The sequence below is a fragment of the Coffea eugenioides genome, chromosome 2 (assembly GCF_003713205.1).
Source record: "Coffea eugenioides isolate CCC68of chromosome 2, Ceug_1.0, whole genome shotgun sequence".
In the NCBI taxonomy this organism is placed as follows: Eukaryota; Viridiplantae; Streptophyta; class Magnoliopsida; order Gentianales; family Rubiaceae; genus Coffea; species Coffea eugenioides.
The window spans coordinates 67,645,647-67,717,171 of NC_040036.1; the positions used below are offsets into that span (position 1 = coordinate 67,645,647).

The 71,525-nt window shown below is 36.4% G+C and overlaps 7 protein-coding genes across 7 annotated transcripts; 3 read left to right on the forward strand and 4 right to left on the reverse strand.

Annotated features, from left to right (window-relative positions):
* Positions 1–3,339: 3,339 nt before the first annotated feature.
* LOC113760080 (protein FAR1-RELATED SEQUENCE 5-like) lies at positions 3,340–6,555 on the reverse strand. Its single transcript, XM_027302654.1, has 6 exons — positions 4,438–6,555; positions 4,234–4,314; positions 3,995–4,066; positions 3,722–3,829; positions 3,540–3,608; positions 3,340–3,411 (listed from the first exon to the last, which is right to left on the reverse strand). Exons 1-6 carry the CDS (start codon positions 6,553–6,555, stop codon positions 3,340–3,342), a joined length of 2,520 nt encoding a protein of 839 aa, XP_027158455.1.
* Positions 6,556–8,102: 1,547 nt separating this feature from the next.
* Positions 8,103–10,718, reverse strand: LOC113760081 (protein IQ-DOMAIN 32-like). Its single transcript, XM_027302655.1, has 4 exons — positions 10,305–10,718; positions 9,912–10,130; positions 8,871–9,425; positions 8,103–8,183 (listed from the first exon to the last, which is right to left on the reverse strand). Exons 1-4 carry the CDS (start codon positions 10,716–10,718, stop codon positions 8,103–8,105), a joined length of 1,269 nt encoding a protein of 422 aa, XP_027158456.1.
* A 1,882-nt stretch (positions 10,719–12,600) lies between these two features.
* On the reverse strand, positions 12,601–15,783 carry LOC113764165. Its single transcript, XM_027308247.1, has 6 exons — positions 15,695–15,783; positions 15,445–15,600; positions 14,806–14,880; positions 14,404–14,529; positions 14,182–14,262; positions 12,601–12,926 (listed from the first exon to the last, which is right to left on the reverse strand). Exons 1-6 carry the CDS (start codon positions 15,753–15,755, stop codon positions 12,850–12,852), a joined length of 576 nt encoding a protein of 191 aa, XP_027164048.1. The 5' UTR covers positions 15,756–15,783; the 3' UTR covers positions 12,601–12,849.
* Positions 15,784–22,298: 6,515 nt separating this feature from the next.
* LOC113760083 lies at positions 22,299–25,970 on the reverse strand. The gene is made up of 5 exons (XM_027302656.1): positions 25,850–25,970; positions 24,729–25,663; positions 23,945–24,560; positions 23,163–23,860; positions 22,299–22,913 (listed from the first exon to the last, which is right to left on the reverse strand). The coding sequence occupies exons 1-5, from the start codon at positions 25,968–25,970 to the stop codon at positions 22,299–22,301; spliced, it is 2,985 nt and encodes a 994-aa protein (XP_027158457.1).
* Positions 25,971–44,713: 18,743 nt separating this feature from the next.
* LOC113761469 (PITH domain-containing protein At3g04780) lies at positions 44,714–57,706 on the forward strand. The gene is made up of 8 exons (XM_027304469.1): positions 44,714–44,825; positions 44,987–45,073; positions 48,025–48,148; positions 48,835–48,883; positions 48,984–49,041; positions 49,182–49,228; positions 49,317–49,394; positions 57,348–57,706. Exons 1-8 carry the CDS (start codon positions 44,787–44,789, stop codon positions 57,394–57,396), a joined length of 531 nt encoding a protein of 176 aa, XP_027160270.1. The 5' UTR covers positions 44,714–44,786; the 3' UTR covers positions 57,397–57,706.
* Positions 57,707–59,122: 1,416 nt separating this feature from the next.
* On the forward strand, positions 59,123–60,974 carry LOC113761614 (UDP-glycosyltransferase 83A1-like). The gene is made up of 2 exons (XM_027304683.1): positions 59,123–59,603; positions 59,781–60,974. The coding sequence occupies exons 1-2, from the start codon at positions 59,123–59,125 to the stop codon at positions 60,686–60,688; spliced, it is 1,389 nt and encodes a 462-aa protein (XP_027160484.1). The 3' UTR covers positions 60,689–60,974.
* Positions 60,975–69,257: 8,283 nt separating this feature from the next.
* LOC113760084 (UDP-glycosyltransferase 83A1-like) lies at positions 69,258–71,450 on the forward strand. The gene is made up of 3 exons (XM_027302657.1): positions 69,258–69,699; positions 70,021–70,080; positions 70,258–71,450. Exons 1-3 carry the CDS (start codon positions 69,258–69,260, stop codon positions 71,163–71,165), a joined length of 1,410 nt encoding a protein of 469 aa, XP_027158458.1. The 3' UTR covers positions 71,166–71,450.
* The last annotated feature ends 75 nt before the right edge of the window (positions 71,451–71,525 follow it).

The following is a 71,525-nucleotide window of genomic DNA, read 5'->3' on the forward strand; positions in this document are numbered from 1 at the left end:
GAACCGGTCATAGAGGTAGTAAATTTGGGTCATACACCGACCAAGGTCATAGAGTGTTACACATCTGACTCTTGGCCAAGAAACTGTTGCATAATTTGGGCTGTCATACCTCCCTGTGACAGTGTAACTGTGCATGCACACAGTGAAATGTACATGAATCTAAGGTGTAACTCTGTATCCACGTGACTCTTAAAAGTTGGTGGACAGGACCAAAATATGATAAAAGCTGCAAACATGTGTTGAAATCTGTAAACGATTGGCAACAGCACGTAACACGTATATTCACTGTCGGTACAACAAATCTGGCCTGGAAACGTAACAAAACTTATCCGACATGGTTCAGGCACTGCATGTGGGTCTACAGTCTCTTCTCCCGTGATGTACTAGTTGCCCTCATATGCGTCCGTGAAGATCTCATTATTTTAATGAGATGTTCGAGAAAGTCTCGCTACGCAATGTTTTGGGGTTCGAAACGATCATCGTAACTATTCTCAATAGATACTTAATAAAGTGTCTAACAAATTTAATGTGTCAGTGGGAGGAATTATCGTTTCTACCAAGGGCAATAGCACAAACAAGAGAAGAGAAAAGATTCATCGAATATTAACTAGTTGTATTATTACTAGTTGTAATATCGGGGAATATTTAGTTGGAATATTATTCAGTTTTAAATAGAGCAAACGAAAAGCTGCTGATTGCAAATTCATTAGTTATAATAAATTGTAACATACAGCTAACTGGTTGTAACGCAATCCGTACATAGTGAAACGTACAGGTCACTGATGTGTAACTGTTTATCCACATGACCCTTAATATTGGTGTACAGGTCATTTCATGACAAAAGCTGCAAAATATGTTTTATTGTGTGAACAGATTTGACACAATTCAATGGCATGCATCGAACTCTACAGCTTCCACTGCCACGACAAAATTGTTTGGTCTGGAATGCGTTGTCCAGTGATATTTTACTACATTGTGAGGGTCCTGCGGACTATAAAAGGGCGCGGTTGCAGTAGTATATCCCTCAACAACAAAGATTTTTCCGTCAACCTTTCACTACTACACAAACATTTTTCATTTTCAATAACTTCACACTTCCTATTTCATTCTACCGTCTGGGTGGCAATGAACCCGTGCATGAAATTTATTATTAGTATTCTTCAACCCTCCTCTAACCTCAATTGCAGTGTCATCAATAGAGGGTTCACACTGAAATCAAGCTCTTGGGTGCCAAATAGCAGCCAGTAGGTTGCATGATGTTCGAGAAGATCTCGCTAATTTAATGAGATGTTCGAGAAGGCCTCGCTACATCAATTATTTTGGGGTTCGAATCGACCATCTCTATGTTCTCAATAGACACTTAATAAAGTGTCTAAGAAATTGTATGTGTTAGAGGGCCGGACTTATTGTTTGTGCCAAGCGCAATTGCGCAAACGAGAGAAGAGGAAAGGTTCATCGGATATTAACTAGTTGTAGTATCACTAGTTGTAATATCAGGGAATTTCTAGTTGTAATATCAGTAGATTTAACTAGATAAGACGAAAAACTGCCGTTTGCATATTCATTAGTTGTAATCAATTGTAACATATACATAACTGGTTGTAACTCAACATGTACATGGCGTAATCAAAATTTGTTGCATTTTAAATATTAGTTACCCTACTTTCAAATTACTTGTCCCAACGAAGTATCATGTTCTTCTGCGAAACTGTTACTTATTATGTGGTCATGTGGAACCAAGCCAAGCCGCCAATATCAAGTTCATTTCTGTACTGAATGAGTAATACATATTGAAGTGCCTGTAATACTATCTGTAATACTTATCGTTAATACAATTGTAAACAAATTGTCTAAATTTTAACATATAGGCAAATGACAAGGTGCCTGTACAAGAACATCAATAAGAGGTAACATCTTATTAACGTCCTGTAATTTACGTAAATACTGGTGGTAACTTCTTGTTACACAGGAAAAGTAAGGTGACTGATGAATAATTGGGTATTCACCTGACCCAATTGTTCTTGGAGTACAGGTCATGGTCGAATCAAATTCAACAATTATTTCATCCACACACTATACATTTGACTACACGTTGAGTCTATTGTCTCGTTAATAGGTGGTGTCATGCCTTCATCTACTCACCCAGGAGTACCATCCCGTGGAGAACAACATGAAATGACATAGCAAGCAGTTGGTCAAGTTGTCGGAAGAAACCATTTACTATGCATGGTCTTAAATAGGTGCTCTGTTTAAAATTTCTACCTCTTTTTTTCTATCACCTAATTCTTTATCAGTAGATCCTTCCTTTCATCCAACCAAAAAACAGTAGGTATTAGCATAGTCATGCAATCCACAAACGAAGGGTCTCATACAAGCTCACCATCAAATGTTCGGCAAAAAAGACGGAAAGTATCATTGGATCCAACAAATGCCATAAGCAAGTATGAAACACCAGATGGGAGGATTTTATATGGTACCAAACGCGAGTTCAGGAACGCTCCACTTAACACCAACAATTCTCTGGGACTAGCTGGTCACATTTTTAAAAATACCGTCAACGATCATCTACCGCATGGCTATTTCGTTATGGACCATGAACCCATATGGGAGCCTGTTCGTGAGCGAAGAATGGAATTAGAGGTATTTTGTCGCTGGCATTGCATCCGCATCCCGAGAACAAGGTCAGCGGATCTTGTTATAGGACCACAAGCCAATGATGCAAGCGTATTACACAGACTACAGCGAGAAGTTATGCAGACGGAGCGTAGGCTTCACAGGTTCCACGAGATCCAGGCCGCAAAAAAACATGGTATTGGAAAACAATTTAATGTTCAGCACATTTTAGCAGATCCCATGCTTATATCCGATCCGGACCTATCTGACTTTACTGAATCAAGCGACGATGACTTTCAAAGGTACATACCCCATTGTCTAATGCATGACGGCGTTCCCAGGTGTTGTATGGGATACAACTGATAACAAGAGATGTAGTTCAATGTTTGTTAGGGTAGCGGTAAAACTATACTCATTATAATCTCTACTCAAACAAATTGCTTACCATATTTGGATATTAATCATGATTGTTAAACAGTCGTAATTAGTTGTAACGTAACAGTAACAGATCCCTAACTGGTTGTAACCCATTGTGTACTGTTCGTTCTTCCTTTTTGTTGCATTGTAATCCACTTGTCTAAATTTGAAAAGAGTGAAACATCAATGGTGCCTGTATAACCTCGTCAATAAGTTGTAACAGCTTACTAACTGCTTGTAACGTACATATGCAGCATTCTCAAGTTGGGATAACCACTTAATGTCTCGTTCAAAATGTACAGTTACACATCATTCATCAACCTCATTTTGGGGGGAGGCGACGTCAACGCGTAGTTGCAATCCCTGTGTGTTATTTCTTCCCTGAAATGCGTAACGATGGCAAATCAGCAAATATTATTAATAAAACATATGATTAATGATATACGATGTCCAAGTCTCCAATTAATAACATTACATAAATATGTGCTGTAACGATAAAAATTTGTCACCTGAGGTGATGGTGCAAATGCATGATATGCATCAACATCACAGTGTGTTGAAATTGCCCCACGCTCCTCCTACATTATATAATATAAGTAATCGACTGTCAACAAATCATTACCAGTGCCTATATTGCTCACTTATAAAGTTAAATTGGACTAGACATTATAACAAAAATGATATATCAGACCATTAAGACATCTCTGACGGAGTTATGCTTGGAAAAAATAGAAAATCTGGGATGCATCCATTCTGTAGGGACACTTGCAGGAGGCCCCTGATTAGCGAAACGGTGGACCTTGAAATAATAAAAAATAATACGTTATTAAAGCGAGCATACATTAATTACATAATTTGCATGATTTGACAGCCTTCGGGAGCTCACCGTTACAATTAAAGAAAAAAAGGTAGCTCTATTACATGAACAAGAAGGTTTTATTTTAACTACTAAATGTATGCATACCGTTTGATTTTCATCGATATCGGGAGCAACAGCATTTGGAGGGCCATTCACTGTCTGACTCATTGAATGCGTCTACAAGTTTCGTATGGGCAAAATCATTGTATAACACAAATAAAATACGTATATCAGGAGGGATGACGGCCGTAACAACATTATCACATAATGTAACATCAATGTAACTATTTAGGCTGTTAGAAACATCCAGATAAAAGCAAGAGTCATGTCCATTTTATACTAACCGAAACAGAGTCAGTAGATGAACGGCATCCCATAAACATGTATTCCTCAAATGAAACCGATGTCGGCTCCGATTCTGAGACCTACAGTATTGACACGGTAATAATATTATTTCATAATGAATGTTACCTAAACTTTAGTTAATAGTATAACAATAACTTAATTTTAGCATAAATGTTTCCCAAGTACCAAATTTTGATCCATACCGTAGTCTGTGTAGTCCTTGATAATCTAGATTTTCTTTTTACTCTGTCAAATTTATCGACCCAACTTCGCATCACTCTACTTTTCTTCCCACAGCCTCGTTTTTTAATGCCTCTTGCGACTACTGCCTCCCCCATTTCATTTACAATTTCAATTTTATCTCGTTCCTCCATATTCAGATTTTTTTGATTTTGCAAAGGTTGCTCTTCACTTTCTGAGAGGAGGAGCTCAACTCTCTTTGACAAATCGGATATGACAGTGATTGCTACTTTGCTGGTGTCCTCCGACATTGCTGCTCGAGTTGCGACCTTAATCATGGCTGGAGCGAGCTCCCGATAACGAGTTGAAATCATGACTTTAGGATCAGTCACAACTTCCTGTCCTCGCCGATCAAAACAGTCTCCAGCCCGAGCTCTTTTTGTCCATCGCCTCTTAATGTATTCAAGAGGAATTATTTTTATGCCCACGGTATCAAACACCTTCAACGCGTGCCCACATAAAATGCCTTCATTCTCGTATTTTTTGCAACTGCAACGTACACTTAGATCATTCCGATTGAATACTACTGTTCTTTCAGGTCCTCCATCATACCTCATGACCGTAAACTCCACAAACATCGCTGCATCTTGTTGTCTCAATATAACCATAGCTGTTGACTCACCATATTCATTTTGGAATGCAACAAATACGGTTGGTGAATACGTCTCTGATGCATGCACAAGCATAGGTGTTTGTCTTAACCCTACCATGGGGAGCTTTTGCCTCATTTCATATTCTGCGATCAGTTCATTATATCTCTTTTCATCAACCACCCGATTGAAATGTCTAAAGAACTGCACAAGGTCATGATCCAGTTTCAAATGATTTTTAATTGCTGCATTTAGGCTTTCGCTGAGTTGGGTGCTTCGCATTCCCGCGGTCCATCTTTCTTTCATCATGCACCTTGCCCATTTATCACGAATTTTGTACAACCCTGAGAGCCATTCATTATTTTCAAGATTGTGTTTCTTCACCATCGCCTCCCACACCCTATTGAATTGTTCCACTTCTTCAAACTCATACATGCAGGCACCAAACATGTATGGAAGATCACTATTTTCCTTGTAGTGATTGCCAAGATGTTTCATAAAATTACGCCTTATGTGAAACGTACATAGACCGTGAAATGTTTCAGGCATGACAATTGAAAGAGCGGCTGCCATGGCGTGATCTTGGTCGGTTAGTATGGTACTTGGATGTTTTCCGCACATTGCTTCTAAAAATGTACCAAACACCCATTTGAAAGAATCTATCGTCTCATCATACATAAGGGCAGCACCGAATATCACAATTTGCCTATGCTGGTTAAAACCCACAAATACTCCAAGTGGCCGGTATTCTTTATTTGTTTTGTAGGTTGTGTCGAATGTGACTACGTCTCCAAAAAAGTTGTAGTCAATTAACATTCCTGCATCAGCCCAAAAGATATTCGTTATCTGCTCTTCACAGTCCAGCTGTACGGCATGAAAAAAGGATGGATTCTCGAGTGTTTGCTCTTGAAAATAATTCAGCATGCTACCTGCTTCTCCATATTTCAAGCTCCTTTCCCGTCTCGTTCGAAGATATCGTTTAAGATCATCCCGAGTATATCCCACATTACCCATTCCACCTGCTTCCGTTCCCATAAGCTCATGGCTCTGTTTCAATGAAAGCCCAGCATCCTCGCTTATTTCAGCTTGGAATCCTTGAGCCACACTCACTTTTCTTTGTGATGGCATCATGTGAGCACATTGAGCAATGTGCAACTCATGATTATGCTCTAAGACAAGGTCATGCACACGGTACTTCATTGTCCCTCTAAACAACACGATAACCATCTTAGCTCCACACCCTGTTTTCATCGGCGCTCGTGTCCTCTTTGGCATCACATCACCTTCGTACTTGCGTTTCACACCTTCCTTGCAGCAACTATATCTCCTAGACGTGGTCACGCCGTCTTTATCTTTATTCAGATAGTCTTTACGTACACTGAAACCCATTTTAAAGGCATACTTGTTGTAAAACTTGTACGCATCCTCTTCACTGTTGAACTCCATTCCTAATTCAGGGGTCCCATTTTCTGCCAATTTGCTGTAATCCATTACTTCTACTCCTGCCAATTATGCATCAAACACCCTAATTTGCAACATTTCATGAATAGTATGTACATAAACGACAATATAAATGTATATTACCATTTATAATGTGTTATGAATCACACATTACTCGTATACCAAATCCTATTATTACGCTTATCAATATGATTAATGATTCACATCACCTTACTTTTACTCTAAGACAACGACATTATCTATGTACAAATACAACTCCATGTACACTAACTTATACGGACTGTAATGTATTGGTCACACGATGTAAGTCTATTTTAACTGTATGTACATCCACGCTGGTGATTATATTTTGATTCTAGATTCTTTAACTTACTGGACCTTATGTCATTCGTTAATGACAACCGCATAAACCAACTCCACATTTTCTACTTTTTCTACATTTTGAGGGCCAAACAAGTACTTTCTACTCATTGTAATATATTTCTTACATCATGTAATTGACTTACAACACAAGGTTCACCCATTTATTATTCACATATGTGTCTTTTCCTCTGTTTCACCTCATTCAACTCTGCGCCTCTATTTTATACACACTGTATGGTTAGGAGAGGGGCAAACTAATATTGCTCCATGAGCATGGACCAATTACTAGATGCACAATAATTCATATCAATTGTAATACGGTGGCTATAACATGTAACTAATTTACAACAAGATGTATATTCATTCACTTGTTAAATGTGACTTTGTTTCTCTCATCTTTCCCTAATTCTAGTCGATGGTTTACTTGAATACATAACCCTACTTTCTACTCATTGTAATATATTTCTTACATCATGTAATTGACTTACAACACAAGGTTCACCCATTTATTATTCACATATGTGTCTTTTCCTCTGCTTCACCTCATTCAACTCTACGCCTCCATTTTATACACACTATATGGTCAGGAGAGGGGCAAACTAATATTGCTCCATGAGCATGGACCAATTACTAGATGCACAATGATTCATATCAATTGTAATACGGTGGCTATAACATGTAACTAATTTACAACAGGATGTATATTCATTCACTTGTTAAATGTGACTTTATTTCTCTCATCTTTCCCTAATTCCAGTCGACGGTTTACTTGAATACATAACCCTAGGTCTTCCAAAAACTACTATCCCATTATAGTCCATCACTGAAAAGCTGAATGCTCACATACACACAGATACGGTACACACATACAAATACAGTACAACTTCACTATTCTTCTATCATTTTCATATTATGTCTTCAGTGACTCTAATTTCAGCCTTCCTTTAACAGATGTGCATTTGGGTGACAAATTATTGGTCACAATTACTGACATGGTTCAGTCATGTTACCTTGGTCTGCTAATACGCTTCACGTTTCACCGAAGTCGGAGACGTAGCTGCTTCTGCTATTAAGTTGAAGGACAAAATCTGGTTTCGTGAGATGCTGAATTTCCTCTATTTGCTTCTACCTTACCGCCGCTCTTGCACGCATTCAGAATACATACAACACTCTTATACCCAATTGGAGACCACAACTGCTTCTGCTATTCAGTTTTACGGATAAACTTTGGCTTCATCTCTGTTTGCTTCTTCCATGCCGCCTGCCTCTCCACCCACTTTTCTGTCAATTGCTACCTTCATCAGAGTAGACTACACCCACTTCACCTAGAAACACCTAGTAGGTTGAATCCCACCTGAACTTCAGCTTTCTGCTTTCAGTGAGTGGTTGGTCAGAGTAGATTACCTTCACAAGCACATGAAAACGCTTCCCTCAGTTTTGTTTTCTGCGGCTAATTCAAAATTTCAATTTGAATTTCAAAAACCAATTCTCTTCCGTTTGCTCCGTCTGCTCCCGTTTAGAAGTCAACATTTTTTTATTTGGAACGGCATCGTTTTTGTGCCCTGCTTCAGCCTTGCTGACTTGGCTCATTTGTCTCCTCACGTTTTTTATTGTGAGGAGACCGTTCAGGAGCGGTCGTCTGAGGACCGCTCCTGCCCCGTATCCCTTGGGAAGGTTAGTATAGGTTCTTGGGAGGCTGCAGTGGAATGATGAAATCAACATGCATAAAGATCTTTAGGAATTAAGTAAAACATGTTGCCAAGTGTTCATGCACTACAAATTTTGTTGTTGTGCTTTAAAATAGTGTTGTCTAACTGTTTGAGTTTTTAGATCAAGTGATAATTCGACCAAGTACTGTTTTGACCAAATGACAGTACTACTGTGATCTCTCAATTAGAAAACAAAGTTTCGATCAAAAGTTTCCCAATCTGCTTAACAGGTCACTAGCCCCTACAAGTATTAGCCAAATACCTAGAACATACCTCAAATGGATTTAAAGTCTTCTCAAAGTTGGAATTGCAAGTTGCTACACTCGAATGATCTGCATGACTACCGTTTACTTGCTTTGCAGATCGATAAAGCTTGATGAACCATGGATGCTGATTTTCTTGCTCATCGAATTCTGAAGGTGAAGGCATATATTGCTCCTGAACTTCAAGGGCGACGTTTACACCTCGCACTGATGTTGATTGCTTGTTTTTTTGTACGGGGCGCCATTTTTTTGGCCTTTGCTTTGGTTCACTGTGTGACCTTGCTTTTGCCTTTGAAGATGCTGTGTTGGACATGTAACCTCGATTTTCATGAGAAAGTGGAGCAGTGGATGCTTGCACTTTTATTTGTTTTGTTGTGGACAGATTGGTGGAGCTCGTTTCAGTCACTGTTGCTGATGGACTACAACATGTCTGGTCAGGCTGATCTTCTTGTTTGTTTATTGGAAACCGACCAGAGTGATATGTGGTGATGACTCCAAGTTCCTTTCTTTCAGCTTGTGAATAATCTAAGGGCCTCATCTCATGAGCATTAACATCCTTTCTATCCTACATTTGAGTGATCAAACGGCTTGTTAATTGTTGCTGCTGAATACAACAAGACACTTAACACCAGTGGCACACGTAGGAAACAAATATCGCTATATATGCTCCTAGAATTATATAAATAGAGTATACATTATCTATGTTCAGGGGGAAATATGGAGATAAATTTAGTGTACCATCTCGTTGATTTCTCATCTGAGTGGAAGATCTAATTTAATTACATTTTGTGAAATCAGTAGTATTTTTAACATCAGATTTGGTGGTTTGTTCTGGAGTATCTTTGTCCAACATTATTGGTTATTTGGTTTGGTAAAATCTGATTGTATCAGGTTTATGAACTGAGCTGACATATAATAGTTCTATACTGAAGAGAAAATCCAGTAGATTTGAACGAAGAATTTGAGTGGAAGAACAAATCCTACAAAATGCAGAACTTGATGGATGATCATCCAAAGGGAAGGTGAGAAAATAATCCAAAAAAGGCCTTACTGTACTATTTCGAGCTGATTCTCCATGACCTGATCTTTTTGTTGCAATCTCTGCTCCAGCCTCAACCATCCGAACTCTCCTATACCGAGCTCTAACTTGGATAGTCATCAAAGCGTGCATGCTCCTCAGAACTGCAGTTGTTTGTTTTCTGGCCAGGTGACCCCTTACCAATGCTTGTAACTTCACCAGTCCCCGTAAAGCACGCAATGCTTTTCTTGCCTGCAGAAAACGATCAGATCATTGTGAATTCTCACCCAAACTGTTCGTATGTCTGCATTTTAATCAGATTATCGTAAACACATTCATTTGATCTGTTAACAAAAGGAGGCATCCAACCACTAGATTATCTAACAAACCAATGAAAAAAACTTTTGAAGCTCAAATTACATATACCAAATAAGAACGAAATGCAGCCTGAATTTTGATGGCAGCAGCATCTTTGAGGGGCCCTATAGCTTGTGAAACAGCAGTTGTAACAACCGGCATTGTTCCATTGACTTGCTTGCTAGTTGCTACTAGCATTGCCTTAAAACGAATTTGCTCAATTTCATGCTCCTCTAGGGCCTGTTTTCCCAGGTGGGGAGTAGAGATTGAGTCAAATGACAGATTGCGACGAGTGTCTTTTTCTGTGGTGGTGGATTTCTTGAAGCTCCATCTCCTCCTCTCTTTTGTAACTGATAAGATTGCTCTTGGACTTCCTAAATTGCTTACCTCTATGGCAACTGAATTCACTCTTTTCTTGTGCTTGTCTTTCTCCTCCCTTTTGCCTAACAAAAAGTTCCGGATCCATTTTCCTGCTTTACCCATCCTATACCATCAAAGCCTTCAACAGTAGGGACAAATGAAGTAGAAACGAAAAAAAATGGCCTAGAGAATAAAGGGATGTCTATAAGCAACAAAATCAACAGCTAAAATGATTGAGACTTCTATATAACTTGAACAGAAAGAGCTTGAACACAGAATTGATGGCTAATAAAAGGTTGATGTCTCGACCTTTTCTTAATTTGTCTACTTTGTTGAATATCCGGGCTTTATATTCTTCTGCTACAATAGCAATTATATAGGGTTTGCAATAGCGTTAAACTTTGACTTTTCTGCTAACCAAAAATCAAACAAGATAATTTTGGTGGAGAATACTGGTCCTTGTTTTATTTGTTTATGGCTGAGGCCTGCATAGACTTCCCCTTGCGATGCCAATTGACACATTTCTATGGATTCAAGGGTGGATGTGGTTTCTCAACGACTGAAAATCAGTTTGTTCTTTGTTTTTAGTACTTGTTGCTTTTAGAACTAAACTACCTACGTCTTCTTCATTCAGGGATGCAAAGAAAAGCCAAAAAGGAAAACTAAAAGTCTCCTCTTAAAGAGGGAGAAGTTTCCAGTTATGTCCAATTATGCAATACCAAGATCTCCGATCTCCATTTATTTGTGTAGAAGCGAATTTGTGTAGTAGAGACTAGAGACAATGCGGATCAAAGTTATGCACGGAAACTGAAGCAAGTACCTTAGATGTTTGACTAGGTAACTAAATTCATTTGCAGCAGGGGAACGAAAGCCTATTCCTTGCAGCAGTTCCATTTTTATTTATTTATTTTTTGTTTTGGGCAAAGATTAGGAAGAGGGGATGCCTATCCCAATTCTCAAGTCAAAGCAAACCACTGGTGTATTTTTCGACTTATAGATTACTTACCAATGAAATCATTGAGTTTTGATCTAATGGCCAAAGAGAGTCTCTTAGACTTCTCTCGAGAGTGTAGTAGTGCACTTGTCTGATCTGAAGGGTTCATTTTTCAACCACTTACAAGCCCAGTTTAGTTCCTTCTCCTTAATAATATAGGAGTAGTGTTGTAGATTGTTGACAAAGATTACCTACAAATGCGATATCATTGATAATGGGAATCAAACCAAACTTTTGTCTATAGTATAGAAGTAGTGTAGACTGAAAAAAAAAAATCAGGAATCAAACCAATCTTCCCTTAAACAAGCCTTACTAGCTTAGCCAATCCCATTGGCAATTGCCTTTTACAGTCATTGATAAGCTACAGCTAGCAACCTTTTTATAGTCATTGATAAATGAGAGTCCAAATATTGGACAATCTCTCCTCCAATTGTATAACAAGCTCTCGTATGTTAGTATTCTAAGAAAAAAAATGGTTTGTTTTAGGTATGTGGTTTAGTGATACCGTAAGTTGTTGCAATTAATTTTAGCAAAACTTAAACCTAAAAGATAAGAAGGAAACGACGGGTTAACTATAATTATTAGTCACATGGAAGATACGCACCAAACACAAATTCATACACAATATGACTTTGACTTTAAATGATAAGTTATACAGAACTAGATTGGTAGGAGTATTACAAAAGTGATCAGATGTACATGTACCTATCAACAATAACTGCCAATTTAGGCTAATTTTTCCTTCACACTTTCCTATTGGTGTGAGTTAATTTTATCTTTAGTTTTTGTCAAGTGTCATTCCGGGAGATGAAGATAGTGAAGCCATTACAAACATAATAAAAGATTAATCTCAATTAAGACCTTTACACAAATTTTAAATTCAATAAGGTTTGGAACTGAATCGGGCATGAACGATTGCTAGTTGAACCAGTCAGATCCGTGATCCAGTCTGAATATGAAAACATTGCTCGTATTTGAACAAATGGTCCAGAACCCATCATTCACTATTAACAAAATCAATATCTGCAATAACAGTATGTTCTTTTACACAAGAAAGATGTTAATAGAAGGTGCTGCTTGCTACTATATATGAGGCTATTCTAGTAGCTATAATCCTCTTCCTCGTGTTTATTCTATGAATGCAAAATCAATCCTTTGTGCAAATAATTAAATAAGTACATCGCAATCAATATCAAGCAATTATGTGTATACATAACTGGTAAAGTGATGCCAAACTGAGGCAACACACTATTGAAATTCCTATTTCCAGAGTAGTATAGCACCAGATATCAGCAAGATTCCCATCCATTGAAACTTCCATGGTAAAATTGATGTAGCTGAAAATTTTTTCAAACAAGAAAGAGTGAGCATAAACGTCAATCCAATTTCAGTTTTCTTGAATAAGGCTAGAAGAAAAAGTTAATGAGAAACAAAAATTTCAAGATGCATTCATTCTAAATAATACTACAAGTTGTCAATGCATTAAAGTTGGGGATTTAACACAACAAAATGGAACTTTTTTTTTTCGGGCAAATTCCGTACACGGAGTGAGATGCTAGCCCAAATTTTATTAAATAAAAATTAAATGACAAAATGGATTTAGCTCCTTGCGAATAACTATAAGATGGCGTAAATTTCATTGCTGCTTCTCCAGACCATTAGCTTAAGCATGTCTACAAAGTTTTTTTTTTTACAAGTTCAATCTTTAAATTGGAGCCCGTAATGGGAATTTTTAGATGTATAGAGCCCAATAAGTGTCTATATGATAAACATTATTATTGTTTTCGTGTTATTCTTACTTAGAGATTGTGCTTCAAATATTGAAAATTTTTATAATATCAGTTGACTTGCCATGGCTAAAGTGACTTGTTGAATTTCGATTGGAAAGTTGACAACTAGTATATGCTTGGCCAATTAAAAAAAGGGGTAATTATGGGGTTTGGACTTTTGACACAAAAAATGTCAATTCCGTGTATGTTAATCTTGGACTTATAAGGGAACAATCCTTTCAAATTAATTATTATGCTTTGAATTGGTCAAATAGTATTTACGCAAGTCTCAAGAACACAACTTCTACATCTTCTTTCTTGAAAATTGGCAATACTCATTAAACAATCAATCAGATAAAATTTCTTTTGATCCTTATCAATAATGAAAGCACTTTTAAGTAAAATATATTTGATAAAAGAACTCAAGACCAGCTCAGTTTCCTACTTCTATTTGATTAACTTCCACTATAATGCTTTGCACTTGTTGAAGGAAAAGCACAAGAAAAGAAATACAAAGAAAACAAAATACAAGTGAAACAATCAATTCTTGTACGTTCTGGTTTTCGCCTATAGAAACGAAGATTATGGCACTAAAAGTTCTCAAGTACAAATACAATTACGACTAAAAATTAATATTTGTATTTCAGTTTTTTTGTGCCCTTTCTTTTCTTCTTATTAAATCCCTTTTATCTTTTTAATCTAATTTTCCATTTACTTATTGTTAAATTTAATTTTAAAAATTCAATTTACTCTATTTATAAATTAAAATTAAGATTATTACGTATTTAAAATTCAAAACTCCTCAATGGATTTGTAAACTCACCAGGGCTGTCATCATTATTTCGAGATGAAGTTGATGATGAAAGCTTAACTCCCAGCCTTGAACAATCGGACCCAACGGCACCTTTTTAAATCAAACATTTAAATCACCACAATAGCTGTTATATACATATATCCTCTATTGCATGTTTTTCTATTAATCTCAAATATAAATAAAAATGAAAAAGTAATTGCAATAATTATATAATAGCCATGGTGCTCTTACATTGATTAAAGCATGGAAAAACTGAGATGTCGTTGAGATTAGAGTAACCACTATTGCACTGACATTTGTGTGTATATGTTGCATCCTTTATGCATGTTCCTCCACCGCAGTAAATCCAGTAGCAGGCTAGAAGGATAAGAAAAGAATTTTACAAAATTATTTGTTAGAAAAAAATTTGATTTTTATTATTTATTTATTTAATTATATTATTATTATTTTTATCCGCCCTCCCCATCCTTTGCCCTTCGTACTCCTAACTATCAAACATGAAATTCGTACTCTAAACTTGACAGTCAAGAGAACTCTAAGAGTCCTCGTTTATTGTAAAGTACATTAAGATTGGAAACTTGAGATGAAAGACAGTTTTTTTCCCCTTCTTTTCTTAAGTGAAAGAGTACTTACGGTCGAAGAAAGATTTATTGTATGGAATTGATGGAAGAGGAGCTGGAGCTGGCATGCAAGAATAGTCAAGAGAGCCTGTAAACAAGAGGAAAGATTTTTTAGTCATATGCTTCATTTGGCCGGCAAATTGGACTGAGGGACCTTGATAACTATCACAGTTTTCAGCTTACAACCAAATAAAGTACTAGCAAAATAAATATACAAATTTCTCAAACAATATCTTGAGATGTATGTGGCAGAATTAACATTTTTTTTCAACTTAACACAAAATAAAAGAAAATTTTGAAGATTAGGAAAGATATTCAAAATGCTTCTTTGGTGGGAATAATAATTCAAATCAACTTATTTCAATATTAAATTCTTCTAAATTCCAAGATCACAATGAGACGCCAAAAAGCACCTATTATACTGCCTTTGATTTTCAACTTTTTAGCCTTGGGAAGAAAAAACTAGAAGTAAGATTGGAACAGAAATTGACAACTAAAGAAAATTGTATCTCCCAAAAGAGAAAAAAAAAGGAGAAGAACACAATGGTAGTTTTTCTTTTCTTTTCTTTTTTCATAATCAGAATTAAAATCAGGGGTTTTGATCAACAAAGAACACGCTCTAAGCAGATGAGAACAAGGGCGAAAGACTTACAATTTGGAATTACACAAGGTAGAAACTCTAAAGTTTCTTCATTATCTAAACGTGTTCGCTTCCAACCATTGTCGCAAATGCATTTGAAGTTGAATGGGTAGCCTAGAGATGCTTGGCAAGTTCCTTTCCCACACTCCACTTCTTTACATATATCGTCTGTGGCAATTACATGAAAACTCTAGAGAGTTAGAAGAGTTTTATTTCCCACAAATCATATATTAAACACACATATAAAGAAAAGGGCACATACTCAAAATAGGAGTCAAAGGATCATCTCCTCTTGTGGCAATTGGTAGAAGAATCATTACCATGGCAAGAGAAATTTTGAACCAGGAAAGAGCCATCTCTAGAGAGACAAAAAAGGGATCAAGAAAGCTAAGACTATGAGATAGAATAGGTGATATTTGTGGTGTTTTTATGCTTGATATATATATAAATTTGTAGATTGGATTTTTCTACGTGGAAGCTTCTTAGATCGTTAGACTAATTAAGTTAGAAATATTTGGCAAAAGTCATTGTAGAAGTCTTGAAAAGCAGTTATGATTTGGAAATTAAGCTCCAAGAAATGAAAGCAAAGCTTTAATTTGGCTTCAACCTGTTTTTACTTGTATATCGGACTCTGACATAGTCTTCTTTGACATTGAACTGATCCTCAAACTATATCCTACATTAATGTTGCTTGAATTTGTCCTCAGTTCTTGTACATCCTACATGTTCATGTACTTGTATTCTAGAGGATCTAGATGGCAGCAAGAAACGGTTACCTAAAAAGGAAAAAATTCGCTTTTGTGCTAGGTTTCTAGTATCTTTGTGGAAAAATTGCAATGTGGTCATTAAAATGCAACTTAGAAGCTTCTTGGTGCAAAGATGAGTGTTTCCTTTAATTTCAACCGACACATTCTAATAATTTCTTCTTTGTACTTAATTTGTTGATTTTTTTGATAATTTGATGTCTATGTTTAATAACAGCGATTAATATCTAGTTAAAGATTTTCTCTTACCTATTTATTTTTGTGGTAATTAAAAATGGAAAAGAAGGCAGCTTACTTTGCACATATCAAGTAAATAATTTTATTTGCATTATAACACTTCAACTGGACCTTTCTAGGAAGAACCTTAGAGTTACTATATAAATATACATATACATATGTACATATGTACATACATATATACATATATAATACACACACACATATATATGTATTATATATGTATGTATGTGTGTGTATATATATGTATGTATTTATATATATATACATATATATACGTATGTCTGTGTACACAAGCATGTGCTAAATTGTTTCAACAAGACAAATAAAGCAGCAGCCAAAATCTACCTTAGTGCAGTTGAAATATTCAACTTTATAAAAAAACATATATATTATTATCTTGTTAATTGAGCGAAATAGTCGTATCATTTCAAGAAGTCGGTGATCATTGACCTTGAGAACAATGAAAAGTCAAATTTTATCCACATGGTGACCAAAATATCAATTTCAAGAACAAGAACTTTGCCAGAAATATTTCCTATATGTATAAGTTAATCACTAGAGGACATAAAATATTTCCTCGGAAGCAGCAGCAAAGTTAGACCTGATGAACTTTTGAATTGATCCAACAGTAAATCTTCAAAAGCCAGAAATTTTTTTTTATTGAAATCTCAATCAAGGTTAATAAGGACAGTGGAAGTCCTTTTTGTATGTGCGTGTGTTACTTTGTGTGAGAATTATTATTATTTTTAAATTTCTTTCTATATTTGTGGTCATCTTGATTCCCTATTTCTTTTGTTCTTCTTGTATGAGGGGTAAGAATGAAGTTTTCACCATTTTGAACTTTTTTTTTAAATAATTTTTTCTTGTACACCTGGTGGTGGTAGATTCATCATATCATATCATTTACTGTGTTCAATTGAAATTGATGTTTCTTTATTCTTGTTACCACTGTACCGGGGAACCTCAATTTTGCTTAAACAGAATAGAGCTAGCTCATGCGTTGCTCGGCCAGATTGTTTTCTAGGTTGATTTTTGCAAAAGCCACAATAGCATCTTTGGTCTCAAATATATAGAAGGGACGAGCCATAATGATCCTGATGTTTTGCCCACATTAATTATTTGGTTCTTAGCTTCTTAATTTTGCCCATATAATAATCCTAAACAATTATCAGACAAATCTTGAATTGCAAATGAGAAGGTCGAATCCACGTTTTTTTTTTTTTTTTGACAACAATCCACGTTTATTTTCGAAGCAAAATGCTAACCTTCACATAGGTGCAATTTGTTACCTAGTGTTTAGAGTGTGTGGTCCTGAGTTTATCAATAATCCCATGCATTGCGCGGTGGATGTGAAGAAGTACTAAAAATAATTTGGTAAAAAAGAACCAAATACTCGCATGTAACTATATTAATCTCGTCTAAACTGTTGGTCGGTAAATTTTATTTTTATTTTTTTGGGTTGGTTTGATAAATTGGTTAAAGCCATAAAATAACTTGAAATCGTACATGGCTCGAGTACTATGCTTAAATGTCAAAATTGATAATTTGCCAGTCTTTTTTTTGATCCGTACGATGATTTCTAGTTTACTTCTATTTCTATATTTACTTAATACTAAACTTTATATACTGAAGAGATAGGTAAATATAAAAGGATCATTGAAAGACTTGACGGAGACTGAATTGCCTCTTAACCAAACAGGTACACCATGTAAAAAAATAAACCAAATTGTGATAATTGATTAATTTATTAACCACATGGTGTTAGTTTATTGGTTATATTGTTCAGTCATTGGTCACATGGAACCTTTTGTTTTTTTTTTTGAAGGAATGGTCACATGGAACCTGATTCGTGAAGTAATTAGTAGTAGTAGATGTCAGTATAAAAAGGCCGCTGAGGGTACAAGAACAAGCCGTAGCCTCCGCATCAGTTTTGTCGTCTTTTGTAAGAAAGAACCGTGGCCTCATTTGAGCAATGGGATAATTTTAGAAACCTCCCTGAGATTTTTGACTATTTCACTGGCTTCCCTCTAAATTTCAAAAATTTCACTAACCTCTCTTAAAGTTAATTATTTTGTAATATTTAGACCCAATTAATAATCAAAAAGTGATGTTAGAAAAGAAAAAATAATATCATTGCTCCTCATGTACTACATTATTTAATTAATTTAATAGCAACCCATACATTAAATAAAAACATATTAAAATTTGTTGTTTATCATTAGCAATCAAATCACATGTAGCATCAAAAAATGGTATACCATTTTATATTTTTCACTTAATACAATATTCAAATTGTTCTTTTCAGTGATATTTCCATTGTCAAATATGATCAACAACAAATAATAAAAAGAAATGCAATCGAAATATTACAAACTACAAATATTAATATCATAAATATCCTTGTCAGCATATTAATATTAGTTGTTGAGATTTTTATGGTATTAAAGTTCATTCTTTGTAATAGTTTGGTTACAAATTTTTTTGATTATTTATTGTTGATCAGGTTTGACAATAAGTTTGTAATTAAAAAGACAAATTTGGATCTTACATTAAGTGAAATATACAAAATGATATACTGTCATTTATGATTTAATCCCTGATGATAAATAGTAAATTCTAGTTTTTTTAATGTTTGGGCGGGTATTAGTTTAATTAAACAATTTAGTAGATGAGGAGTAATGGTGGAATCATATTATTTTCTCTCTCCTAATAGGACTTTAATTATTGGTTGGATTTAGATGTTACAAGATAATAAATCTCAAGAAAGATTAATGTAATTTTTAAAATTTGGAGGGAGACCAGTGAAATAGTCAAAAGTCTCAAGGGAAGTTCATGAAATTATCCCTTGACTAATATAATAGAAGAAATTCCTTTTGCCTCAATATCAATTTCTTGTGTATTATCCCATGGATTTATGCTTTTTATCGATTTCGATCCATCAGAGTGGTATCAAAGTTATGATAGATTTAAGTATAGAAAACCCCAATCCAATATTGTTTGTGCTGTCAAAAAATTCAAAACAAAAGTAGAGTTTAATTTTTGATAGAAATAGATGATAACTCATGTCAAAGTACTTGCTCAGGATGCTAGTGAAAACAACAAGATGAAAGATAGTTTGGCGTTGTCATAGATTCATCAAGCAATTAATATGTCAGTTTTTGGAAAAATTGTTGAGACTAACACAGTGAAGGAGGTCTAGGATATTTTGGAGAAAAAGTATAAAGGGATTGTTAGAGTTCAACAAAATAATTTGATGACATTGGAAAGGAAGCTTGAACTTGTGACAATGGAGAATTCTGAATTCATTGAGTCATCTTTTTCTCATTTGTCAAATATTAAAAATGAGATGGAACTCAATTAATATGACTTCCTTGCTACAACATGTTTCTCAACACCCTATCCATAAACTTAGATCATGTGATAACTATGATCCATGAGACAAAAGATTTGATGAATTTGAGTATTGAAGATTTGTAGGAGTCATTAATTCTGCATGAATAAAGAATTAATAGGAAGTTAGAAGATATCCCAAAGAAGGATCATAGAAAAGATGCTATAGACGTAGTTGAATTTGAGAAGCAATAATGTAATTAAGGAGCAAAGTGAATCCAATCAGAGAAACTCGGGTTACAACAACAGAGCGGGGTATAACAATAGAGGTGGTCATGGCTATAACAACAGAGGTAGAAAAAGTACGTCAAATCTTGGACACAGTACAATTAACAATTTTAATTTTAGAGGTGGTTCTGATAGAGGTAGATGTGATAATTTTGGTGAAAAAATAATTTTAATTAGAATGATTTTGAATAGAAGATTCAATATTATAATTATGAAAATTTTGGCTATATACAATTTGAATGTAAATCTGAAGAAAATATAAACAGAAATTTTCAGCCTAATGTTGCTGATAATCAGGTTCAAGATATTAGTAAAAAATCTAAAACTTTGTTATTAGCTTATAATGCTATTGAGATATTTGATAAAAATAAATCGTATTTGGACACCGACTAGAGTAACCATATTTCTAGTAAGAAAGAATCATATATTGAGTTTGATGAATCTGTCCGTGGGGAAGTTAAATTTGGAAATAAAAATCCCTATTAGCCTGAAAAAATGGAGTTACTGATTTTATTTATGATATTTTTATGTTCCTGAGCTACATTATAATTGTTAAGTATAGGTCAATTGTCTAAAAAGAAATATGACATTCATATAAAAAATGGTACTTGCACTATTTTTGATAAAAAAAAATGGAATGATTACGAATGTGTTAATAACTCCAAATCACTTATTTCCAATGAATTTAAATACCAAATTTTTTTTGTTTGAGTACAGTGATAGATGACAGTAATTGACTATGGCATATGCAATTTAATCATTTAAATTTTGACAGTTTAAATTTTTAGCTTGTAGAAGAATGGTTGATGGGCTATCCGATATCAGATATACTGACAGAATTTGTGATATGTGGTTTAAGAAAGCAACTTATGGATTCTTTTCACACTAGTAAATCTTGGAGGGATAGAAGACCATTAGAAATTATTAATTCAGATTTATACACTATGGAGATTCCTTCTACTGGTGGATGCAGGTATTTTATTATCTTTATTAACGACTTTAGTAGAAAGGATTGGATATATTTTTTGAAGAAAACTTTGATACATGTGAGTCTTTTATGATTTTTAAAATTTTTGTTGAGAAGCAAAGTGGCTGTTAGATTAACATTTTGAGAACAAGGGTTAGGAATATTTGGTTTGTGATGTTTTCTTGAGAAAAAATGGCATACAGTATCAGTTGACTGCTCGGTGCACTTTACAACAAAATGGGGCAGTGGAAAGAAATAATATGACAGTTATGGATATAGTAAGGTATATGTTAAAATTGGAAAAAGATGCCAAAGTCCTTATGGGCAGAGGCAGTTTCCTGTGCTATTTATTTGTTGAACAGATATCCTATTAGAAGTATTTTGGGAAAAACCCCTAAAGAAGTTTAGAGTGGTAGCAGACCCTTTTTGACCATCTCTTAATTTTTGGTTGCATTGCCTATTCTCATATTCCTAATTAGATGAGGAAGAAGCTTGACGACAAGAGAGAGTAGTGCGTATTTATTGGCTATAATGAAGTTCTAGGGCAGACAAATTATATAATCTTCTGCCAGAAAAAGTGATAGTGAGTAGAGATGTGACATTTGTTAAAAGAGGTGTTTGGGACTGGTTTATTGGAGATCTCAAGACAGCAGAGGTGACTTTAAATTATCAGGAAGAGGAGGTTAATCTTGATTTGTAGCCATCTCTAGTTGCTCAGGGTTTATAGATTGAGTTAATTGGATGTCCATAGTATTAGCGGTAGATGTTAACTCATTTGTAGGATTATGTAATTACACCAGATAATACTTTTTGAAGAAGATATGTACGATTATGTATTAATTTTGCTTTACTTACGGATTGTGACCTAATAGTACATGAGGAGGTAGATTGTGATGATCATTAGGTAAAAGCAATGGATGAAGAAATTCATGCTATTGAGAAAATGACACCTGGATGCTTACTTCTCTTCCAACTGGTAAAAAAACCATTGGAGTGAAATGGGTGTATAGGACGAAATTTAAGCCCAATTAAGAGGTTGATAGGTACACTATGAGATTAGTGGTGAAAGACTACAAGCAGAAACCCGAAATTGACTATTTAGAGGTGTTTGCACCTATTGATAGGGTTGACACAGTTCTTTGTTTTTTTTTTTTTTTTTAACAGCAAACCCCGTACCCGGGGGAGGGATGCCAGCCCCAAGTTTTATTGCAAACAAAACTTACAAAATGGTAGAGGGATCAACCTCCCCAACTTTAAATCTACACTTAGTGCACAACCTATCCCTCCTCATTCAGCCATCGAACCCCCGGCACCCCACGTGAGTCAAGAATAAGAGAAGCCCGAACGATCGCCGGCAGTTGTTGAACATGATCATAAACCCGTACGCCTACTGCCCCAATAGCCGCTAACCTATCTGCAGGTGAGTTTGCCTCACGGAAAATATGTGAGATGAAGGCCGAAAAGCCCTCCAGAAGACCTCTAACTTTCCTCAAAATATTACATAATGGCCACTTAGCAATTACCCCAGAGACAACCAACTGCACCAAGGCTTTGGAATCCACCTCTACCAACGAAGGACGAAACCCCCTTTGTAAACACAACTGTAGACCAAACAGTAATGCCATACTTTCTGCCTCCAACACATCCTGTTCTCCAAATTCTTTGTAAAAAGCAAAAATCAACCCCTGACAATCACGCACTAGTCCACCACTCGTGGCCCTACCATGATTCACGCTGGCGTCCGAATTGAACTTAAGCAAACCAGGTGGCGGTTTCTCCCAGGCAATCACACAAGGGGTCCTCCTCCGAGGAGGGGCTTTGATTAATTGTAGCAAATCACAATCTGCATCCCCCGTGAAGTGCGACCGACGAAGCTTATTTGCTCTCCCGAGCTGTTCCAAAAAATAATTCACTTCGCGGATTATCTTTTCGACCTCCCATCGCACGCCTTGATAACGCTCCTGGTTCCTTGCTAACCAAAGAAACTAGCACACTACAATTGGTATGAATGCCCGAATGTGGTTTTTCGAAGAGGAAGATGAAGTCAGGTACCAAGAGACAAAAACCGACGCCATACTCGAGCAATTACGCAACTGAAATCCAAAGTGGCAAGACACTCTCCGCCACACTTCCGAAGCTACCGGTCCAGTTAAAAACACATGCAAAAGAGCCTCCTCCTCCAGGTCGCAACACCCGCATCTAGAGAGAAATGACAAACCCCGAGAACGCAACGTCACATTCAAAGGGAGGAAATTACGCACCAATCTCCAAGCAAAAAAAGACATTTTTGCTGGCAAAACCGAAGGCCATAGTAAGGAGTCGACCAAGGATTGATGCCTCCTTTGCCGAAGCACCTCCCATGCCGACTTAACCGAGAAACAACCCGTCGGCGAAGGCAACCAAACCATCCTATCTTTCTGAGATAAATCGAGGGGTATGTCTTTGATCGCATGGATGACAAAACCCGAAACCCACTGGGCAAGACGCATTTCATCCCATCCATCCCTAGTAATAAACTCCGAGACAAGAAAAAGCGGCCCCTCAGAACGACCCACAACACTCTCTAATGGCTCATGTAGAACCCATCTATCCTTCCAAAAATCCACAAGGCCTTTCCCTAAACACCACCTAATGTTTTGCTCAACTATTGGACGTATCGCCTCAATACGTCTCCAAATATCTGTAGACCGCATTGCCGACGCTTCCGATGGATGAATACCTTTGATGTATTTGGCATGCATGAACTCTGCCCAAATGGAATCTCCAAGCCTAAGCCTCCACCATAATTTAGCCGCAAAAGCCCTTGCCATGTCCTTAAAGGACCGAAATCCCAGACCCCCTTCATTAATGGGAAAGCACAACTTGTCCCAGGAAGACCAATGGATGCGCCTCTCCCCCTTATGATCTCAAAGAAAAGAATTACAAATCTTGCCCAAACGTGTAAGCACAGCCTTTGGAGGATTCAACACCTGAAGTAAGTACATAGGCAACGAAGCTAGGACATGCCGTGCTAAGACCAGCTTACCCCCAAATGAGAGCAACTTAGTACTCCAGTGTCCTAGGTGGGTCCGCATTTTAGAAACAATACCATCAAACAAGGCACCCCGCCGCCGGCCTTTATATATAGGAGCACCCAAATAAGTGAATGGGAAAAATTGCCTGTGAAAACCCAGAACCCTAGTCACCAACTGCTCCTGCCCCAAAGTAGCCCCTGAAACCAAGAAGAAGGAACTCTTATTGACATTTACCCTTTGTCCTGAAGCTTCTTGATACTCCAATAGAAAAGCCTTGATTGCATTCAGGCACTCCTCTGAGCATCTTGTAAAGATAAGCATGTCATCCGCAAAGGCCAGGTAGAGCACCGGAGTCACTGCCAAAACAAAATACCTGCCCGGCTGACCATCAAGAAGGTGGTGCAGCCCACGACCTAAAAATTCAGCAACTAACACAAGAAGGTGAGGAGATACCGGGTCACCCTGCCGAACACCCCTTGAAGATTTAAAAAATCCAGCAGCCTCACCATTCACCAACACTGAAAACTAATTATTAGACACCAGTCGAAAGAAAATGTCTACCACCTGTTCCGCAAAACCAAAATTCCGAAGCATAAACAAAAGAAACGGCCACTCGACCCTGTCATACGCTTTTTCCATATCCAACTTTAACATGAGGTTCGGGTGTCTCAAACGCCTATCTAAATCTACTACCAGCTCCTGCGTGAGAAGGATGTTATCTGTTATCCCCCATCCTGGTACAAAACTAGTCTGCCACGGTGACACTAAGGTAGGAAGAACCCTACCCAACCGATCAGAGACGATCTTAGAAATAATTTTAGAACAGACGTTGCAAAGACTAATTGGCCGAAAATCCTTCCATTGTATGGCGCCCGCAATCTTAGGCAGTAAAATAATAGAAGTGCTGGTAAAACTCCTGGGCAATCGCATACCCTGGAAAAAAACCTGTACCGCCTCCAATAGATCGGACTTAATAATATCCCAACAAGCCTGGTAAAATCCTGCCCCAAACCCATCTAGTCCAGGAGCACTGTCTGCCTCCAATGCAAAAACCACCTCCTTTAATTCTGCCATGTCAGATAAAGCAGATAACATGCCATTGTCCGCCGCAAACAGCTGAGGGACCGTAAAAGGAATCCCCGGAGAGTGCCACCCATGTTGTTCAGATGCAAACAAAGATGAAAAGAACTCCACCGCTGACCGCCTTATGTCTTGTATATCCTCTAACCATGTTCCTAATTGGTCTTTAATGCGGGCCACAAAATTAAAATTTCGGCGCTGACGGCATCGAGAATGGAAATATGACAAATTAGCATCCCCAACCTGCAACCATTTGATGCCCGCCTTCTGTCTCCAATACTTACATTCAAACGTCAAACTCCTTGCATAAACCGCCTTTGCCTCCTCCAACGCTGCTCTGGAAGCTGTATCCCTCCCATTGTCAAACTGCTCCTCCCGTTGTTTCATAATAGCCTCGGCCTCTCTCACTTTGTTAAAAATATTTCCAAAGACCTGGACGTTCCATAATTGCAGACAACCCTTAACCGCCCGCAGTTTATGATAAAATTTCGTCATACCCTCACCCTCCACCGGCTTCGCCCAACCCTGCTGTACCACATCCAAAAAACCTGAATGTCGCCGCCAAACATTTAGCAATTTAAATGAACATTTGTTTTGACTCCCATTCTGACAGCTAATCAAAAGTGGAGCATGATCCGATCGTCCCCTGGACAAATGTGAGACATGAGAGAGCTCATACCCATCAGCCCAATCCCGATTCATTAAGGCTCTATCCAATCTCTGTCACACCCTACCATTCGTCCATGTAAATAAAGAACCATCAAAAGGCGCCTCCGACAAATCACAATTGCCAATAGAATCATTAAATTCTTCCATGTTTCTTTCATTAGCCGGGGAACCTCCCACTCGCTCCATACTGGAAATGACATTAAAATCCCCTGCCAGTAATCATGGCCCAAGAACTTCTCCTGCCAATCCTTCCATTGCTGACCACAACTCGCATCGCCCCACCCTAGAGCACCGAGCATATATTGCTGAAAAGTGAATACAACACCCGGAAGAGAAGGTGATGTGCATGTGAAGAAGTTGCTCTGCCATTTCCCTGAAGCTCAAAGACATCTCATTGTACCAAAAAACCCACACCTTATTATTCAATGCCCTCAATGCACTATCAAACCCAAGTAACTGATGTACCACCTCAAGTTGAGGAGTATCCGACAAGGGTTCCAGAAGTACCAACAACCGTACTGAATTAGTTTTGCAAATCTTATGTAAATATCTAAGTGAATCTTTGCGAGAAGCACCACGTATATTCCATACAACAAACTTAATGGGATTTAACATGAGACCGCAAAGAGTAATGATTTTGAGATTGGAGATGAATCTGACTGAGAGATGCTTTAGCCGGCCGACCACCCTTGTGCCTAGCTCCAAGCTGACCATACTCACTCCGCAGCCTCTTACTGCTCCAATTTTCCCGAACCATTAGTCACAGAATTTAGCACCTCCCTTGTACCTGTCGGATCAGAGTGCAGCCGTTGATACAACACACTTTGAAAATTTTTTAGCTGCTCCCACGTCGCTACTTCCCCCGGTTTATCCCCGTCTGAGCTTTGTCGTCTATGTCGCTGCTTAGCTGCCCGAGCATGACTCGCAGACCTGAAAGGAGTGCGCTCAAAATCCTAAACCTCCATGTCTGATATTGAGTGCAGCACAACAAAGGTATTGGAGGAGGCCGCAACCAACTCATCAATCTGCCCGCACTCCTCCCTCTCCCAACAATCCCCCACAACATCAGTCTGCTTTGCCAACGTACGGGCAGTGCCATGCTCCACCTCCTTTGTATCCCTCGAGGACGACTCGGGGATAGCAGCAAACACGTCAGCAGCTACCGAATTTATAGCAGTCGCAGCAACAACAATCGCTTCATCAGCTACCAAAGTGATAGCGGTATCAGCCTCTACAGTCGATAACACAGGAACCTTTTGAACCCGTTCTATCACTTGGTTATGCGCAGCCCGACCCATAACAGCCTGCGCCTGCGAAGGGCCCTCAAGCTCAGAGCGTGCAATCACCTCAGGTTCAATATTGATGTCAATCTTCCCCTCATTGCCTTGTCCAGAAAGATTTGCCACCAAGGCACCATCAGTACGCTGATGAAACTCCACCTTATTCATCGTTTGTTCACGCTGTAGGAACCCTAATCCAGGCCCAATCTGACCACTATTGTCCTTAGGCCGGTAAACCTCCTTTGACTTCCCTTTCTTCCTGACCAAATTCTTGGCAGGTTTGAGTTCAAGATTCTTCCTAAAACATTCCCCGTCTTCATGTCCAAATCGAGTACAGAACCCACAAAACTTCGGCCAGCTCTCATATTCCACATCCTGCCAGAACCCCTCTTGGTCCTCCCCAATCCAAATACGGTTTGGGGGCTGCTTCGATACATCCATCTCAATCAGAACCCTCGCAACAGAAGGGCGTTTGAGCGCTAATGTCGCCGAGTCAATCTTCAAACGTCTTCCCAGCAAACCAGCTAATTTGGCAATATACACCTTATTAAACAATGGCAACGGAAGTGTTGGCAGTGATACCCACACAGGCGCATATGTCGAATCCTGATGGACTTTGAAATCCAATGTCCACTTTCATAGCAACATCTGCGCTCCCTTCACAAACCAGGAATGGCGCACGAAGAGCCGCGTAAAATCCTCCTCAGACGAAGGCCTGATCAGAACGTGATTCAGATCAAGAAGGCCGACATCACAGTCTCCTTTGAGACCCAACGATAAAAAAAAACCCCTAATGACCTCCATTGGAGGACGACGAAATGGAAACCTTCCAACCAATGCATTTTTAAAAGGTGTCGAAAGCAGTTGCAGCTCTTTCTGGGATAAACGCAGAGCAGGCTCTCCTCTATGAGTCGAACAACAACCCAAATCTGGAATATTTGATACCTCCAGCCGGCTCGATCTAGAGAGCACGTCGGCGAAGGACTTGGAAGAGGCTGCGCAGCCAGGTGCACCCCCTATGGCCGGCGGAGGCCACGGAGGAGCCTCCATGCAGACCGGAAAAACCCTAGGGTTTAGTGGAAGTTGCTAAAAAGGAAACCTAGTCTAAAAAGGCAGTCCCCGCGATACTAGAAGGACAGCTACTCAGGAAACTGAAGTTTAGTAATTTGGGTGGGTTGACACAGTTCATATGATAATGAATGGAATATTCAATGAAGAAGTATATGTAGAGCAATTTGCAGGATTTGTTAGAAGAGATTAGGAAAATAAAGTATATATGTTGAAGAGGGTCTTGTATGGATTAAAGCAAGTCCCAAGGGCATAGTATACAAGAGTCGACTCCTATTTTCTTACTTGTGGTTTTTAGAAGTATCCATATGAGCGCGCGCGCACACACACACATACACATATATATTTATATATTAAATCTTTTGTTTGTGATGATATTCTTAACATGTACTTGTATATAGATGATTTGATTTTTACTTGAAATATTTCAAGAATGATTGCAAAGTTCAGGAAGGCCATGGTTAAGTAGCCTGAAATGATAGATATGGGGCTCATGTCATATTTTCTAGGGATTGAAGTTTTCAGTCTCATCATGGGATTTTTATGTCTTAAAAGAATTATGCACGTGATATTCAAAAGAAATTTAAGATGGATACAACTAATCCAATTCTAACTCCAGTTGAGGAAAAATGAAGTTGAATTTGACTAAGGAGGGTACTGAGGGATATGTGGATCCTGCCTACTTTAAAAGTTTGGTTGGGAGTTCGAACTATTTGACATCTACGAGATCAAACATCAATTTTACTATTGATTTGATTAGCAGGTTTATGAAATATTCATGTCAAACACATTTATAGGTGGGTAAGAAGATTTTGAGGTATATTGGAGGTATTCATAATGATAATATTTTTTTATTCAAGAAATGATCCAATTGAATTATTTGGCTATGCAAACAGTGATTGAATAGGTGATACGATTGAGAGAACAAATATTTCAAGATATGCATTTTTTATTGGCTCTTGAGGGGTTTCTAGAGTTTGAAAAGGCAACAAATGATAACGTTGTCTATGTAGAAGCGGAGTATATTGCTGTAGCTAATAGTGCAACTCATGCATTGTGGTCGAGTCGCATGCTTGATGTTCTACAACACAGACAAGTTTATGCTACGAAAATTTATTATGATAGTAAGTCAACAATTGAGCTGTCTAATAACCCACTTTTCCATATGCGTAGCAAGTACATAGATATCAAGTATTATTTAATTTCCTACGTGAGTTGATTCGAGAGAATGAGATTGAGATTTATTATTGCAGAACTTAAAAGCAAGTGATAGACATTTTCATGAAGGCTTTAAAGACAAAAACATTTGTCAAGTTGAAAAAGATGTTAGGTATGTCCAGATTAGAGAAGTTTGGTTTAAAGGGGGCATTGTAAAAAAAAAAAAAAATAGTGACAATTTGGTTAGTTTATTAACCACGTACTGTTAGTTTATTTGTTAGTAATGTTGGTCATATCATTTAGTTAGGGAGATTGATCACATGGAATCCGATTCATGAAGTAGTAGTAGTAGATAGGGGTGTGTAAAAAGAATCGAAAAAATGGGTAATCGAGAACGTCGAATTGGTCTAAATTGAAAAATAGGGTAACCAACCCATAATTTTTAAAATGGTTAGATTAGTCAAACCTACTTGAAAAATTAGTTAAGGTATGGTTTTCAATTTCCAAAAATGGGGAAAACATTTTGAGAGAACCCATCAAAGAGTCCAATATATAAATCAAGAACCCAACTATGATCCAAAAACTTAAGTTATTAGGTCTTGAGCCCTTACTTACATATTAAGTACTCTTTCTTCATTTTTTGAACCAATGTGCGACATAATTTTTTATTCATGAACCTAACAAATATCTCCCCTTATGAGTAACCCATTGAACCCAAGTTTACAAGCTCTTTTCCAAACCCACTTTAATACTTAACGCGAATCCCCCTTAAGACCTAAGGTCATCTCTTCTCCCAATCATGGACCCGCTCTTCTTCAATATTTAAATTTAATTCTGGACCCCTGCCAACCCTTAATTTCTTGGTCTAACACCAACTGGACCCCTGCAAAACCCATGGCACACCTAATCCAACACCAGCCCAACTGCTTGGCACTTCGATCCACTACTAAGAAGAGAATTTTCACCGATCCAACCCTGAGAAAAATCCACTTGCCCATGAGTAGTCCAGTCTCACAACTTGAAACTTTGATACCACTTGTTAGGGAGAAAACACCTCGAGAGAACCCATCGAAAAGTCCAATATGTAAATTAGGAACCTAACTCTGATCCAAAAACTTAAACTATTAGGTTTCGAGTCCTTACTTACATATTAAGTGCTCTTTCTTCATCTCTTGAACCAATGTGGGATGTAATTTTTTACTCATGAATTTAACAACCCGCATATATGCAAAGTTGGATAAGATAACCAATATCCAAACCTCAACTCATAATTATTTAGTCATTTACTAATAATTTAAGTTACGAGTACACTTTATTTTTTACAACTTATAACCTTGTATATTTTTCAACAACGAACTTTTGATATTTCTGAAGTTGTATGGGAGTCCTTTTTATGTAATGTAAAAAGACAGCAACTTTGCTTGGTGGCAAAGATATTCAATAAATACTCAGTTTTCCTTAACTAGGTGGCCCAAAATGAGTTACTAGTGTAATTTGAATTTGAATTTACAGCATAGAAAAGAATGATACTATTCAAAAAGAGAAAAGCTTTAAAAAATTGTTAATGCACTTATAAGACATGCGCTTGTATGTTAAATAAACCTTACGGAAAGTTGATGTAAGATATCCAATTTCACAAAAAAAGAGGAGTTCTCAGTGGTAATTACAAATCTTTTAGGGAGTCATTGTGGCTAAAGTACAAGTTCTTCAGAAAAGGCAAAAGATACTAAGAAGGTCTATACCTGTTATTGGTTAGGGATGGCAACGGGACGGGGGTGCCAAAACACTCCTCCTGTCCCACCCCACCCTGTTTCCCTCGCAGGTACTCGCTGGTTATAATTTGGTTTTTATTCTAGAAGCCTTTATTCAATAGATCAAAGCTAAATTCAAGGAACAAAATGAAATACAGAGTTAAAAAAAGTGAAAAAAGAAAAATGAAACAAGAAAAGTGTTGAAATAAATTACCAAGAAAATTAAGAACCTCAATTATATTGTATAAATAACACTTGAGAATACTCATAGAGTGTGTAGCATGCCTATGTCAAATATCAACCAGGAATTTGATATCTTCGAATCAATGTCCTAATACCTTTGTTTCACAATTTGATTAGCGAGATTGTATAAATAACACTTGAGAATACTCATAGAGTGTGTAACATGCCTATGTCAAATATCAACTAGGAATTTGATATCTTCGAATCAATGTCCTAATACCTTTGTTTCATAATTTGATTAGCGAGATTGTATAAATAACACTTGAGAATACTCATAGAGTGTGTAACATGCCTATGTCAAATATCAAATTTGATATTTTCGAATCTAATACCTTTGTTTCATAATTTGATTAGTGAGATGCTCGTAAAGAAGTTGGAGTCTAGGAATTTTATGCCTTCCATGTATGGGAATCTAGACTTCTTAATGAGGCAAGGAAGGTTTCTGATAAAATGTTAGTGAAGGATGTTGTTTTCTTGGAATGCATTGATCACCAGATAGGTTAATTTTTTAGGTATAGTGAAGTCTTGGAGCTTTTTGATGATATGCAGAGAGCAAGAGTAAAGCCTAATAATCGTGCAATGGTGACTTTACTGTCTGCTTGTGTTGGTATTGGAGTTTTGAAACAGGACAAGTGGTTCATGCTTGGATAGAAATGGAATAAAGATTATATTTAGTTACCAAATATTCTAAATTTATTATTATTAGATTATTGTTATAAAACTAATAAAATAAGGTACTATAATATCAAGTGAAATATTGGAGAAAGAAGTAGAGAAAGAAGTGGAGCAATGGAGAATGATATTCTTATTATTCCAACTAATACAAAAGTTCATTCCAAAGGGTGTCAATGTACCTCTATATATAGGTACTACAAGATTAAAGGAATATCAATCCTATTAAACACCCACTATTACAAGAATATAAAGAAACCTATGAAACGGTTCTTCCACTACATGAATAGATTTATGGATTGTAACTTCTATACATAATGTATCCATAAATCAAGAATTAATCCTCTTGGGAATACAAAGGGACATCCATACTTTTAATTGTTTCATAACACTCCCCCTTGGATGTCCATTACACAAAGAATATGCCTCATTAAAACCTTACCAGGGAAAAACCCATCGGGACAAAAAAAACCCTAGTGAAGGAAAAAGAGTACACTATTCTTGTGTATTAATTTCTCCCCCTGATGCAAACATCATTTGAGATCTTTTAATCGTCGCATTTCAATATGCTTCACCCATTGCACTGAGATATGGTACTTCAGGACCAAGTATCTCTCCATCTTCCTCTCGCGATCTAAAAGAATCTTTATTAGGATTTAATGATCTGACGATCATTGGAGTACTTAATATATGTGTCTTATCCATATAAAACCGCTTTAATACCTTCCGGGTATATGCAATTTGGTGGACAAAAATTTCACTTTTTAAATGTTCAATTTGTAAATCAAGGTAGAATTTTGTTTTTCCAAAATTCTTGATCTCAAAATCTTTCTTCAAATATTCAACATTATTTTGAATCTCTTCAAGAGTTCCAATCAAATTTAGATCATCAATATATATAACAATGATCACAAAATTTGATCCATTTTTCTTGGTAAAAACATATGGACATATTGGATCAATGGTATAACCTTCTTTAGTCAGACATTCATTGAGGCGGTTATACCACATACGTCCAGATTGTTTTAGGTCATACAAAGACCTTTGTAATTTAATAAAATAAATATTTTTAGAATTTGATTTGCATGCTTCAGGCATGTTGAATACTTCGGGAATTCTCATATAAATATTATTTTCAAGATTTTCATATAAATATGCAGTAACAACGTCCATTGGACGCATATCTAATTTTTCATGTACTGCAAAACTCACAAGATATCTAAATGTGATAACATCCACTATAGCTGAATACATTTCATCATAATCAAATCCAGGCCTTTGTGAAAATCCTTGGACTACAAGTCTTGCTTTATACCTCACAATTTCCTTTTTCTCATTTCTCTTTATCACAAATACCCATTTATATTCTATTGGTTTTACACCTTCAAGTGTTTGGACTACAGGTCCAAAAACTTTTCTTTTAACCAATAAATCCAATTTAGATTGGATCGTATCTTTCCATTTTGAACAATCATTTCTATACCGACATTCATCAACCGATTTAGATTCATGATTCTCATCAACTTCTATAATATCAAGTGCTACATTTCATTAGGCTCCAATTAAAATTTTTTTTTTTATGATTTCATTCTCTTCAGGAGTTGGCTCTTCAGGAGCAACCTCTTCAAGAGGTTGAAATTTGTCATGACATTTAATCTCCAGAGATATTTCAAATCAATTTATACTTTGTTTAGGTAGGCCGACCTTAAATTTATTTGTAACACTCGTGCATGTCCTTCAGGGACATCAATTTTAGCTAGAGTATTTCCTGCATGAATAGTTGATTTAATGACTCTTCTAGAGTCGATAAATATAACTTTTTACAAATGAAGAATTTCTTGAACTTCTAGTTCACATTATTTTGTATGAGGATCGAGGAAATTCAATTTTTCAGGTGATTTCCTTTCGGTTGATTTTTTCTTCCCCCTAATGTCGGGAATCGTAACTCATCAGAATAAATAAATCATTTAATAGATCACCCATCAAATATTTTACGATATTTAATCGTAAAAAGTGATTCATACCCGACATAAATTCTAAATTTCTTTTTAGAGCCATATATAATATAAATGGGGTATGTATAAATATTTGTCGGCTCTCAAATATTTTCACTTTCGTTAAATCATGTATTTATTGGGATCAGTAAATTTCTTATTTACTGCAAGTGATGATTATAAATCAAATGAGAATGAAGACAACTATATCGATAACCATTTCTCTCTCGAATGGTTATTATGATATAAGTAACCTTTATCTCATTTGATTTCTAAACATGATCTCTATTATTGTCTCATTTAGTGTCTCAATTTGATATCCATTTCAACGGATATTCAAATTCAATAAATTTTTCGAAACATGATAAAAAGTAGTGTTTTATTTATGATAAACTTTTCTCCTACAGGGAAAAATATAGTAGTGGCTCTTCTGGAGCTTTCAATCACTTAAACACTACAACAGATTGTGTTTGTCTCTCTCATTGGAATATAGTATATATAGTAGCACTTATTAATGAGACACATATCATTGTCACTATAATTCTTATGGGACAAATATCATCACCATAATTCTTTGATCCCAAATGTTTAACATCCATTTCTTCTTCAGGAAGAAAAGCTAATTACTATTATAAATTAAATCAAGCATCATACACCTTCAGGGTATTTAAAGAAATTGGCCATGTGAAGATGCGATTATAATTTTGATTCGTCAAATGTACTTCGGGACATCTATCTTTAGGACCTTTATTTTCTTGTCCTTATCATTATTATCCCACTTCAAGTAGTAACTTTTTCTCTTGTCAAGGTAAAATATATATTTACCAAAATCATAGTCATGGCAACAATCATAACTAATAAATTGAAATTTAGTCGGATTCACTTCTGGGAATGGACTAGAATTAGCATGCAATAAGTACAAAATACTTCTCAAAATTTATCTCAATATTACTACTACAAGAGCATATTTGAGAAATATGTAGAGAATATTATTTTCAACTAAAAAATAATTCTAAACATAGCGAAATTGTGTACTTGCACCCATAAGTAAATTTATCATACCAAGTTTTGAAATAATGACCATCTTCTGGTGGTCAAATCTTTTCGTTAAAGAACGACCATCTTCAGGTGGTCGAATCTTTTTCTTTAAATATTTCAAAGGACAAGTAGATCCTCAAATATAATTGATTTTCTACAATAACATCTCCAAAACTCAATGCATCAGAATATAATTATTTATAACAAATAATTCTAAAAATAAATAAATAGAATTAAAAGGAAAAATATTACCTCAAAGATGTCAAACAGTATATATTTGTGTTTAGTGATTGTTCAGCAATAAGCACTTGTATTTTGCGATCATTCAAGTGTTAACCATAAGAAATTGAAATAAGTTTATGGGTTAGAGGTTTACCTCAATAGGTAGTCAAGAGTTACTCGAAAAAAAACCAACAGTTGATTTGACACTAGCAGAATCTTGACAGAGTCTCGTGTTTCACTTTTGCTCAGAAGTAGAGACTCGTGCTGATAACGTGTTATAAAACTAATAAAATAAGGTACTATAATATCAAGTGAAATATTGGAGAAAGAAGTAGGAAAGAAGTGGAGCAATGGAGAATGATATTCTTATTATTCCAACTAATACAAAAGTTCATTCCAAAGGGTGTCAATGTACCTCTATATATAGGTACTACAAGATTAAAGGAACATCAATCCTATTAAACACCCACTATTACAAGAATATAAAGAAACCTATGAAACGGTTCTTCCACTACATGAATAGATTTATGGATTGTAACTTCTATACATAATGTATCCATAAATCAAGAATTAATCCTCTTGGGAATACAAAGGGATATCCATACTTTTAATTGTTTCATAACAATTATATAATATATTACATTTATTTATATTAATAAGTTGAAGCGAGGACGGGACGGGGGACCGCCCCCCACCCCATTTAAAACGGGAGGAGAAAAATTCGCCCCGTCCTTGCCCCAGCCCCATTACTCCCCCGCAGGGTAGGCACCCGTCTCCGTTGTCATCCCTAATATTGGTTCTCCAAAAAAGTACTAGCCACTCCATCTTTCTTTTTTTTTGTTTTGGCTTAATAAAAAGACAAGAACACCTTTTAATTTCTCTAAGGGATAAAATTGTTCTAAAGAAACTCATTATGTTTTATCTCCTCAGTTCACTTTCCCTTGTTTTCACATTGGTCCTAATATTTTAGGACTAATAATGGATAGAATTGTGAATAGTGATGATATTATTAATTCCGTATAAGTGTGAACCTATTTAGTAGTTTTTCAGCAAGCTAATGGCTGTTGTGGTTCCTTCTAAATATATATATATATATATATATATATATATTACTCTTGGACTTTTCATTATTTATTAAGTGAAGTTTCACAATTTTTTCATAATTTGGAAGTATTAAACTTTGTAGTCGAGGTTGTAGAGGTCATCGTGAAAATGATGCAAAATCACCGAGGTTATAGTTATTTGTATCATTTTCAAAAATAATAAACCAGAATGAATTGCCAAATTCATTGGCAAAAAGTTTTAGGAAAGAGTCGTAAAAATAATTTGCAACTCATAGCAAATACTCATAACTAGGGAATTGTCATGACACCCTACTATTTGTTGTTGGTACTACCATTTGCTTTTCTATTTTCATGAATGGTCTCAAATAGTCTTAACTAGTAATTAGGACTTGTAAGTGCATCATCGTCTCTTTCTGTGACTGAAAAAATTTCAAGGAGATGCAATTATGAAAGTGCAAGTAGGGACGACAATAGGGGTGAGTGCCCACCTCACAGAGAGAAATGGAATAAGGGTTGGAACGGAATAGAGACAAGGCAGGAATGGGGTGGAAGGAGAAAATCTCCTCCCACCTTAAATGGGGGAGGAGGCGGGGAAGCACACCCCCACTTCGTCTCCTGAATTAATTAAATAAAATATAAAAAATTATACCTATAATCTAAATACCTAATAATCATACATAAAATCTAATAATTATGAATTCATTCTAATTAGAATAAACAATCAATTAGCAATATGTAACTTTAATTACTTGAAGGATTGGGGCTTCGTTCCTGATAAGGTCAAGATTCTCATCCATACATTCAAGATATATGCTTAACTTTTCAAATTGGAATGTAGAGCATGAGTTAAGTTTTTTGGCGTTATGTTACCTGAGAAAGCTCATTTTATTCTGGATTTTGGTCCTAATAAAGAATTTTACTTTCTTTACGATGGAAAATTGAGCTTGTTAGCATTTTACTTTGAGAAAATCACGAAAAGTCCCCCTAAGGTTTGTGATGTTTTGTACTTTACCTCATAACGTTATCTTTTTTGGCACTTTATCCCCTCTAATAGTCTACCTCAGCAAATAATTTGTTGAAACATTAAATTAGATGAATATACCCCCATTTAAATCATTAAAATTTCTGACGAAAATGCCCCAATGTGTTATATATAAAGAAATGTTTCCCTTCAAGTTCAGAAATATTTTGTTATCAATTCATTATTCATTAAAGCCTTTAAATTTCCAAGTTCTACATTTGAGGTTGAAAAAGGAAAAAAATGTTCTAACTACTTCAAATTCATTTCGTTGCTTTTTCTCTAGATCTTGTCCATGACATCATCTAAAAGAACCAAATTAAGAAAACTATAGATGTGGTAAAATAGCACCCTTAACAAGATTATGGACATCGAAAAATTCCGGAAGGGGATTTCTTGGATGTTCAAATTATAAGGTATAATTTGTACGATAAATTAATGTCTTTTTTTACTTTTAGATAAAATAATTTGAAAAACAAAAAGTTATTTTAGAATCGTCAAGCATATGATTTGTTCGTTTTCTTTGCAAAATACATTAGTGAGAGCAAATTTTTTTTCTCCAAGAAGGGTATTTTTAGAAAAAAAATATTATCTGACACGAATCTGTGGACAGTTTTGTCTATCCATTGTTTTACCAAAAATACCATTGTCCTTACCTATTAACCATCACCACAGTTACTAACTGAATGTTTTGACTACCAATCAAGGGGATAAAAGTTCCAAGAATATAATGTTAGGGGATAAAGTACAAAATAGTACAAAACTTAAGAGGACTTTTCATGATTTCCTTTTTTGCTTTCTTTACCTATGAGCACCCACAAAGGGAACTGCATGGGTCACAGGAGTGGGGAATGGTGGCAGGATTTGAGGCGGGGACGAGAGGGAGTTATTTGACAATGGGGTGAGGCCAAAACCATCTCGTTGCCAACTTGCCGTCCCTAAATGCAAGTGATCATTATCTTATATCATTATAAAATAGGAAAAATGATCAATTTAGTCCCTATACTTTTTTTAAATGTCAATTTAGTCCTTATATAATTTTTTTGGCCAATTTAAACCCTACACTATTTTTTCGGTTCCAATTAAGGATCTCCGCGGTTGCGCCACCTTGTAATTGCGGTTCAACGTCTAATTGACCACTTATGCGGGGGCATTTCTGGTACTTCACTGTTGGGGCTCCTCTTCAGAATTAAAAATCAAAACCAAAAAGTTACCGGTGTAAAATTTCCCAAATTATATCACCACTGAAGATAAAGCTCAGTGACTCTGGAGATGTGATATGGTCGGTGGCGCTGGACGAAATCACTGTAGCGAAATGCTTCCAAATAGGAATTGGGACAAAGCATCCTCAAGGTCAAGCTCACGAAGTAGTGATGGAGTACTGAAGAACGTCGGTGTCGGGTTTCATGGTGCAGATAGTGAAAGGCTGATTTACGAAGGAAATGATGAATATTACAATGGAGACAAAATGGTGCAATGCCACTGCCGTGAACAATGCAGAATCGTGACAGCATGGACGGAGGCAAACCCAGCAAGAAGATTTCATGGTTGCAGAAATTATGGGGTAATTTTGTGTGCTAAATGTTAGATTTTGTTGAGTTATTGCTTGAATTTTGACTATGAAACATATGTGAATGCAGAAACATGGGGCTTGTAATTTTTTTTTGTGGTATGATCCACCCATACCCCAAAAAATGAAGAACACACTAGCTGCAATTTTGAGAGAACTGAGAAGTACCGAGAGGGAGAATGTAGCAATCAAACTGTGGCTTGTGACTTGTTACTACACACAATATGAACTGTGACTTGACTTTGTCTTCCCTTATCCCCACATCAATCTACATGTTCATTCCGAGTTCCAAACACTGCATCTTAAATGGAGCTAATGCCATCAGTTCCTTTCCCAAATCTACCAACATATACTCTGTCCAAATTGAGCAATCAACGAGTCAATTGATTAATCGAACTCAATCCCAATTCCTTCAGCTAGGCAGGGGAAAATTTTCTGATTATGCAATAGACATTTAGATGAGCTAAAAACTTAGCTCCCAGACAAGTGCAAAAAGCCCCAAGCAAATCTTAAAGATGAAATATAGGGCACCTGCAACCTTCACGAGTTGGGAACAATAGTTCACTAGTCTTCAATTACCAAATAAACAAAAGACAACACCAGTAGCACATATGCTGCAGAATCAACTTTTCCAAAAATCATACTACTAATCAACATCTCAAATGTTAGAACCGATCCATTAGATTAGAATCAACATCACAACACACAGGAGAATGTCCAGAATCCAGAATTCATTAGATTAGCAGTCTTAACAGTAAAAAAACATTCAATAGCTCGATTCATTACAAAAGAAAGTGAATCCCATGACATAAAGGTCTTCCAGCAACTTCATCAGCAAAAAAACAGTAAGCTAGCTTCATCTAGCAACTTCATCAGCCAGTTTCATCTAGCAACTTCATTAGCCAGCTTCATCAGCCCAAAAATAGTCAATTCAAAAACAACTTCATCAGCAACGTCATCATCTAAATATTATCATTTTCACTGATCATCCAGCTCATCGACTATCCTATGACACTGCAAATACATACATAGTGAGAATCTCCAAGAGTAAATTAAAATCAATAATTTATATACGATTTTGTGGCCTCAAAAAAGTTACCTTTTCTTTTCTTCTTTTCACAGTACCCATCCTGTTTCTCCACGCTTGTGCTTGGCAGCAAGTGCAAGTTCTTTTGGACTGGCCCGAGACATGACAATAAAAACAACACATGGTCCTTTTGAGCTTCTGAGAGCTTTCAGTTGGAGCAGTAGGTTGAACATCAATTTCTTCAGGAGCTTGATCAACTTGCATTATAAAAACATGACAAATATCAGATGCGTTCATCAAACAGTAAACAGGATTTGAGCAACAATTAGAATAGTAGTTAAAAAACTTAAAATATAGTAACATATCAGATGTGTTTCAGCTTCTTGCAATGTAGGAGAGTCTTGAAATGTCTCATCACAGTCTTGAAATGTCTCATTACAGTCCTCAAATGTCTCATTACCATCCACAAAAAGAGCTGCAACAATTAAAATAGATTAGCAGCCGCTAGATAAAATAATGCAACATGAAAGAAAATATGAGTTCAGTCATACCAGTTTCACCGACAGTTCCGTCTTTTCCCTTGGCATCCAATGGACAAGTTCTTGCATTGTGTCCAAGTTTCTTACATTTTCCACACCTATTACTATTCACAGGTGGTATTCTTTCATTGCTGTCCATTCCTTCCATGTTGAGGTGACATTTTCTTTTAGTGTGGCCCTTTTGATGACAAAGAGAGCAAGTCATACGTGTAGTACCCTTTCTAGACAGTCTTGTGCATCCAGCCATATCACTTCGTGGCTCATCCGGCTCTCTCCTCCTTACTTTCTTAGGCCTACCGGGAAGTTTTACTTTCTTAGGTGCATACATAGGGGCCCTCTTACACCTTTTCCAGTTATTAGGTCCATTAATTGGACTAATAGATGGCTCGTAAGCCTTTAGATATGAATCCCTTGAGTAATATGGATGCACTAGACTTTCAGGCTCGGCTCCGGTCAAAGCAATGCAGCCTATAGCATGAGAACACGGTAAACCAGTGAGTTCCCATTTTCTACATGTACATGTCTTCGCCTTTAAGTCAACAACAAACTTGGCCCCATACATATGTGTCACCTCAAATCTGTCATCATCAGACCACCTGGCAATATTTGATCTAGCATGCTTTTTCAATTTTTTTTTGAACTTTTGGACAAATAATATCACTTCTTTTTCTCATCCATTCCCTCTTTGTCCTAAGTCTTTCCATTAGATATATTCTAATGTTTTCAAGCATACCAATGATGGCTTTTCTCTTGCATCTAATATAACAGAATTAAAGCTCTCACACACATTATTGAGAAGAATATCACATTTAGCCGTGATCCTAAAATGTGATCTGGACCAATGGCATGGTGATGTGTTGTCCACTAGCCATTTGTGTGCTTTCTCATCATACTGCCTCAACATATCCATTTCAGTTTCAAATTTATTGACATACGAGGATCTTGCACAAGCCCAAAACATACCCTTGAGTGTTTCTCCAGGATGGACCTTTTTGAAATTGTTGTGTAAATGCCTAACACAGTGTCTATGCTCCACTCCAGGAAGAATATCTTGGATGGCGGAACCCAAACCCTGTTATATAAAAAAATAAAAAAATTCAGAAATCAGTCATTTCTATAAAGTAGTTTTCCAACAAAAAATCAGTTTCAAATTTCTATGTTACTTAGCCATACCTTTTGCCTATCACTGATAAATGTCCATTGTCTCTGGTCTTGGATTGTGAGATCAAATTTTAAGAATTCAATGAACCATGTCCAAGAACTCTTGTTCTCGGTCTCAACCACTGCATATGCAACAGGATAGATGCAATCATTAGCATCTATCCCTACAGCTGTCAAAAGCACTCCCGGATGTGGTCCTCTTAGATGGCACCCATCCACACCAAGTACAGGCCGACATCCTTCTTTAAAACCTTTTTTCAAGGCTGCAAAACAAATGTATAGTCTTCTGAATCTCTCTTTTCCGCTAAATTCATCAGCCTCCGTCTCTACATGCACTGTGGAACCAGGATTTGAGCTCAACAATTCCTCACAATAGTCCCAAATTCTTGTGTATTGCTGCTTATATTTTCCTTGGATCAGAATTTTGGCTTTCCCAAATGTCTTATAAGCCTGATCTTTTGTGATGTTCACATTCAGTTCTTGATGCACTTTGTCCTTAAATGCACCAACCGTAACCTTTTTATTCATCCGCAGGAACTCCATGTAATGCCTAGCCAAAAAACCAGAATTTGCATGCTTGTGATAGAAAGTTCTACCACATTGATGTTGTGGCCCCATCGTTCTTATCACGAATGCATCACAATCTGGTTCTTTTGTAGCACAAACAAACCAGTTGCATTTCTCTTTCTTGCATTTTGCTCTGATCCTGTTCTTATCATTCTTTTGCCAACCATGCTCTTTGCCCCACTGCACAGAATAATACTCAACAGCTCTTTTAAACATCTTCTTAGTGTCAAACAATAAACCAACATATAATTTGGGGTCCTTCATATCCACATCTGGCTTGAACCTTGTATATTTCGGTTTCTTGCTTGAGGTATTTTCATCCGAGCTACTAGAGCAGCTACTAAACTCCTCTGTGTTTATGGAATCAGATTCCTCTTGGATAGGAATCTGGTCACCATCATAAATATCACAGTCATGGTCAGCAGCAACACTTCCTTTTCCTTTTGCTTGTGCTTTGGCTTTTTGTGGCTGATCTGAACCTTTCTTCTCTTCACCAGTGGCATTTTCCCCTCCATAACTAGCATCATATACACTCCTCTGACCATCAATTTCGATATCAGCAGTATTTGCACAATTCTTGTATATTATGTCATCTTCGTCTTCCCTAAAATCATAGTCACTATCATGAAAACTTTCACCACCATCCGTTTCCTCTAATTCTGGTTCAGTTTCATTATCTGCACCTTCATCTTTTTCAATCACATTAGCACCTCTCTGTTTACCCTTTTTTGTTTTCCCCCAATCTACTTTAGTTACATCAACTGGAAGTTCTGCAACTTCTTCATTCCCACAGAATTCATCAAATGTGATGTCCACATACAGTAGATTTTTTTCCTCATTCTCACTGTCTCTCTCGAAAACTGCCATGTTGTTGCTAGGTTCTATGGATCTAACATGAAACTCTTGGACAATGTATAGTTCAACTTTTCCAGTTTGTATACCTATAGCAGCCATGTCCATGACGTCCTCTTCACTGTCTATTTGTCTAACTCTCAGGCTCCCATCTATGGTAGGGATCCTATATCTATAGCTAGCGTTTTCATCACATCCAAGTAAATGACCAAAGCTTAACACAAAAGCTACGTTAATCTTGGAGGCTAGAACCCCATCAAAATGCTCCATGTTACCCCCCACATATTTTGGCTCTGGTTCTTCAATGTATGCCCCACCAGAGTAGATATACAGAGTGAATACATCTGAGTCATCACCTATTTTATTTTCCAAACAAATTAAAAAATTACTACCATAATTTGTAATTTACAGTCATTGTCTGCTTTTTGAGGGACATGAAAGCAACATGACAAATTAAATTTACAGCCATGGACCACATGAACCCCTTTTCAGAAAAAAAAATGAAAACAGAAAACACAGCCCTTTTTCCAACCACATTTCAATCGATCTTGCTATTAAAGTACAATATTTGCTGTTCACAACAACATAAACCCACACCGAACATAGCAAATTAGATTTACAGCCATGCAACCCCATTTCAGAAAAAAAAAGGGAGGAACAGAAAACACAGCCCTTTTCCAACCACATTTCAATCGATCTTGCTATTAAAGTACAATATTTGCTGTTCACAACAACACAAACCCACACCGAAGATAATAAATTAGATTTACAGCCATGCAACCCCTTTTCAGGAAAAAAAAAGGAAGAACAGAAAACAGAGCCCTTTTCCAACCACATTTCAATCCATCTTGCTATTAAAGTACAATACTTCCTGTTTAGGGCAAGACAAACCCACACCCAACTTCATTAAGCTATTACCACAACAAATCAAACAGATTTAAGTGGCTCAACTTACCCATTTTTGTTGGCCCTGTTTTTCAAAATTTCTTCTTTCGCGCCTTTCGTCACTTGCTCCCTTTTCAGACTCCTTCGACTTCCTGCGCCACTACATTTCCTTATTCATCACCATTTCAGTCGATTTCGGTCGGTTTTTGCAAGATAAAGTTGAGGTTTCAGGTTTGGATTTTTGTCAGTGGTGATATAATTTTACACCGGTAACTTTTTGGTTTTGGTTTTCAATTCTGAAGAGGAGCCCCAACAGTGAAGTACCAGAAATGCCCCCGCATAAGTGGTCAATTAGACGTTGAACCGCAATTACAAGGTGGCGCAGCCGCGGAGATCCTTAATTGGAACCGAAAAAAAAGTGTAGGGTTTAAATTGGCCAAAAAAATTATATAAGGACTAAATTGACATTTAAAAAAAGTATAGGGAATAAATTGGCCATTTTCCCTATAAAATATTCTGCAAATATAAGTTCAGGATACTTTGATCTAGTGGTTAAAATTGAAAATTGAAAATTTAGAGTTCTTAAGTTCTAATGACTTCTAATTCTTGCTATATGTTCACTTCTTAAATCTCACCAATCTTTTGCTTAAAAAAAAAAAAATAAAAACAGTAAAAAGCTATCTTAATATACTCCAATTTCCATAAATAAGATGGATTTTTCTATAATATCAACAAAGCTAAAGGAGGTCAGTGTAAATTTACTTAATACATGTACCCTGAAATTCTAGCAGCCATTTTATCTATTTTGATTTAATTTCTTTTTCTTTTTTCTTATCAGTATTGTCTCCTGAGAGTAATAGTTGGTTTGGTGGATTTGCATCACATCGTCAGCCATGTCTGCCGAATCAGCCTCAGCTATTCAACGAAACCAAGTAAGTAATTTTCTCAATTTAGATCAATAGTAATCAGTATTTAATCTCCCATATGTTCTCTGTCTTCAGTTTTTCATTTTTTTCCCTTTAATTTTCCGTTTAACCCAAAAAAAAAAGACAATGGAAAAACAAGAAAAAGAATGATGGGTTTTGTTTTTCAGGTTGATTTGTTGGACTTTGTGGACTGGTCAGGAGTTGAATGCCTTAACCAAAGCGGTACTCACTCTCTTCCTAATGCCCTTAAACAGGTAAAAAAGATTGGAAATTATTGAGGGTTTGTGTTTTTAATATATATATGTTGAATGATTTCAATTTTCTTCTTTGATGATATTTGCTTTATTCTAGCTATTGAGGTTGTGTATTCTCTGCTATTTGGCTGATGAAATAGTAAAATTACGTTTGAATGCACGAATAACTAAAAGGGTTTTGGTTGGAATTGGTGTTCGAATTGTTTACTCATAGTTAATTTTTTGTAGTCTGCTATGTTATTTTTGTAGGTTTGAAGAGGTTAAAATATCCTTTTTTCTTTCGGATTTAGCAATATGTCAAAGTTGTAGAAAGCCAGCAGGAAATTGAAATTTAATAGTTGAGTAGACCACCTTTGTGAGGAAATAAACGGAAGGAAATCGGAAATTTTGAACTGATTGGAAAGGAAACATTCAGTTAGAAGTTCCGAGTATACGGTGGCTGAATTTCCCAATAACTTTGAAATGCAGAAAATTTGAATACAAGAAAATATAGGACTGCAATTCCCTTTTTGCAACTATGTACTAGGTCTATATAAAATTGTGTACTCGTGAACGAGCATTTTTTTGCATTCTAGCTTGTGCTACTCTTGAGTTCGACTTTTTAGGTTCTTTTTGGGTTAATTATCTGAAATTGCCATGCTGTGTCTTTTTAAGGGAGATGCTTCTTCCTCGCTTTACATAAAAGAAGCAAAGAAAGAGGATTGAGGGGAGAGTGATTAATTTATGAAACTCTCTGGGGAGTTCAATATATATCTAGCACAAGTTCCAAGATGTTAGAGAAAGAATGAGTGTTGAATTTCCTGCTTTGGAAGTAAGAGTACGTTTAACACAAGCATATTAGCTTAGAAGGAATAAGCAATGTATATAATATGGTTTTAGTTTGTAAAGACAGTTTCTGTAAAAGTGGTCTACAGATCACGTTACAGGTTTAAGGTTCAGAAATGTAGGAGATCTCTGGACTTTATGGTTCTTGTACAGTGAGATTTCTACAGTTTCTAGCAATTACTTTTTTTTGAACCATTTAGTATTTGCCTGCTTGCTTGTTAGACACATAGATGTACTTCTGCAGATTCACTACATTCTTATGGCATCTTGAAATATGGGGAGTTAAAGTTTGTAGAAGAAGCTTGTAATATCAATATGCAAAGGCTGTTGTCCCTAGTTTTAGTCTTGACATTGTTGCTTTAAAAGTATTACTTCGAGTATAATGTAGAGATTAGGCAAGAAATGTAAATATGGAGACTGCCTGTTTAAGCTATAGCAATTATACTGAGTGAAAGTGGGGATTCTTGTTTCTTTAAATCAGAAGACATTCTTGATACAGGCAGTGTAAATTGATGTAGGAATTAATTGAACCAAAATTAATTGACTTTCTGCCAGTTAAGAGCAACTCTACTTTGGATTCATGATGGTCTATGTTAGCAAAAATTATGCAGAAATAGTGGACTCTTATTCTTATTTTTCTGACTATATTAAGGTTAGAAGGTTTTTGCTTTAAGGTCTTTGAGGAACATTATTATATTTTTCCTCTCTAGCATCAAATCAGTTACTAACTTTCACTGTTGCTTGAAACCTGATTTTTATGTGAACCCAAGTCATCTTCTCATGCTTCAGACTACACCTGCATCAGTTCATGATATGGGCCAAAGATAGTCCATGACATGATGGCAATTGAGGATGCAAAAGTTGACAGAAATTGATTCACCAACTTGACTGGGTAGTAACATGCCTTGATAAGTATGTGCACTGTGGCCAAGTTTGAGATAGCCACCATTATTACTCTTTGGACATATTTCAAAGTTACTTATGAAAATCGCATTTTCCTTGAGAATTAGTGAGCACTTTATTTTGGAAGAGATGAAGTGATTATGTTGTTTACATGGGTGGTAGTACGATTAGTTAGATAAATAATTTCCACCAATTATGCTTTGTTCACCATGTCAACCAAGCAGTTTTTCAGATCCTATTGAGTTCTGCTGTTTATAGAAGCATATTGCATTCAGGTTCGGGGTGAGTTTTGTGAGAGAGTGGGTTCAGTTGTTCTTAAAGTGAGTTTTAGGCATCTTAATTTGGATATTTCTAAAACAACAGGAAGCATTTTCCCAACAAAATCGTTCAAGCAAAGTATCTTGGAAAATGCGCACTAAAGCTTGGAAACTGGGACTTAAGGTGTATTATCCTTAAGTACGTGAAGAGCTCCAATCATTGCAACAGAGAAAATTGATGAGACTGTTGGTTAAGACAATATTTTGTTCTAGTTGGGCCATGAGTCATGTGTCTCTGGCTGAGATTTGAAAAGTCAGAGTGGGGAACAGAAGTTGTAGGGGCTAGAAGGATTTCTAAGACGTCCAAATGATGATGGAAGATTCTCACTCAAGATACTTTTCTCTAAATCTATCTTGTTTTCTTCTTCTTTTTTGTTGTTTGCTAGGTTATGTCACTCTTGTGTTCTCCATTTATCTTGTTTTCTGTTTTTATCATGTGGGGCATATTGAAAAACACTCTCTTCATTTACTTTGGGTTATTGTAAGCTTTTTGGTGTAATAATTCTATTTCAATGTTATGTTGAAACTGAAGGATGAGACTGAGGAGTGGCAATTTCTGATGCTGCATGGTATCTCAGTTAGCAATGAAATTTTGACATGAGATCTGAAGTGACACTATAGATTCGCCAGCAGGGAATAAAGGGTCAACATTTATATTACCCAAAGTTTGTATACCCCTGAAACCTTAGGTGACTAGCAACTTTGCCAAGATTTCATGTGTTTTTACTGAACTTTTGAATAAATACTGCAAAATTAGCATTTGGTAGTTGGTTTTAGATATAAGATGGGTTATGGAATTATAGATGGTATTTTGATGATTTGACATTTACTTCATTTGTTTGTTTACTCAGATGGCAGGGATGTTATATCTATTAATGTAACTGAATTTTATTTATCTTTAATCAGGGATATCGGGAGGACGAAGGTTTGGTACTAGAAAGCGACGCAGATGAGCAACTATTAATCTATATACCTTTTAATCAAGTAGTTAAACTACATTCCATCATTATCAAAGGACCAGAGGAGGAAGGTAAACATTTATAATTCTTTCAAAAAGGTATTTTACAAGGTCATGATTTAATGGCATCAGCTCTTAGTGACTAGTTACGAATTTTGTAGTCCCAGTTCTTGTAAGTGTCTCTTATGAAATTTGCATTGTTGATGCCTTCCTGTCTAATTACTAAGTATACTACATATCCTGGTTTCTCTTAAAACCTTTTTTTTCAAGTAGTTCAAATAGGCATGTTGAAATAAGATTAGGGAGAGTGAAATTTGTGAGAATTATTGCTATAAGAAAGTGTAATATCATGTGTAAAATGCAATGATCATTTTGACTAATTGCCCACAAATAGATTGCGTACACTCAAACATACAGAAGTCTTTACATGTTTAAGAACTTACAAAGTTATTTTGGTCTGTCAGATCTTCTGGTAATTGCCTCTCATTTCTGGTATGAAGCCTGCTTAAATTCCATGCTTATGGTCATGGCTAGCAAATGTTCAGTATCTGCATGTTCTTGTTAAGTGTCTGCATATCCAAATTTCCTGCAATGTGGGCATGAAAAGCTTTTAAATTGAAAGGGAAAAGAGTGAATAAAGAAGAATCAGTGATGAGAGACTTAGGAAAGCTGGTGTTAAATTTAAGATTTCCAGGAAGTTTGTATTGAATTTGAGCATGTCTAACTGCAATAGATCTGAATGTTTTCTTTGTCAGCAGGTCCTAAAACTGTGAAACTTTTTTCAAATAGGGAGCACATGGGATTCAGGTAACTTTGAGATTAAATTCCTTTCTGGATTGTTTTTCTAATCGTGTTATTTTTCCTTTCAAAACTGGAATAAACTTCTTTATTGTACCTTTACATGCAGTAATGTTAATGACTTCCCTCCTAGTGATACAGCTGTTCTATCTGAAGATAATCTTAAGGTAAATTTTAGTGCTTCGACAAACTTCATGGCAGTGCTGGTTCTTGCATTTGAGTGAGAACTTGACTGGATGTTGTAGTTTGGTTACTATGCTCGTCGCTTCACTGTCATAATTGATTCGCACTACCTTTTATTTTGTAGGGAAAACCAGTGATCTTAAAATATGTTAAGTTTCAAAATGTTCGGAGGTATGTTGAATATTTCTGGTACTTTTTACACTTGGACTGAATGTTTTCCAGCTTAATTTAACTTGATTTTAGCATTTTCTTGTATCAGCTTGACAGTTTTTGTCGAGGATAATCAGTCCAGTTCTGACATTACGAAAGTTCAAAAGATTGTTTTATGTGGAACAACGTAAGTTTCTCAAATTTTTCACTTCATGTGTTCTCTTCTGTCCCCAAATTTCAGTTGTACTCTGTCTCTTGCTAAATTCATCGTTCTCGGATTTCCAGTTTCTTTCTTTTTCCATATACTTTTCATGCTTTTTTGTTTAGTACATTGTCATATGGTGTTATGGACAAGGTTGGGGCAGTGTTGGTAATGTAGTTTAGATGTGTACAACATGCTGCTTCTGTTTGGCATTTTTATTATTTTAGATATTTATGTTTATTAGCAATCTCTGGCTTGATATTAGTCAGTTCTTTAGTTTCAGAACAAACGTAATATCTGCAAATGTGGCGTATCGCTGAAATGCTAGAAAACTTACCAATAGATCTTGCGCTGTAACCGTTGGTCTTGATGTCATGCTTACTGTGAAGCATTTGGTTAATAGAGGTCCACGATGCTCCCTTTTCTATAACCTTTGATCCATATTGCTTGCAGTAGACACATCCCTTAGACAAGCTGGTCACCCATTGCCCTGAATAACTATATAGCAATGTAACTTTGCTACTCTGCTTTTTTATGTAAATTTACTTTGACCTCTGACTTTTATTTTGGATACTTTGCATGCTGGAGCTATCAATCTGTTTTAACGCAAACCAATCTCTGACATTGGTAGAGGAAATGGGAGAAATTAAGTGCTGGCACACCATGTCATGCTTCTCCTCCACTGAGATCATGGAAGGCACCATTTCATCGCCTCTAACATGTTATGCATGCAAGTTATGTGTGTAATTGTCTGTAGTTTCCAAGTGTGATGAATTGCGGTAACTTTAGGGCACAATGTGTCTAAATTGAAGTTTGGGGTGGAAAGTTGAAACTTGGTTCAAATATTAAAGGGTGCAAAGTGGTACTAGCCAAAAATGATGTACTAGACCTCCTATCTTTTGTCTGAGAACAGTTAGTATAACTCATAACTCATATGGCTAGAGAAGTTAGCAATGACTGCTAAGTTGATATAGGTTGACAGAGGAGACAACTAGAAAGGCAATGCCTGGAGATTGATATTTTAGAATTTGTGACATGAAACAATTGTTGCCTGGCAGTTGTTTTGTCAATCCATTTCTACGCTGTAACTTACAAAAATGTTGTGCTACCCTGTTAACTTAACCTTCCCTTTTACAGTTTCACATTGTCACAATCTAGTTTTGTATTTCTTGTGAAAACAAAGCAATAAAGAAAAATAGAAACATATTAGTCTTACTGACGCAGCACGAACACTTGGTAGGCACATCAGCTGTGAAGAAAAACCCAGATATCGAATTTCACCCAAAGTTGAAATAGCAACTAGGAATAGGATAAGAAAATATGCTTAAGAAGATGAAAATCTGGTTAGTAAGTCTAGGAATCATTCCTAGGAATCTTTAGGCATCACACCTAAAGTTGGGATGTATCACACAACCCTAAGAAAGATGTTGAGTTTGTAGGAAAATTTTATTAACGCCAAAAAATCTGCCTTCTCTTTGTGGAGAAGTGGTTACTTATAGATGTTAGAACAAAGCCAACTCCAATCCTAATTAGGACTCTTAACTAGAATAACATTCTAGTAGAAAGCTAGAAAGCTAAGCTCTCTTATTTCCCATAACAACCAAAATACTAATTACTAAAAATAATTACTAAACAGAAAATTACCATAAACATAAAATTCCTGCACCTAACCAAATTACTAAAATACCCCTGCTAGTGAAAATCAGAAAACTAACTCCATAAGATTCAAACCAACTCCCAAGTTGGTTCCTTGTCATCAAAAGCATGCCAAATCAATGCTTGGTCATTCGACACACCCTTTGCACGCCTCCTATAAACCCTAGTGGATTTTTTCCCCTCATCTCTATCATCTCTCCTCGGCTTGAGAAGACTCGACCCTGGCGAGTTAATGGCCTGATACCTCTCATAGAAATCTGGATCCAACTTCTGAAATTCAGATTCACTAATCCATGTACAATCTGTACATGGTCGTCCCCTCCAATGAACAAGAAACTTCTGGTAGCCGCCCCCTCTAGTTGACACAATTTGGTGGTCAAGAACATCTTCAATTGCTTCACATAAGCATGTAGGAGTTGGAAGCGTAGCTTTAGAAGTCCTATCTGCTGAATCATCGAAATGACCATCATAAGCAGTCAAATCTTCAATATTGAACACGTTGCTAATTCCCATATCTTTAGGTAACTCAAGAACATAAGCATTTGAGCTGATTTTCTTGAGAACCTTGAAAGGACCTGCACTTTTGGAATGTAGCTTCTTGTAGACACCTTTAGGATACCTCTCTGGCCGAATACGAACCATAACTTCATCCCCTTCTTCAAATTCTGCAAATTTCTTCTTCAAATCTGCATGTGTTTTGTACCATTCATTGCTGATAGCAATCTGGCATCGAACTTCATCATGTATATCTAGAATATGCTTAGAGAAAGCCTCAGCTTCAGCACTTGGAAAGCCTCAGCTTCAGCACTTGGACGAGCGCTAGCTGGTAATGGAAGCAAATCAATAGGTTTGTGAGGATTTTTTTCCCATTACAGCCTCAAAAGGACTATAACCAGTTGATCGATTCACTGAACTATTGTAAGCAAATTCTACCATTGGTAGAATTTGATCCCAATTGGAAACATGATCACCGACCAAACACCGAAGTAGATCACCAAGGCTGTGGTTAACAACTTCTGTCTGACCATCCGTTTGTGAGTGGAAAGAAGAAGAAAACTTGAGTTTAGTGTGCGGCATCTTTCACAAATTCCGCCAAAAGTAACTCATAAACTTCACATCCCTGTCTGAAACTATAGTCATTGGCAGTCCATGAAGTCTAACTACCTCTTTGAAGAAAATCTTAGCAACATGGACAGCATCTGAAGTCTTAGCACATGGGAGAAAGTGAGCCATCTTTGAAAATCTGTCCACAACTACTAGTATAGAATCATAACCTCGCAACGTTCTTGGTAGTCCAAGGGCAAAATCCATGCTCAAATCCTGCCACGGTTCATGTGGAATGGGTAGTGGCATGTAAAGACTAGTGTTTTTCTTTCGCCCTTTGGCCAATTGACAAACTTGGCATCGAGCAACAGTCTTGCCATCTTCACATCGTATACTTGGCCAATAGAAGCGATCTTGCTTTGGTCCAGTAGCTCTTCCACCATGTAATTCCCAAATTAACTCCTCCCTCAGTGAAGTATTAGGAATACAAAGTAGAGTCCCTTTGAAAAGATAGCCATCATGGATGGAAAAACCAGCATATTTTGCTTGTTTACCAGCCATTAAATCCTCATATATGACCTTGAAATCTCTACCACAAGGATAATCTTGCTTAAGTGTATCAAAACCAACCACTTGAACAGCCATAGTAGTTAGAATCAGATGCACACAACTAAGTGCATCAGCCACCTTATTCTCAACACCTGCCTTGTGTTTGATAATAAAATTGTATTGTTGCAGGAAAGAAACCCATTTGCCATGCCGATGACTGAACTTCTTCTGAGAATTAATATATTTGAGGGCTTCATGATCATAATATAGATCAAATTCCTTATAAATAAGATAATGATGTCAATGGCGAATAGATTGAATAACAGCGTCGAATATCTGGTCATAAATAGAGTATTTCTGCTTTGCCTCATTCAGCTTTTCACTAAAACAAGCAATAGGATGACCTTCTTGACTTAGAACTCCACCAATCCCAACATGAGAAGCATCACATGCGACCTCAAACACCTTAGAAAAATCTAGCAGCCTAAGCACTGGAGCTTCGGTCATTCACTTCTTCAATTCTTCAGAAGCCTTAGTTGTAGCTTTTGTCCATTGAAACTGTCCCTGCTTCATGCAATCAGTGATGGGAGCCATAATGGAGCTAAATCTCCTTATAAATCGCCTGTAGAATGTAGCTAGTCCATGGAAACTGCAAACCTTCTTCAAATTAGTAGGAATCAGCCAATCTACTATTGCCTTCACCTTTTCCAGATCAGCAGCTATCCCTTCATTTGAAATGACAAAACCCAAAAATACAATACTAGGAGCCATGAAAGTACACTTCTTCAAATTGATATAGAGCTTTTCTTGATGAAGAACTCGCATTACTTGCTGAAGATGGTTAATGTGCTCCTCTTTGTTCTTGCTATAAATTAAAATATCATCGAAATAGACAACCAAAAAAAGGCCAATAAAGGGCTGAAATACCTGTGTCATGAATCTCATAAAGGTGCTAGGAGCATTAGAGAGGCCAAACGGCATCACTAGCCACTCGTAGAGACCATCCTTCGCCTTGAAGGCTGTTTTCCACTCATCACCTGAACGAATTCTGATCTGATAGTACCCCTTTCGCAAGTCAATTTTAGTGTAGACAATAGTACCAGTCATCATATCAATCATATTATCAAATCTAGGTATGGGAAACCTATACTTGATTGTTATCTTATTGATTGCACGGCTATTTACACACATTCTCCAGGTTCCATCTCTCTTTGGAGTCAATAAAACTGGCACTGCACAAGGACTTAGGTGATTTGAATATGTCCTTTGTCCAAGAGCTCATCCACTTGTCTCTTAAGTTCAGCAGACTCACTCAGGTTCATGCGATAGGCAGGCAAGTTAGGGAGTTGAGAGCCTGGTATGAAATCTATTGCATGCTGAATATCACGCATAGGTGGTAGTCCATGCGGCAAATCATCTGGAGCTACATCAGAAAAATCAGACAGCAATTTGACAATTTCTGGAAGCACTTCTTCAGAGTTGACAACTGCTGAAATTTTCACCTCTTTGAAGACTAATACCATGATAACTCCTTGCTCCTTGCTCTTCCTTTCAAATTGCTTCTTGCTTAAAATCTGAGGAGGCTTCTTCCTTGTCTCAATCACTTCATTAACCGTTGAATTCTCTTGTTTGGTTGGTCTCTTGTCGTGAAACTTCTTCATAGTTTCAGCACTCATAGGCTTTAAGACAATCTGCTGGTCATTAAACTTGAATGAATAAGTGTTCGACTTCGCATTATGATCCACATCTCGGTCATATAGCCAAGATCGACCAAGAAGTATGTGGAAAACAGTCATTGGAATAATGTCACACCATATAGAATCACTGTAAGTTCCATGTTTAATGGACACCAAGCAACGCCTCATTACCAGAATAGAGTTACTGTTGATCCAAACAACCTTGTATGGTTTAGGATGTGGCTCCGTCGGCAACTTTAACCGCTGTACGGTAGACTCTAAAACCATGTTCATGCTATTGCCACCATCAATAATGAGCTTTCTAGTCTCTTGTCCACAGCAAACTAAGGTTTGAAAGATTGAAGTTTCTTTTGTGACTTCGGTGCACCGAGGAAATGCCTCACAACCGAGAGATAAGACGTGTCTTCTTCTTTGTCTTCCAAATCATGAACATTAAGTCATGCCATCTCAGTCAAATAATCAGCACATTCATCTTCCTCGACCTCTAGATTTTCCTTATCTCCGGAATTAGTGTCAATGAGCAAGTTTCTCTTGTTCAGGCACTCCCATGCCATGTGTCCCTTCAAACCACACTTGAAACATCCATATTTGTTCTTGTTTTGTTCATCTATTGTGGAAGCCTTAGTTTTTGTCTTTGCAGGCTTGGAAGTTACTTGAGTTGCTGCTGATTTATATGGCTTGTCATTTGTAGCAAATCTTTTAGGAACTACCTCCCCACCTTGCGTATTGAACCTCTTAATTAGTGGCTGCCGTAGGCTCTTTTTAATTCTAAGAGCTGCTTGGAATGCATTATCAACTGTGTAGATATCATATCCCATCAATTCTTTGCGAATTTCAGGTCTCAAACCCAACTTAAATCTGGACAAAGCTTGTGCTAAACTTTCTATTCCTCCGCAGCGAATTTTCAGCTCTTCAAACTTGTTCATATACTCAGCAACTGTCATTCCTCCTTGCCTCAAGCTATTCGTATCATTGAAAAGATCAGCTTCATAATTTAAAGGCACGTAGTTTCTCTTCAAACGCAGTTTCATCTTTTTCCACGTCAAGTCTAGTTGTCCAGCAAGTCGAAGATCATGCTCGACTCCTGTCCACCACACTTGGGCTTGTTCAACAAGTTTCATGATAGCAAACTTAACTTTTCTCTCATCAGTCATATCATACCAATCAAAATAGCGTTCCAAAGTAGCAAGCCAATTAGAAGAAACTTTAGGATCAATTCTTCCGTCGAAATCAGGAATATCTACTCTTACATTTTTTGTGTTGTCTCCTGCAAAATCACAAGTCTTGTCTTCCTTGCCTTGCTGATTGAACAATCTCATTAGCCTTGTCAAAAAGAGAAGCTCGTGGCCTTCCAAAAGATTGATTTAATGTATTTTCCCTCCTACCAGATTGATTCCCGGTTGGGTCTTCAGGCTGTTCAAGATGCTTTGATTCCTTGCCATTGTTTTTGACCCCAGATCTGGACCCCCCGTTGCCTCTAGATTCAGGAATTTGCTGTTGCTTACTATTAAAAATTTTGTCTTCTAACACAGCAACCCTCTCCAAGAGAAGATTAATGATGTTATTCCGTTCCTTGTCTGTGTATCGACCCCTAAAATTCAACCCACTACTTGTCGTCATGGGAAAGCCTTGCCCTGATACCAAAACTGACGCAGCACGAACACTTGGTAGACACAGCAGCTTTGTAGAGAAACCTAGATATCGAATTTCACCCGAAGTTGAAATAGTAACTAGGAATAGGATAAGGAATCACTCCTAAGAATCTTAGGCATCACACTTAAAGTTGGGATGTATCACACAACCCTAAGAAAGATGTTGAGTCTGCAGGAAAATTTTATTAACGCCAAAAAATCTGACTTCTCTTTGTGGAGAAGTGGTTATTTTTAGATGCTAGAACAAAGTCAACTCCAATCCTAATTAGAACTCCTAACTAGAATAGAATCCTAGTAGAAAACTGGAAAGCTAAGCTTTCTTATTCCCCATAACAACTAAAATACTAATTATCAAAAATAATTACTAAATAGAAAATTAACATAAACATAAAATTCCTGCAGCTAACCAAATTACTAAAATATCCCAGCTGGTGAAAATCAGAAAACAAATGCCATAGGATTCAAACCAACTCCCAAGTTGGTTCCTTGTCATCAAAAGCATGCCAAATCAACGCTGGGGCATTCGACACACCCGTTCCACGCCTCCTATAAACCCTAGTGGATTTTGCCACTTATCTCTATCACTTACTTAATACTAGAACAGCGTAATTCTAATTTTTCCTTTTCATAATAATTATGCTTGCTGATATGTGATATTTTCAAGCAACAGTTTGTGCAGAAATGTAGCCTCATAAGTCACTATTACTTGTGAGAAATCCTAACATTCTCAGCCTTAAGAACTGAAGCATTATATCCATGCGTGTAATCCTTAGGAATACTATTTTCTACTACTATGGAGATAAGAATTGAGAATGAAGTCATCACTCACAACCAAAAACTTGTCAATTAGAATGACTTGGAATATTCTTGGCTGTCATATACATGTCTAGATTGGCAGTGGCACCATAACTAATTAGAGATTTAAATATAAAGTGGTGAAATCTAGTGCAATGTACTAAGATTTTTGTCTCTCACTTAATCTTTTTTTTTTTTTAAAGTTTTATATTGAGGGTTTACAGCTTAGCCGGCCTTATTTCTGGCAAGATAATAGCAATAATTTTCATAGGCATAATTACGTGATTGTGCTTTTGGTTTAAGCTTAGGCCTATAAGCATGCTGTGTTCTGCTCTTAAATCTCTCTTTCCCCCTCCCTCTTTAGATTCTTCTGATTGTTTATGTACGTCCTTTGTGCTTTGTCTTCTTCCAAAAGTTAGCTTTCAAATTATTTGATTGTTTATGTATGTACTTTGTGCTTTGTCTTATTCCAAAAATTAGCTGTCAAAAACTAGGTCGTCTGTTCACTTGATGCGACTTTCTGGCGATGGCATTTTATGATGCAGGGTGGAGACAACAGATATGAAAGCACTGAAGAAGATTGAGGACCACTGACCCTTAAATTCAGCAACAATGGATGATTGTTTCGAGCATTTTAGTGCTTTTGTTGTTATAGGAACAATGAAGATCAGATGATCCATTTGCTTGGGACTTCGAACGATGCTTCCTTCCTTGCTTATCTAAGGAATGTAACAGAGCATTTACTGTTTGTCACTTTCGCATAACACTCCATACACAAAGTTTAGGCTTGTATTTTTTTGCCCTTTTCGAAGATTTTCTCCATTATTGAAGTATCTTCCAGTAATACTCGTTATCCCATGGTTTGTGCATTTGAGCATCTGATTATCCGCAACGTTCTTATACATCCTCTCCTATTGCCATGACTAATCTAACTAAAGTTTTCTGAATTATAGCCCCTATAGTTGCATTACTAGGGTAATCTGTCAGTGCTGTTATCTTTGAGAAACAATGTAGAGTGAATGACTTTTGACAGTGGCATCTTGGCAGAGGTACAATTTTCGATGTCTCTGCATGTGTAATCAATGAGATAATTTTCTGCCACAAGTAGGGAAGAATGATACATGACCCGATTATATACACAGTATCTATTTGAAGTATCTGAGATTGCAGTGAAATTAACTTGCCTTTATTTGCATATCATGTCAAACAGATCTTAAGTTTGTACATGTTAACATCTTTGAAATCTTCTCGTATAATTTTGAAGTAATCATAACAAGTGCATCAGATACAAGGGAAGCCAAAATTGCAATAGACAAAGATAGGGATGGTATCTTGATCTGCATATGGCCCAATAGTCTTTGTTCGTTGTATACAAATGGGAATGAGCATATATAATAAGTTTTAATCATTTAATGGGTAGACTTAAGATTGTGTGTAGCACGTGCACTATTACACTTTTTTTTTTCTCGGACATGATAAATTCTATTTTGCACGTCCTCCTACTCTATATTAAGGGGATAGGGTGAACTCAAGTAGATTAATGAAAAATCCGGAGAGGACTGAACCGTCACTGGATCACATACTCCGACTCTATACTAAGGGGAAGGGATAGATCCAAAGGAGTTAATGGGAAATTTGGAGGAGTTTAATCCGTCACCGAACCAGACGAGTGTCTTTGCACCAGCCGGTGAAAATTTCAAGAAATCTTGAACAAGAGTCCTTGACCTACGCCCAAGGAGAGCTTGGCCAATTACTCTAACTACTTTAAGAGTAGTTAGTTAATAGTACACAGAAACTGTTTGACAAAGTATGCTTCCTCTCTTTGGGAATGATGAAGGCCAACTCCACTCAATCACTCAAATATGTCCTTTTTAGGACGCTAGAAAATTTACAATATTAGAAACAACAATAAACACAACCAAAACAGAATTCAATGGCAGATCATATACCTCATATAACAACAAAATCGTGGATAATCAAGTAAATAAGTAACATCAACACAAACAAGAAAGGTCGATAAAATTTAAGCAAGGAACTGAGAATCTTCAAAGAGGTGGAAAGGAAACCAAACAAGAACAAAGGGTGCCTAATGCTACCAACTGAAATATAATCTACCAATGGCAAACAAGAAGAATGAATTCTTTATTGCAGCCTGAGTAAAACTTGGGCAAATACCTTGATCAATAGGGCTGGACATGCAATTGGCATTCCACAATAAACAGCATGAATCATAGTCTATAAATGGTGGGGGAAGTATGGAAGTTTTTATGCTACATTTTCTGCATTAGAGGAAAGCCAGGATAAGAAATAATAAAATATCATGGGTCATTCACATGTTCTAGCCATTCCTTATCCAGCGCAAGGTCATGTTCTTCCCTTAATGGAACTGGCCTTGTGCTTAGTCAGGCAGGGTATTAGAGTAACATTTGTGAACTCCGAATTCGATCACAAGAGAGTTACCAAATCATTATCACAGGAGGACAATGTACCAGCTATGATGCAACTGGTGTCAATCCCAGATGGATTGGAATCATGGGAGGACAGAAATGACCTGAGAAAATTGACGCTATCAGTTTACCAGGTCATGCCTGCGAATCTAGAGTGTCTAATAAAGAGCATAAATCAATCTGACAGTGATAAAATCACATGCATTATTGCTGATGAAACCATGGGATGGGCACTAGAGATTGCAAAGAAAATGAGAATCAAGGCAATAGCCTTCTGGCCAGCGTCAGCTTCACTATTGGCACAGATATTCAGCATCCCAAAGCTCATAGATGATGGAATCATAAGTAGCACTGGTAAGATTGACTCATTTTAGATAATTCCATGCCAGCACCATTAGAGAAAGAAGATACATTTATTTGCAGTCATCAAACTGCTAATCATCAGAACACGCATTAGTACTATCGGTTCTACATTTTGCTATTTTGTATTCAGTTGAAAAGTTTCTAAACACGTCAAGCTTTTTAGTGCAGGTACCGTGTTGAAGAACCAGATGGTAAAGTTGTCACCTACCATGCCAGAGATGAAGCCTGAACATCTTGTTTGGACCTGCTTTAGTGATCTCACATTACAAAATATTGCTTTTGATACCTTGTTAAAATCTAACACAACAGTCAAACTGGCAGATTGGTTGATTTGCAATACAAGTTGTGAATTAGAGGCGGCAGCCTTCACTTTATTTCCTCAAATACTACCTGTAGGCCCTCTTTTGGCAAGTAATCGACTTGGAAAATCAGTTGGCTCTTTCTGGCCTGAAGATTCAGACTGCTTGGCATGGCTTGATAAGCAGCCAATGCAATCTGTCATCTATGTTGCATTTGGGAGCTTCACAGTTTTTGATCCGACACAATTCAGGGAGCTGGCACTTGGGCTTGAGCTCATCAATAGGCCATTCTTGTGGGTTGTGAGGCAAGATTTAACTACCGAGACAGACAATGCATATCCAGAAGGCTTCAAAGATCGAATACAAGGCCGTGGGCTACTAGCAGGCTGGACACCTCAGCAACAGGTCTTAAGCCATCCTTCAGTGGCTTGCTTCCTCAGCCATTGTGGTTGGAACTCTACGATCGAAGGTTTAAGCAATGGTGTTCCTTTCCTCTGTTGGCCTTACTTTGCAGATCAGTTCCTTAATGAGAAATACATATGTGATGTTTGGAAGATCGGTTTAGGATTTGAACGAGATGCCAATGGAATCATTGCACGAGAAGAAATAAAGAATAAAATTGAGCAGCTTCTCACTGTTGGAGAATACAAAAAAAGGGCCTTAAAATTAAAAACCAAGGTTATCAACAGTGTTACCAAAGATGGGAGCTCTGGCAAGAATTTCAACAATTTGTTCCAATGGATTAAGGCTGAGAAAAATTATTCCTGCTCTGGATAGGCTTGACTGCCACATGTGAAAGTGAATCAGGAGACTGATGTTGAAATAAGACCCCAAAAGGATATCATTGTGAGTTGTTCGCTTCAAATTCTACCACCAGCCCCACTCCCTCCGGCCAAAAGGAAAAAAAAATTCCGAAGAAGATCAATTTGATTGTATTAATAATTAATGATCTCTCATGTTGTATTCCTACCTCTTCGAGTATCAATCTCTAAGGCTACTGAAAAGATCATGATAATCTTTTTAAAAATGCAATATGACATCTCATGCATGACTCGCCTCAGATCATATCATTCAGTTACCTACAGGACCAATATTCCAACTGTTCTTTCAAAAGAAAACACAAAATTTGGCCCTTCCTGGCATAAAGCAAGCACATGAGATGAAGCAAAGAAGGGCATGGATCAACTGAGCAAGCCATATGTAGTTTGTACAGCTTGCTCAGTGGCTTTGTATTTGTCTAGCCTATCTCCAAAATCTTTACTCATTATCTAAAATATCTTTACGAAAAATCTGCATTAAATTTGGAGAAAATTTCCCCATTCTCAAGCACTTATGCAAGTCGGTTGTCAACCTGATAGGCTGATATACATGTCTGATTCGTAACCTGCTGAAATCCTGCAGAATGCAGGTTTGACTAGTATCTTTCAAGCATAGCAGGACTTCAAGATACACTTGCTTTTCTAATTGACTTGCAAATGAGATTTCCCACAAGCCACCGATGCATAAATATGAAAGTTGTGCTCCCAGAATTCTTGTTCATTCATTGCTTAATCAAGCACCTCCTCAGAATACTTATTACCAAACAAAACACATAATCCTGTTTTCAGTTGATGATTCTGTTTGAATAGTTTTTTCCATTAGCTATTTACTCACATCAAAATATGTTAAATAGGAAGCAGTGGCGCATGAAGGACACACGATGGAAAAGAATGAAATTGACGGGCAAGTGCATCTTCAGTTGACTAACCCTTAACTGTTAAAAAACTCATTGTTACCTGACAAAAGCCAGAACAACAATTAGCTTGCACTGTTCATGTTGATGCTCTAATAAATGAAAAATATGATCAAACTTTTTTAAGCAAAATGAGTCAGTCTTCGGCTTCTAACTTCTGCTGATTTAACATTGGCAAATACATTTGTTCCATATTCGTTACAATGGTGACTGGTGAGCTCTACCTATCAAGAACAGATATGAGGCTTGCAATTTCACCTTTATATGGAATCCTTCTAATGTAGTAGGTCTTAAGGGGAGTGATCTGAGGTACAGCAAGGGAGGAGACTCTTGGAGTCTTAAGAAAGAAAAGGAAGGGCTGAGGAGTAAGGTGGAGGATGCCCAGAAGAGGAGAGGTGAAGCGGTGCAGCAGAATTCTACACTTTGTACGTTGGAATGAGAATCATGAAGTTGACCTAAGTACGTAATTTTTATATTACCAATTTTGTGTACAAATTTACTGTTATCAGCGTGCAATTCTATTCCCGAAAATGTAAGGACGGAGAAGTCGGGAAAATTGAAAACATTCAACCGTCTATGAAATGCAGAGCTTTTTAGCCACTTGTATATAGACAGATACACAGAGCAAGACTTAAAATGAATAAACTGTGAGAGCAACATTCCATGCATATCATATGGGGTTCATTCACAAATCAGGTATAAGGGCAGCCTGGAGAACAACTGATTACTATTTGTCTTCCTTGTCCAGCCAACCGTACATGAACATAATGAACTGATACTAGAACTCAAACAATTATACCACATATTATCATCTGTGCTGTTGAAACAATTATCAATCAAAAGCAATCTTATTCTAAAAATGCTATGGGCATAACAGAATGGTAACTCCAAGTTCTTACAACTCGACATCAACTATGCACTTTCCTCCACTCTCTGCTTTTTTTTTCTTGCATCTCAGATCTGCAAGCAACATAAAAAGTTACCCCTCATGGCAATTAAGCCTTATACATGGTTCATGGGATTGGTACGGAATAAATAAACCAAGGATGGAGAAGTTCAATGGCTTGGCATAAGATTTTCCCCCTAATTTGTAGTGAAGATGTGGATGAAGCCATAGCAGGACAACCAGACCAATGTTTGACCATTTTATTCTTAAGAGGTAGACTCTGCTTTTGAATAGAAGTCAATACTACCTATCTGGAACCCTTGAAGTTGCTGTTGGATCTCTTACTGCTGCGAACCTTAACCTGCAATTTTAACGATCATGATCCATTAAAATATTGTGTGCAAAGATTACATAAAACCAAATTAGAAGCGACTCAAGAAACTCTGTCAAGTTTACCTGAAGGCATTTGCTAGAATTCCTGGTGATTTGACCTCAAGTACTTTCCGCTGAAAGCGTTCTTTAAAGGTTTGAGAAGTTTTCTCATCCAAAATATGCCAGTTTAAACCTCCATCCGGACTTCCTTCAAGTGCCCTGACAACCAAAACAACCAAATTTCGTACATAATTTCACTTGGAAAATGAAAAATCCTTGCTAGGGATATCACATACACAAGATCATTGAATTTGCATTTGGTGTTGGGTAATAGGGACCTTGAACATCTAGAGTAACTAAAATATTCGAAGTTATATTTCTTGAAAGGCCGAATTTTCATTAGCCAGCACATAGCTTTTAGACTAACTATTTGAAATTCAGGACCTAAATTGATGAATTTTGTGAACTACAAACGGTACTTTCTTTTCATCCTTGGTTACTTTTTAAATCTACTGGTACAATGGGATGTTCTTGTCAGTAATGGATGAAAGTACATTCTTCTGCTTTATGTGAAAGGCTTAGTTTTTCCACATAGGACTTGAGAATTAAAACTCTTGTCCAGTCATTTTCGGTCCAAATCTTGTATTGTATTCAAAACGCTAGCAATGGGAGCTATAATTCTGGATCAGCTAAGCCAAGCATTAATTCTTACATAAACCAAGAGGAATTCTCGACCCTTAAATGCATATACTAGGACTTACGAAGGAAAACCATACATTCCCACTTGCAGTCAAATGAGTTCAATGCTTTCAAACCTAGTCCCTTTTCAGAACACATGAAACCTATCTGGGTTTGTTTTTTAGTGTTTTCCAAGTTTATGAGTTGGAATTTCAAACTTTTACTTAGCTGATATAGGCATTTAAATTAGCTCTGCACATACCACATTCATAAGGAATCTTCCAATGAGTCTGGAGGTTTTACAGATTGGTATTTCGAAATTTTGTTTGGCTGATCACAAGGATTTACGCTGCACATACTACTTTCACAAGGTATCTTCCTAAAGAATCCAGAGGTTGCACTGTCAAAATCAATTAGCACGGAAAAGAAACATTACCTACCCAGGAACGAAGAAACCAATTATATGCAGTAAGTCAGAAAGCTGCAGGGTAATTTATATTTTCATGGATTCGTCCTAAAGGAAATATTTAAGGGGGGTTATAAAATACGTCCTCCTAATTGGTTATAAAACATGGATTCATCCTGAAGGTAATATATATATATTTTTTTTCATGCCAACTTGGTTCGGTAAAAACCTAAAGGAAATATTTAAGGTGGCAAAAGAATCAGGGTTTTCCACTCAAATAAGGTCAAGGGAGAAAGTAAATAATATTTTACGCACGCGAAGGAAAAGCTTTCTAGGAACTGCCACGAACATATTTAGTGCTTCAGGAATCAGGACAGGAGTATAAAATTACGATAACATAGTTATTATGTCAGATTTCACTGGACACGAGTTGATATCATGTCCTCCTAATGTTTTCTGCAAAAAATCTACATGAAACTAAAAAGAAGAAAAGGAAAGAAAGGGGAAAAAAATTGAGAGAGAGATGAGAAAGCAAAACAAAAGGACACCGGACTCTCATGTTGTTAGTTTTTCTTGAATTTTAGTATAGCTCAACAATAAAGAGGTTGTTCCCTTCAGAAAGTAAAATTGAAGCCTCAGAATACATTAAATTTAAGCTAAGAAGGTTGCAAGGAAAATGATTCCCAATTAGACATTGATCACCACCACCACAGATTGGCTCCAAACTCAAAACGTGACCTAATATAGAATATGGTAATGTAGTAACATCAAACCTGCTCATGTGTATAGGAAATGAAACCATTGAAGATGCCAAAGAAAATCATATCAATCCATTGGATCCCGCTTGGGCTCATCGTTGGCAGACATTAGCTCATACAACACTAGCTCATGCATTTGATTGTCTGATACTTTTATAAAGTATCCAACAACCTACATGGAGAGTAACATAATAGTTTAGGAGATGAGAAGTCAACCAGATTTCTAATCATAATCAATGAGGTAATACTTACAAATTTAATGATCAAACTAGGTGTTCTCTCTCCCCATTTTGAAGAAAAACTTTCGTGTAATCTTGTTATCCTCTAATTTTCCATTCAAATGCTTATTTTTCACTAGGCTAGAGATTGTGCATGCTTTTTTCATCCTTCTAAGAACAACAATCACCACTTTTAAATGGAGTCAAAATAATCAAGAAAATAGATTTTTAGGGACTAAATAGTCACAAGTAAAACTTGTAGAAAAAGAATCTTGATCCCAATACTTTAAGGATGCAAAATTACATTACCCTTTGAAGAAAACTACTGGTATTGATTCATCTTAAATCAGCCTATTCACTTTATCATCCATAAAATATCAGTTTAAGGACTTTAAATTGTCTTATTATTACTATATAAAAAGTATGAATCTTGTTATTAGGGAGTGTCAGTGTAAGCACTTTTTTATTTTAATTTTTGTTATCCCTAAATTACCCTCATGTCTTTTAATTAGAATTATTGCATTTTGATGTGGTACTAATTAAAAGAAATAAAACACTCCAATTGATTACATCTTAATAGTATTGGTAATTATAATTAAAAATTGCTCATTAAAAACTATTTACCTAACCTTGGACTCCACTCTTGGTATTAGGGAGTGTAAGTGTAAGCACTTTTTTTTTATCTTAGTTTTTGTTATCCCTAAATTACCCTCATATCTTTTAATTAGAATTATTGTATTTTAATGTGGCATTAATTAAAAGAAGTAAAACACTCCAATTGATTACATCATAATAGTATTGGCAATTATAATTAAAAATTGCTCATTAAAAACTATTTACCTACCCTTAGACTCCATCTCCAATTATTATACATATCAAAATTTCTTAATTGAAGCATGAAAATTTTCTCATTAGTCATCAGTTGAGACTGTAAAAAAAAATTCAATGTTTAAATATAGACAGTCTCTAGAAAATGGAGAAACATACAAGGAGAGGAGAACACTTATTCATCTGTATATCTTCATAAAAATATCACGAGCAAATTTTACAATTATGCACTCTTTGCCAATATAAAGAATTTTTCATATTGCAGCCAATGGATTTCAATATACAAAAAATGATGACACATTTATAACTGAAATAGAAGTATTAAATTGGAAAAAAAGAAATCTGAAGTAGCACCATACAAACCACTATTATCATTAATAGCAACCGATCAAAACAAGAAAAATTGAAAAAAGTTGAAAACTATTCATAAAATAACATAAAGTAAATAGCAAATGAATTAAAAAGTTAGAATACAATTCAAATAATACCAAAGACAACATCCAAATCACTTATATCCAAGGGAAAACAAACATTGTTATTGACAATAATTTAGTAATGCTTCATTTGTATTGGTTTGAGCAAACCAATTCCATCCATCAAGGTAGAAGCCATCTCCAATAATAAAATAAAAATTATAATAAGAGTACATTTAAAATGAAGAATGACAAAATGAAAATGATATCCAAATTGTTTTTGGTGATGCCCAAAATACCCTTATTTTTTCTAATGATTACATATATTTATTGTATTGCAATATTAGCGAATAATGGAAGCGGTTATGAAATGAAAAACTTTAAAATTAAGTAAATTTTATTTATGGTGACAATTGTAATTAGACATATTTAGTGCATTCCAATAATTGATTCTAATAATTGATAATAATGATAGCGATTATGGATTAAAAGTTGGCAATTAAAAAATAAAACACTGCAATATACAAAAAAATTAATAGTAAAATTGTTAATTAGCCACAATTCTCATTCCAATTCCATGATCATCAAAAAAAAAAAAACTAATACTAAAACCAAAAATATTGTGCTCATATGCAAAAAGTAGACTTGTTGCTTTTGCTTCACATTGGATTGTGCTAAAAATATGAATAAAAGAAAAGGAAAATGGAAAACCTCCAACTATCTCTATCTATAAACTTTCAATTGTTAGAATGTACAAGCCAAAAAAAAACTTTACGCCGTGAATGATTTATACTCCACTATTGGCAAAAATAGAATTAACATAATATCAAGAATTCAAATTACATGTTTGTTTATTTATTTTTTAACTTAATTATATTCTTCATTTATAAAAAAATTGCAATGATTGTGGTTTATATGCAATAGAACCATGAATATACAATAATTTTGGTAAAACATGATGTTATCAATATTTGATATGTTAGAATTCAAGCTATAAATCAGAAAGTGTTTGGTACATGATTCCAAATTCAATTCTAAGGGACATGTCAACTATTGGAATGTTTTCTATCTCTTTTCATTTGATAAAATTTTTAAAAGTAACTAGCTTAAAAAATAAATAACATAAAAATACTATATTATGATGTTGATGATCAAAATTTCATAAAAAATTTTTAGTATCTAAAGAATAATATATTTTAAAATATTACAATCACGTGCAAAACACATGAACTATTACTAGTGAAGTTTAAGTAGGACTAAATTTTTATTGGAATATCTTAATATGGTTATAATGTGGTATTATAAATTTTAGTTATGCACATAGGTTATAGCTTTTATTTCTTTAGTTTTTGCCTCTAAAAGAACAGAAATTAAAGTTAAGAGATACAAGTTGCTAAGGCAAAAACATTGTTGTTCTTTTTAGTATGACCTTTTCATTTTTTAAATATATTTTTAACTTCTCAGCCTACTTTATTTTCATCTGTACTTGATTCAGGGATTAAATTTCTCCCCAATGTGTTGTAATACTAAATAAATTCAAGGCACAAAATTAATTGTGCTATCTACCTTTCTAATTGGTTGTAGTTATAAGTTCTAAATAAATTTCCTTGACTTAGGAATCAATTCTATACCAGAACTAATTGTGCATGTCTTTCATGCCCACAGAGGGGGTTCTTTAATGCCCATCCATTTAGCACTTCAGAGTGTGCATTTTAGCAGGGTATAAAGTTATTTCGATTTCAAAAGTTTCTGAAATTCGCCTCATCCTAGAAAAATATTCTTGAATTTCAATAGTTGATCCCTATGCGCTAAAGATGCAAAATTACATTAGCCCTCTAGTAAAATGTGGACTTAACTAAAGAAAACAGTTGATAATCGATTCAACTTACTACTGTGATTGGTAAGACACTAAATCAACTTGTTCAATTTATATTCAAGAATTTAAGTACTTTAAAGTATCCTATTCAGTATAAGTAGGATTGGATTATTTTTCTTTTTTGGGTGCAATACTAGAATTTTAGAAACATAACTACTTTGTAGATTTGATTTTTTTTAAATGTTTTTTTTTATAGTATAAGTAGAAAAGCGGGACTTTTCACTTACATTCCCTTCCCTTCCGAACCACCCAACCCACTTACATTCTCTCCCCTCGAACAATCCAACCCATTCCTCCTTCAAATTTATTTCTTGTTTTTCATAATGTTCTTGGAGGAATCTTCTCTGTTTCTTTCAAATTATTCAACAAAATATTGTATGATCAGGATTATTGTACGCTCCAGAGCGCCAGAATATGAAGACTTTATATTTTTCAAACCAGTTGGCCATTTAATTAGAAGTTCAATACCTGATGTATGTAAAAACTTTTGCTCCTTAGTTTTAGCCATTCAAAGACTGAATACTTAATAAATTATGTGTGTACAAATTGACTACTTAGCATTATTGTAATTTGATAAGATAAATTATGACTAAATATTGTTTTTCCTAAGTGGGAGATTTTGAGTTCAAGATCTATAACTTATAATCCCTTACACCTTATCATCCAACCTGACCCTCCCCTTGGATGTATTTAAGAATTGCAAAGCATATAGATCATTTAAGTAGTTTTAAAGACACATAAAAAATTTTATTTTAACTTTAAGTTAATATAAAATGTGTAGAATGCAACAAGACAAATAACAATAAGACGTGAAGGGTATTCTTAATCAAAGACATAGAGGAAGATAGACAAAGGAGTTGGGTATAAAAGAATCAATGTAAAACCTAGATTTGCAAAAAATAACACATATAAAGAATTAGTTGTTGTAATTCAACAAAGTGTTGTAATTATAATTTTAACTCACAACTCCTAATATTGTTATTTAAATTCATAAGGTAAATTAAGTAGTGTTAATTCGCAATTGAATATTGACATTCTGCTTCATTATCCAACACGCATAATGCACGTGCATTTTCCTAAGCAGTCTATAAACGGTGGGAGAAGTGTGGAAGTTCTTCTGTTCTTGTACTACAATTTCTGCATTAGAGGAAAGGCAGGATAAGATAACAACAAAATATCATGAATCATCCTCATCCACGTGTTCTAGCCATTCCTTATCCAGCGCAAGGTCATGTTCTTCCCTTAATGGAACTGGCCTTGTGCTTAGTCAGGCAGGGTATTAGAGTAACATTTGTGAACTCCGAATTCGATCACAAGAGAGTTACCAAATCATTATCACAGGAGGACAATGTACCAGCTATGATGCAACTGGTGTCAATCCCAGATGGATTGGAATCATGGGAGGACAGAAATGACCTGATCAAATTGACGCTATCAGTTTACCAGGTCATGCCTGCGAATCTAGAGTGTCTAATAAAGAGCATAACTCAATCTGACAGTGATAAAATCACATGCATTGTTGCGGATGAGACCATGGGATGGGCACTAGAGATTGCAAAGAAAATGAGAATCAAGGCGGTAGCCTTCTGGCCAGCGTCAGCTTCACTATTGGCAGTCCATGGTTCGAAGACTCAGCCGAGACCAGACGTCTCCGTCTCGGCCTAACCCGAGACGAGACCGCGACGAAACGTTTCCGAGATACGTGACAGGCCGAGATGTCACCGTGAAAGGTTGAAACGGCTGAGTCACATCGAGTCATCCCGATTCAACTTGAATTTTTATTATTTTTACTAATTTTTAATTATTTTTAATTATCATATTTTTTACAATTTTTAGAATATTAAATATTTTAAAAATTCATGTCTTGCCGAGACCGCGACCGATATGCCGAGACCAATGTGGAACGGTCTAAGCCGCGACCGCGACCGCGACTTTGAACCATGATTGGCACAGATATTCAGCATCCCAAAGCTCATAGATGATGGAATCATAAGTAGCACTGGTAAGATTGACTCATTTTAGATAATTCCTTGCCAGCACCATTAGAGAAAGAAGATAAATTTATTTGCAGTCATCAAACTGCTAATCATCAGAACACGCATTAGTACTATCGGTTCTACATTTTGCTATTTTGTATTCAGTTGAAAAGTTTCTAAACACGTCAAGCTTTTTAGTGCAGGTACCGTGTTGAAGAACCAGATGGTAAAGTTGTCACCTACCTTGCCAGAGATGAAGCCTGAACATCTTGTTTGGACCTGCTTTAGTGATCTCACATTACAAAAATTTTCTTTTGATACCTTTTTAAAATCTAACACAATGGTTAAACTGGCAGATTGGTTCATTTGCAATACAAGTTGTGAATTAGAGGCGGCAGCCTTCACTTTATTTCCTCAAATACTACCTGTAGGCCCTCTTTTGGCAAGTAATCGACTTGGAAAATCGGTTGGCTCCTTCGGGCCTGAAGATTCAGACTGCTTGGCATGGCTTGATAAGCAGCCTCCGCAATCTGTCATTTATGTTGCATTTGGGAGCTTCACAGTTTTTGATCCGACACAATTCAGAGAGCTGGCACTTGGGCTTGAACTCATCAATAGGCCATTCTTGTGGGTTGTGAGGCAAGATTTAACTACCGAGACAGACAATGCATATCCAGAAGGCTTCAAAGATCGAATACAAGGCCGTGGGCTACTTGCAGGCTGGGCACCTCAGCAACAGGTCTTGAGCCATCCTTCGGTGGCTTGCTTCCTCAGCCATTGTGGTTGGAACTCTACGATCGAAGGTTTGAGCAGTGGTGTTCCTTTCCTCTGTTGGCCTTACTTTGCAGATCAGTTCCTTAATGAGAAATACATATGTGATGTTTGGAAGATCGGTTTAGGATTTGAACGAGATGCAAATGGAATCATTGCACGAGAAGAAATAAAGAATAAAATTGAGCAGCTTCTCACTGTTGGAGAATCCAAAAAAAGGGCCTTAAAATTAAAAACCAAGGTTATTAACAGTGTTAGCAAAGATGGGAGCTCTGGCAAGAATTTCAACAATTTGGTCCAATGGATTAAGGCTGAGAAAAATTATTCCTGCTCTGGATAGGCTTGACTGCCACATGTGAAAGTGAATCAGGAGACTGATGTTGAAATGAGACCCCAGAAGGATATCATTGTGAGTTGTTCGCTTCAAATTCCACCACCAGCCCCACTCCCTCCGACCAAAAGAAAAAAAAGTTCCGAAGAAGATCATTTTGATTGTATTAATAATTAATGATCTCTCATGTTGTATTCCTACCTCTTCGAGTATCAATCTCTAAGGCTACTGAGAAAATCATGATAATCTTTTTAAAAATGCAATATGACATCTCATGCATTACTCGCCTCTGATGTATCATTCTGTTGCCTACAGGACCAATATTCCAACTGTTCTTTCAAAAGAAAACACAAAATTTGGCCCTTCCTG

Bases quoted from the DNA above. Each gene is read 5' to 3' on its own strand.
- LOC113760080 (XM_027302654.1), bottom strand. From the start codon at position 6,555: ATGGATTACAGCAAATTGGCAGAAAATGGGACCCCTGAATTAGGAATG. The intron at 3,830-3,994 runs GTATGCATACAT...TATTATTTCAAG, and splicing joins ATATCGATGAAAATCAAACG to GTCCACCGTTTCGCTAATCA. The intron at 3,609-3,721 runs GTCTGATATATC...TATATAATGTAG, and splicing joins CCGTCAGAGATGTCTTAATG to GAGGAGCGTGGGGCAATTTC.
- LOC113760081 (XM_027302655.1), bottom strand. From the start codon at position 10,718: ATGGGTAAAGCAGGAAAATGGATCCGGAACTTTTTGTTAGGCAAAAGG. The intron at 9,426-9,911 runs GTAAGGCCTTTT...ACTCAAATGTAG, and splicing joins AATCAGCTCGAAATAGTACA to GATAGAAAGGATGTTAATGC. The intron at 8,184-8,870 runs GTATGTTCTAGG...ACTCTGATGAAG, and splicing joins AGACTTTAAATCCATTTGAG to GTAGCAATTGACAGAAAAGT.
- LOC113764165 (XM_027308247.1), bottom strand. From the start codon at position 15,755: ATGGTAATGATTCTTCTACCAATTGCCACAAGAGGAGATGATCCTTTG. The intron at 14,263-14,403 runs GTAAGAGCACCA...TGATTTAAAAAG, and splicing joins TTTTCCATGCTTTAATCAAT to GTGCCGTTGGGTCCGATTGT. The intron at 12,927-14,181 runs GTGAGTTTACAA...AAAAATTTTCAG, and splicing joins AAATAATGATGACAGCCCTG to CTACATCAATTTTACCATGG.
- LOC113760083 (XM_027302656.1), bottom strand. From the start codon at position 25,970: ATGGAGCGAGTGGGAGGTTCCCCGGCTAATGAAAGAAACATGGAAGAA. The intron at 25,664-25,849 runs GTAGGGTGTGAC...GGCGACATTCAG, and splicing joins TTTATTTACATGGACGAATG to GTTTTTTGGATGTGGTACAG. The intron at 23,861-23,944 runs GTAATTCTTTTC...CCATTAATGAAG, and splicing joins TACACGTTTGGGCAAGATTT to GGGGTCTGGGATTTCGGTCC.
- LOC113761469 (XM_027304469.1), top strand. From the start codon at position 44,787: ATGTCTGCCGAATCAGCCTCAGCTATTCAACGAAACCAA. The intron at 44,826-44,986 runs GTAAGTAATTTT...TTTGTTTTTCAG, and splicing joins CAGCTATTCAACGAAACCAA to GTTGATTTGTTGGACTTTGT. The intron at 45,074-48,024 runs GTAAAAAAGATT...ATCTTTAATCAG, and splicing joins TTCCTAATGCCCTTAAACAG to GGATATCGGGAGGACGAAGG.
- LOC113761614 (XM_027304683.1), top strand. From the start codon at position 59,123: ATGGGTCATTCACATGTTCTAGCCATTCCTTATCCAGCGCAAGGTCAT. The intron at 59,604-59,780 runs GTAAGATTGACT...TTTTTAGTGCAG, and splicing joins TGGAATCATAAGTAGCACTG to GTACCGTGTTGAAGAACCAG.
- LOC113760084 (XM_027302657.1), top strand. From the start codon at position 69,258: ATGAATCATCCTCATCCACGTGTTCTAGCCATTCCTTATCCAGCGCAA. The intron at 69,700-70,020 runs GTTCGAAGACTC...ACTTTGAACCAT, and splicing joins TTCACTATTGGCAGTCCATG to GATTGGCACAGATATTCAGC. The intron at 70,081-70,257 runs GTAAGATTGACT...TTTTTAGTGCAG, and splicing joins TGGAATCATAAGTAGCACTG to GTACCGTGTTGAAGAACCAG.